The following is a 71,536-nucleotide window of genomic DNA, read 5'->3' on the forward strand; positions in this document are numbered from 1 at the left end:
AAGTCATTAATAAAGAGAGAGGATCCTTCTTGTCTTTTGCTGGCCGTAGCATTTGTTGGATTTTCTTTGTGGGTCTGTAGATGGGGTTGTTGTATGTCTTTCGGGCTGTGTGGCCATGTTCCAGAAGTATTCTCTCCTAGGAGAGAATATTTCTGGAACATGGCCACACAGCCCGAAAGACATGCAACCCTGTGATGCCAGCCATGAAAGCCTTCGACAACACACTGGTCTGTAGATGATTTGTAGGTTGTGCTTCTTCATCAGTTTGCCTATGCGGTCCCTATGTAGACTTGTCCACAGCTGCATGGCATACGGTAGACTCCTAGAGAAGAGAGAGGATCCCTCTTGTCTTTTGCTGGCCGTAGCATTTGTTGGATTTTCTTTGTGGGTCTGTAGATGGGGTTATTGTATGTCTTTCGGGCTGTGTGGCCATGTTCCAGAAGTATTCTCTCCTAGGAGAGAATATTTCTGGAACATGGCCACACAGCCCGAAAGACATACAACAACCCTGTGATCCCGGCCATGGAAGCCTTCGACAACACACTGGTCTGTAGATGGTTTGTAGGTTGTGCTTCTTCATCAGTTTGCCTATGCGGTCCCTATGTAGACTTGTCCACAGCTGCATGGCATACGGTAGACTCCTGCAGAGGAGAGAGGATCCCTCTTGTCTTTCGCTGACCGTAGCATTTGTTGGATTTTCTTTGTGGGTCTGTAGATGGCTTGTAGGTTGTGCTTCTTCATCAGTTTGCCTATGCGGTCCCTATGTAGACTTGTCCACCATCCTTCCCATGCAGGGCATCGCCTCCCTCACGCATTTCCATCAGCCAGTGAGGGAGAGGGACCCTGCGCAGCGGCCCATTAGGCCTCGGGGCGCTCCTCGATTTGCTCGCCACCCTCCCCCACTCCCTCGCTCTTTCCTCAGCCCGCCCGCCCGCCCGCGGCGCATTGGCTTCAGGCGCCGAACATGGAAGCGGAGGCAATCCCTGCCGCGGCCTGGAGGGGGCGCGCCGAAGCGGGGACCTTTCCGTGCTGTGTACAAAGCCCTTCCCCGCCTCTCTCTCTCTCTCTCTGTCGCTTGAGGGTGAAGTGGGGAAGGCGCAGGAAGAGAGAGTGGCGTTCGTTCTCTGGGCAGAGGAAGGGGAAGCGCGCGGGTCTTGTTCCGTCATCTCGATGCCTCGCGGGCTGCTCTCGTGAGGGAGGCTCGGCTGCCCTGACAGAGCGAGCCAGGCGCCCCGCCGTGTTGACAGGAGGAGGAAGCCGTCCTTCCCTCCTCTCGCCCGCATCCCTGGAGGAAGCGAAGGGGAAGAGGGGCTGAGGGCACCCTCCTCTTCCTCCTCTTCCTCTTCCTCCTCCTCCTGGCGATGTGGGTCCGCTTGTGAGAGGGTTGGGGGGCCGCCCTCCCTTCCCCGCCGCCTCTGGGAAGGCGAGAGGAGCCGCCGCCGCCGCTGCCGCAGAGGCCGCAGGCATCGCTTGTGAGGGGAGAGAGAGAGCGAGCGAGGAGGAAGAAGAAGGGGGAAAAGGAACGCTGAAGGAGGAGAAGGAACCTTTCCTGGCAAGATGGCCGACTTGGAGGCTGTGCTCGCCGACGTGAGCTACTTGATGGCCATGGAGAAGAGCAAATCCACTCCCGCCGCCCGGGCCAGCAAGAAAATCGTCCTCCCTGAGCCCAGGTGAGAGAGAGAGAGAGGAAGGAAGGACGGGGAAATCAGGCATGCAGGCAGGTGTGGGGCCCACGCGGGAAAGCGGACTCGCGTGGATCTGCGTGGGAAGCGGAGCGGCAGAAGCCCCTTCCTGCTGTGGAAGGGATTTGCGGGTTTCCATAGCACAGGCACGGGCAAACTTCGGCCCTCCAGGTGCTTTGGATTACACATACAACAACTCCCACAATTCCTAACTGTCTACTGCAAGTCGCTTCTGGTGTGAGAGAATTGGCCCTCTGCAAGGACGTTGCCCAGGGGACGCCCGGATGTTTTGATGTTGTTACCATCCTTGTGGGAGGCCTCTCCCATGGCCCCACATGGGACCTGGAGCTGACAGAGGGAGCTCATCCACGCTCCCATCGGATTCGAACTACCTACCTGTTGGTCAGCAGTCCTGCCGGCCCAGGCATGGGCAAACTTGGGCTCTCCAGGTGTTTTGGACTTCAACTCACACAATTCCTAACAGCCAGTAAGCTGTTAGGAATTGTGGGAGTAGTAGTCCAAAGCACCTGGAGGGCCCAAGTTTGCCCATGCCTACCATAGCAGCATCGCGGGGCGAAAGCGCTCCCCGAAGTGGCACCTTGTTGCGTTACCAACATGGGTTCGTGATTATGATGGCTTGCCAGGGCGCTTTCCCCTGTGGCCCGGTCTATCAATTTTCTTAGTTTCTATACAATATTTACATTGGCTTTGCCTCTTTCTATCCGTTCTATAGAGGAGCCCCTGGTGGGTTAAATCAGGCATTGGCAAACTTGGGCCCTCCAGGTGCTCTGGACGGAATTGTGGGAGTTGAAATCCAAAACACCTGGAGGGCCCAAGTTTGCCCATGCCTGGGTTGAACCCTTGTGCTGGCAGGACTGCTGACCAATAGGTCAGTGGTTTGAATCTGGGGAGAGCGTGGATGAGCTCCCTCTGTCAGCTCCAGCTCCCCATGCAGGAACATGAGAGATGCCTCCTAAAAGGATGGTAAATAAAGGACGTCCCCTGGGCAACATCCTTGCAAACAACCAATTCACCAGAAGCGACTTGCAGTTTTTCAAGTTGCTCCTGACACACACAAAAAACACAAATCAGTATGTCTTCCATTTATTTTAATGTTTTATCCTTCTGTGTGTCCTCCCAAATTACATATGCTATAATCTCAGATTGGATCTGATCATAAATATAGTTATTCCAATGGTCTAGAGTCCTTTTTTATTTTTCCATCCCTAGGCTATTACAGCAGTTTGGGACTGCCTTATATCAGGCATGGGCAAACTTGAGCCCTCCTGGTGTTTTGGACTGCAACTCTCACAATTCCTAACAGCCAGTGGGAGTTGTAGTCCAAAATACCCAGAGGGCCGAAATTTGCCCATGCCTACCTTATATGATCGCCTTGCATTATATGTAAACCTTTAATGGGTCTACTAATCTGGTCACATATAATGCGGGGGTGATCATAGACCTTTAATGGGTCTGCACTGACCATCTAATGCAAGGCGATGGTATGATGCCCTTCCAAACTGTATGATATGGCATGGTAGATCCAGCCGCTGTTTCCTGATTCCTCCTTCAGCCCGGATCTCTGGATTTTATGGCCCCATGGCAGACAGATACTCTTCTTCCCTGTTCTCAAGGGAACAACCCTCCTTCCTCCACCCGTTTTCTTCCCTCCAAATGTCAACATCTCCCCGCTCAAGCTCATCGCAGTCCTTTCTTGGTATCTTGTCTGCAATTGTTAACCCCTGCAAGGAGGAGGGGGGAATAAACCAAGCTCACTCTGTTGAAGTGCTGTTTTCCAGACCAGGCTCTTTCTACATTGACATGGTGTTTTTTCAGAGCCTCTGAATGTTTTCCTTCTGAAGAGGATACACAGCCTGGCTCTGGCAGTCGTGCCCCGGGGTCATCCTCGTGATACCCTAACCACTGCCTTCTCTTTCTTTCTTGGCATTCACTGCACAGGCAGTGGGGCCTTTGTTGCTTGTCAAAAATAAATTGCTCCCGATGTTTGTGTACGAGAGCAGAGAGGGCACCTAGCAGTATGTTTCTGGGGGTCCCTTGCAGGATCGTCCCTGGCTCCCAGGCCTCCTTCCACTGTCCTTGATGCTGTTCTGAATGCAAGGGAGAATGGAGGGTGGCAAACATTGCAGCTCTGTGCAAAAGCACTGCAAGGTCACGGACGTGCAGCTTGTCTTAAGAGGAAATGTATGTGGCAAGGGCTCTGATTAATATTATGGCTCTCATTCACAAAAGGTAGAAGGGGGGATTTTAGAGCATTGATCCCCACAATTCTGTCTGGTGATCCATATTGGTCAGAGGATCACGGTTCAGTTTGACTAACTCATAGCTCTGAGTGCATTCACACTGTAGAATTAATGCTGTTCAACACCATTTTAACTGCCATGGTCCAATGCTATGGGATCCTGGGAGTTGTCCTTTTATGACACTTTTAGTCTCTGCCCAAGAGAACTGAGGCCCTTTCCACACAGCTGAATAAAATCCCACATTTTCTGCTTTGAACTGGAATATATGGCAGTGTGGACTCAGATATCCCAGTTCAAAGCAGATATTGTGGGATTTTCTGCATGGCTGTGGGATACATGGCTGTGTGGAAGGACCCTGATGCTTCACCAAGCTACAACGGTTGTGATTCCATAGCATTGAACCATGGCATTTCATGTGGTTCAGACAGCATTAATTCTGCAGTTTATACATAACCTCTGCTTTCCAGAGGCAGCATGGGTGAGTCTGAGAGATGTCCTATACCCTCAATGCTTAGGCCCAAAGGGCAAGGCCTCCTCTTTCTTTACCCCATCATTCCACCTTCATGTGACACCTTGGTGTACACTGCCCTTCCCCTCTCCAGCAAGTCACCATGGCTTTTCTGAGCTAAGGGGCAAGTCTGTGGAGATAGAGCTTCCCCTACCATTGAAGGAAAGCCAGGTGATGGTCTCTGAGGAAGATCAAAAGGAACTCTTGGAGCAAGGAATGGCAGCCATTCTTTCAGAGGATAAAGCAAACATGTTGCCATGGCAGTCCCAGCAGTCTTTGTGCTCTTTATATGGCTGCTGCTTTTTAGTGTTGAAGTGCCCACGTGGTAACTTCTTAGGTGACATTGTGCAACCTTAAGAGAAAATCTTTTGAAGGGAAACCAAACAGCTTCTTAGTTGCTCCCCATATCAGCCAGCAGTTTCCCCACAGAGGCCTTCCTTGGTCTGAGTCACATAGCTTTGAGGGCATCTTAGGAGTACTATCTTGAAGCTCCAGAGCTAAATTTTATTTGTCCAGCCTCATTCAGCTTTGTGTAACCTCTCACTCAGCCACTTCTGTGCCAAAACCACACATAACTTGCCTGTTTGCTCCTCTCATCTGAACACTAACAAGAGCTAAGTTGGATCAGACCCAAGCCCTATGGAGTCTTGCATTCTCACAATAGTCATTCAGAGGCATGCCACCTTGGCAGAAGATAGCTGTCATGACTACTAGGCATAAGAACTGTATCCTCCATTAATTTGGCTAATTCTTTTTAAAGCCATCTGGTTTGGTGCATTCTGAAGAAGTACTTCCTTTTATCTGTGCTAAATGTCCCATAATTTAACTTCCCTGGTTGACCTTGGGTTCCAGCATGAGAGAATGAAAATAACTTCACCCTCCAGACTTTCCCTTTCTTGTACATATTATACAGCACTGTCGTGTCATCAATCCCCCCCCCCCCAAGCCATTCCTCATTTGCTCTGGCCCATGTCATGTTTTTATGGCTCTCCTGTACCCTTTTCAGCTTTATATTTGCATAAAGCATTAGCCATTTTTTCAGGGGTGGAGAAATAAGAGATAATCTTGACAGTGGATCAAATTACAGAAGGAGACAATTGTGACACTTGCCTATTAGGAAAAAAGGACAACTTTAAAATAGTCAAAAGATTGGCTTGCCAATGTGGGAAGCAAGGCCATGCTCTGTGAAGAAGACTATAGGGATTTAAAAGCCTAAAGGAAAACCTTGTCATAGTCCGAATAGGGAGCTTACTGAGGTGCAGAAATAATCCCACCTGCTGGGCTAATGAGCGTAGTAGCATGGGGATGTAAGACAAATGCAGAGCTTTGCTAGTTTAGGTTCAAGACATCAACTGGAAAATGAAATTGGAAATTAGTTCTTTTACAGAGAGGATGGGAAAATCCATACCTGCTGTTTCACCTCGTCTTGGTATAGGAAACTTTCATTTTGAAGTATGATCCACCACCACTCCCACTACCCCTGCTCTCCATTGTGGAAGCTATTGAGGATGAAAACAGTGGAAATGCCAAAATCGGCTAGAATTGAATAGAACACAATAAGGTGGAGGCTGAAGGAATTCTTAATTCCCCTCATCTGAACAAATTGAATGCACAGGCCTCGGGCATAGCCAAGATGAAATCATAAAATGGAGGAAAGTGAGTTTGGATGAGAAAAGGAACAGAGTACCTTTTCTGTATTACAGTGTAGAAATCTTGCACTTTATTTCTTACATGATTTGGCAGTCATTGAGATGTAAAAAAATCAAACCACCATAAGATACCAAAACCCACACCTTGGTCACTGGAAATTAAATGCCCCTCCCCAACTCACTGGAAATTCAGTTTACATTCTCCATTCTACCCCATAGTATCAGGTTTGACAAGATCTTACTTAACCCTTTTCTTATATATCAGAAAGACTAGGAACAAGATTCTGAAGGTGATTTTGTTTCTTCTAGTATTAATTTCTCTACTTGTCTTAAGGAAGTTATGCTCTTGGCAGCAGACTGCTCTACACAGATTGTGTGTGTACCTGTCAATTTCACAAATTTCAAAGGGTTTTCTTAGATAAAGACTACTCAGAGGTGAGTTTGCCAGTTCCTTTCTCTAAAATACAGCCTGTAACACCTAGTATTCATTGGTGGTCTCCCAACCAAATGCCAAGCAGGACTGACTCTGCTTAGCTTTAAAGATCAAATTATCTTTATGATATTTAAACATTACTGTGCTGTATTTCTCAGAGACAGGGTATTCACAGTGCATCATTATATAGATAGATGTGACTTACAGAAACCACAAGCAGGATAGTTTTAGCACACTCTCATTTTCATGGGCAGTTGATCTAGTGACTTCCTTTAAAAATATGTATCTTGAAAGTGTGGAGGACGTTCAATATAGAGCACATTGCCAGAGTTGAAAGTTCTCCAAAGCTTATTTTCCAACTGAAGTAGAAATAGAGGCCCATCTTCAGTAGGCTGAGGGCATAGATTCTGTAGAAGAAACCTCAGCGGAACTGCTGGAAAGACAGCATATGGTAGGTTGTGTCCATAATTGTATTAGCAGGAATGTATACATTTTTGTTACTTTTGTCTTCTAAGGTGATGGAGAAATGGAAGGTGCAGTCCAGATGTTGTTGAATTGCACCCCATCACCTCTAGCTAGTGGTGAGGAGTGGTATATTTGCAGTCCAACTTTAGGAGGTCCATACGTTCCCAGCACTGCACTGAGTATTTCAATTGCAGTGTTTACTTCACAACAGTCTTTTAATAGTAGTAGTAGTAGTAGTAGTAGTAGTAGTAGTAGTAGTAGTAGTAATAATAATAATTTTATTTCTTACCAGCCTCTCCTTGAGACAGGTTACAGAATAAATAAAACATATAAACATTGTAAAAAATACTACAATACACATATTAAAATGTATTTCTCTAAAATACATGTTAAAATACACAAAACAGAGATTAAAGAAAGGACACCCGCTTAAAATTCATGCTTAAAGACTGGCTGAGTAGACCTGCCAGAAGAGATAGGCCTTTGCATTATTTTTACATTCTGACAGCTCATTTAGCTGTCGGAGTTCTTCCAGCAGATCATTCCACAGTCTCAGGGCAGCTGATGAAAGGGTCCTCTGGGTGGTGATTGCCACTTTTGAAGTGGATTAGACCAGCATTTGTCATCTGTGGAATCTATAGGTATTTGGGACTTCAGCTCCTTCCCAAAGCCAGATAATACAGCTGGTGTTCAGAGATTTGGAGAACAGAAATTCAAAACATTAGGAAAATCAAGGGTTGAGAACAACAAAATTAGACCAAATACTGCAACTCTACCACAACTACTCACTGAGTGAGGATTTGAATCTAGATTTCATCCAAGCCTTTCCCCCTATCATGAAAGCGAAGAACTGGAGGAACTGGCTAATATATGTCACAAGAGGAAGCAAATGAAACTGAGAAATGGTCTTGGTGCTATGTTTATTTATTGCATGATATCTCACTTCCAATGATGTAAAGGTCCACCTACTTAGCTCCTCTCTATCTCTTCATAGCAACAATCTTGGGGTTAGGTTAAGCTGAGCTTGTCCCCTGGGTGGGTTTCATGGCTCAGAGTAGTTCATCTCTCTTCAGCTTAGTGTGGTATGTTACTGACTTTTCCATAGAGGAGAATCAGGGGTCAGGAAAAATAAGGCCACCTTGTCTCCTACTAAGGAACACCTAAGTCCCGTCCCCCCCATCAACCTCCTTTGATAAGCTCTGACTACTTTTCCTCCTCTAGCATCATGTTTGTGTGGTGCAGTGTCTCACGTCTTTCCTGCCAAATCCACAGGCTTGTACCAGAAGAAGAGATGGGTTTCTGCTGCCAGCAAAAGATGTCACCTTAGATTGTTGATCTGTTGGATCTGCTGCAGTGTAAGCAGATGCCATAGAGAATAAGAATTCTTGTAACCTATGTCCTGAGTTTTTGCACCTTCCATAGCTTTGTCTTTTCTCATAGGTTTTTATAGGGGTTGAATGAATGACTTTTATTGTTATGGTCCCAGTCCAAGAGTATGGTGTTGGAATTTTGTCAAACCAGTGTGGGTTATCATATTGATGAGAAGACAGAATTCAGATGCAGAGGGGTCATTGGGGTGAGGGCGAAGCTATTTTAAAAGGGGTAAGGAGATTTTGCTGTGCTCGTTGCTGCAGTACGCAATGTTGTTTTCCTGTCAAGGGAACCGAAATATTTTTTGTGCATTCATTTCCTTTCCTTGTGATTGGGTATGAAGCCAACCAGTGTTCCCTGCAGTCAGGCTCTCTTGTCTTCCAATCCACAAGAGCATAAAGATGGAAATAATAATAATAAACCAGCTTCGATGCCCAGGGATACTCGCAAGCAACTTCCCACTTCCTCCCCAATGGCCTTTCAGCGAATAAAAGCATTGTCAACAGCTGGCTGATTATTTTTAGTAGTAACTGCCTCTCATTAAGAGTCTGTGTAAGGAACTCAAAGGAGTTGACTTTCTCCACAGCCCTCCTTTGCTTTGATCTTGTATCCTATCTTACTAAAGGAGAAACTGAGGCAGGAATAAGCACATCTGGACCAGATCTCTAAAGTCTTGGGTATCAATCCCATATCAGACAACTGTCTTTGGAAGGGCCACCATTAGTCCTGTAAATACAAGTGTATAATCTGTTTTCTAGACTTTCCACCAAAAGGCACATGCTGGTCATCTGTGACTTGGAACAAACCACTTCTTATAAACCTTTCCTTTTCTGCTTGCCTGGAGTAGATGCTTGTTCATCAGAAGTGAACAAGATGCTTTTTTTTTTTTTTTGCAAATCTGGTTTAAATGAAGCTGTAGGGTTTTGTTTTGTTTTTTTTTTGGGGGGGGGGGGGGCAGAGCAATTGTCCCAGAGCTTGGAGACCCAGGTTCAACTCCCTGCTCAGCACAGAAAGGGAATGCCTGCCTACCTTACCAGGATGCTAGAAGAATAACCAGATAAAGAATGTTAACTCTTTTTTTTCTACACAAGGCACTTTATGTAATAATATTAATAGTATCATTCAGCTGGTCCTGCCCCCTGGAGAGGGTTGTCATGGAAATGTTTGAGACACATTATCCCAATCCTATAGCAGCAGCAGGCACAAGAAATACATCCATCCTCCTCTCTACCTCTACTCAATCATAGGATCTTCTTTTCCTATGACTGGGTAGGCCCTGTAGGTCATTAATGTGAAGCTTCAGAGCCCTTATAAATATCACCTTTCCTGTGTACCAAAGAAAAGTCTCCTGTTTCATAATAACCCTAGAAGGGGACTGCTGAGGCCTAAACAACTCCTGTTATTTACTAGTGGACAAAATCCAAGAAACTATTCATTTGGCTTCTTTCCCTTTGGGAACAGAAGCAAATGTCTCATCGAGTCAGGCAAAGCTTTGCCCCCCTAGGGGGAATCCCTGGCCTTAACCCTCACAGCATTGTTAATACTGTTCTCCTGTAGGGGCCAGAATCAAACTCAGGCAGAAAATACTATATTTACTGTTCAGCAAATCTTTTTGGACAGGGAAATAAATAAAGAATATCTTTCTGCCATCCTCTAAGGATGATGCAATGCTCTCTCCAAACCAAGTCTTCTGTTCTCTCTGTTTCCCAATTGATAGTGTGGGGTTGTTTGGTACTATTTGTTTTGTTTATTTTGTTTTGAGATCTTGTACTTAGATCTAGGTTTTGTACCTAAAATTTGGAGTAAGCTGCTTATACATTTTGCAGAACAAAATGATATGTTCCCCCCCCCCCACCAGATTATACTGCTTGAGACAAGGGACCTCTATCTTTAAAAGCTTTTCAGTATGGAAAGCTGGAAAGGAAGGAATCGTGTCACAGGGAAGAGCTGCCATCTCGTATTCTTTTTTTCTATGAAGAGATTTCCCATGAGAAAGCATTCAGAATGCAACCACTGTGGGTCCTCTTCCCCATACCCAGAAAGACACCTGCAGCCTGAAAGATCCCAGGGAAGCTTTACCAATAGATTCTGATTGTATCAAAATGGTAACAAGGTATTTCAGACAAAAAATACCAAGAAGCATAGAAGATTAGCACTGCTGTTACTGCTTTTTGCACCACAGTTACTGTGCCACCTGCATTGCTCCTCCATATTAGCAAGGATCTGTACAATGAATGGGGGGATTGTAGGTGCCAGGAACGCTGACTCTGCAGCACTTGTCAAGTGATCCAATAAGCACACTGTCGGCTTTCTCACACAAGCCTCCGTCTAGAAGTTGAACCAGCATTGAAAAAAATAGGCATATTTTGTTGTGAACAGATCCTCCTTATGTCTGTGGAATATCTTTATAAGTAAACAAAGTTAGAAGCAAATAACTGAAAATAATTCCATGGAGTTTTCAAATAAACACAATTAACAAAATTGGGAATTGTGAATGCATTTTTTCTTGCTCTTTTATGAGGTAGAAACAAGTGCTCACACTTGAGGTTCCTCAGGATGTAATCTGTCATGAGGTAAACAAGGGCATGAACATTTCTTCACAGAGGTGTTTTATGTTCTGCTTGGCCAGTTAATATCTACAAGAGAGATGCAATCATAGCCCATCTCAGAAAAAAAAATCCCAAACAAATGATTCCAAAACAGAGTTTCAATTCTTTGTCATACATTAACCTAGCAAGCCTTCTGTCTTGCAGCCAGACAGTCTATAGTGTTTTCCCTGCTGCCAGATAGAAGTCTTGCCAATTCATCTTTGAAATTAGTCAGTGTACTTTTGGACCTTGAAACTGCAGGTTCGTTCTCTACCCAAGGATATTCCTTCCTGAGTTTTTGCTTGGCATTCTGTATGTGTGGTTTTCCTAGTCATTAAAAACAAAAACTAAGTAGATGAGCAAAAAAATTACCTTCAGTGAGTGCATTCAGAATATGCTTCCTTAGCATCTAGTTGGCTTGTCTACTTCTATAGTCAGGACTCTTCCCATTTTATTCAAGTTTAGATCTATCAAACTGTGTTTTTGTTTTGTTTTGAAGGCTTTTAAGTTTATTTCTGTTCCAAATCTTCTGGATGTTAATGTACTCTAGAAGAGTCAGACTTTTTACAAATCAGACAAATTGTTCCACCTACTAAGAATGGCCATGCACCACCATCCACAGATTCGAGAAAGGTATTGATCTATCAATTTGTGTCTGGAGATGAGATGTTGTCTTCTCAGTCTTTCTGGTTCTGCTTCTAACTAGTTCCAGGGGAGATCAGATATTCTTCCGTAAAAAGCCAGAGGAATGAAAGATAGAATATCCTGTAGTGGAGTTTCTGTATCTTAAAGTTTGAGAAAGTTACTTTTTGGGCTACAGTTCTTAGAATCTTCCAGTGGTCAGACTAGCTGTGATAATCTGGCAGTTGTAATTCAAACAAAAAGTTAAATTCCCAAGTCATATTTTATCCCTAGGCTTTTGCTGGTGTTGCTGTTGAGAATGGTTCTTTCATGCAGCTTTCCTCTTGAAGTGTTGGACTCATTTCTTTTGTCTTCCAACATAACCATTGGACATTCTGGTGGAGAGATGAGGTCTTAGTCTTGTCCAATGTCCAGAGGGCACAAAATTGAAGAAAGCTGCTTAGAAAGGAATAGTGTACTCTGCCTGTTACAGCAAAAATAACAAAGTCTCAAGTAGTATCTAAAAGACCCCCCCCCCATGTAAAGCAAAATGCATCTAGAGATAGATATGCCAAGATAGAAAGGGGTTTTCCAAGTTAATCTCCCTTTTGTGCTTTCTCTCCTGACAGTATCCGCAGTGTTATGCAGAAATACCTAGAGGACCGGGGTGAGGTGACCTTTGAAAAGATATTTTCTCAGAAGATTGGTGAGTATGATATTATTTTTGCCTTGGTCATGACTTCGAAGAGACACAGTTCTCTAAGGTTGTGGGAGCATCACAGAAGGAGGATATTTCAATAGGGCTAGGTGCATGCCAGAGCTGTTGTGGAGGTGGCTTACTTGATATATGAATTTGACCTCTTCTTCGGATTTCTTGACTTTATGACAGAGAGAAATTGTGATAGGTACACTGGGTTAGGGGGATGCTCACCTCACTGAATCTGCCTTTACAATCTATCAATTGAAAGTCTGGTGTGGCTATTTTCATTTGTAGTACAGATTAGCAAGTATATTATAAATGCTGACATTGATTGAAAGTGAGTTCCATAGCCTTGACCACTGCATTTCAATAAAGATAAGATTCTATTCACTCTCCCACCAAGGTTTGAGTATTGTTTCAAAGTCATTTTTAGGAGGTCCCTCCAAGTTAGCAGGCGTTTGACATCTAGAAGAAGAGGAGTGGTTTTGTGAAATATGAAAGACAATGAAAACCACAAAATCAGGAGAAAAATACATTCCCCAATATGTTTGCTTTTATCTGACGCATGCCCAGCCATCTTAGAAAATACTGTGATTTCTTAATCAGGGGCAGGTTGATAAATCACTTGTGCATCCAACCTGTATTTGAGAAGTCCTCAAACACTGAGAAAGTGCACAGATTCATTAGCAACCTGTTCCTGATTAAGCAATAGCAATATTTTCTGAAATCTTGTTCTTATCCCATTGTATTGGTAAATACTGTACATAGGAAGGCAATGATCTTATGCTTTTAACAGTTGTGTGAGAGGGAATTTTGGAAGACAAGGCCTCCTGGCGGCATTATTCTACAAAACTGATAAGCACTGCTCTTGCCTGAAATAAGCCATATAAACCCTCCCTTTCTTTGAGCATGGTTAACTTTATATACCATGCTCAATTTGTAAACTGTGAAACGCTTGGAGGGGATGAACTGAAAGCTAGACAAATTGGGGAAGAGCGGGTGTTGCCGAAGTCAGCAGACTAATTCTACTTCCTCTTGTGCAGTCTATGAGAGTTCCTGTTCTGTCTTCTATTGTTAATCAGGAGACTGTTTGCTTTTCTTAAGTGACATTGGAAGAGAAATGATTTTTAACACACCTGGTTAGGGACACGTGGTTCTCCAAATCTTATTAAATGTGATGCCATTCAGACTTTGCCAAGGGATAGTGGGAGTTATTATCTAGCCCCTTCTGGAGATCCACACAGTTCCCAACCCTGGATTAACTCCTAACAGTTAGGATGAAGGGTGGATCTTGGACCCTAATATTTTCTTATCACATTAAGCAGCAGAGATTCTGCATCTGGTGAAATTCCCTTTCTGCACAGCTCTTAATGTTACATTAGGTCATTAGGAAGTAGGGATGGCAGCAACTGTTTTCCTGGTAGAGCTCCTGTGGTGTTAACAGATGCAGAGGAATAAAAACGCAGCCACTGAAAGAACTTTGGCTCCCTAGTATATCCCTAGAAGGATGGGAACAACTTCACCTGCTCAGTTTCAGTTTGTCAGTTTGCTAAAGACCTGTATGGAAGGAAGGATTAAAAGTCACCCACATCCTGTCACTTTGTCGTTATCACAAACCAGAATAATCAAGAAGTCCTTGTTAGGAATAGCTGGAAAGAGGTTGTGGCAAAAGGGGCCAGCTAGATAAAATATGAGGAAAGTTCAGGTTTGGGAGGCTTCAGTGGTAAACTGATGAAAGACTTCTTCTGCGACACTGGCATGTTGTCCATACTGTGCGAGGTGTCTTCTTGCAAAGCTGTTTCCCCTTTCCGTTACTATACCCCGCCTCTACAGGAAACACTCTTGCTTCCTCCCACACCCACGGCTCTTGTGGTTTCTGCATGACATGGCCCATTTTTAAACCCTCAGCCCGCCATGCTCTCCCTTGCTCCTTATTTCCATTGTTGCTTTCCCAACAGTGTTTTGGCTCTGCATTTTTCCCTTCTCATCTGGGGATGAGGCATGCATAGCATTGGGGAAGGGTTTAGAAGCAAGGTTTAGCCACAAGCTGAGCTAAAGGTTAACGAACGTGTCTCTCAGCCTGAGAGGATGGAGAGTATATTTATTTATTTATTTACTACATTGGAATGGAGTTGGAAGTTCATATATGAAGCCTTGGGAAATTAGTAGCTATTCTCTCGGTGTGGGGTCAGCCTTCTTCATCAGTCTCTTTTCTTTTAGCAACTTGCTAGTGCTAGTCTGAATAAAGGTTTGTGCCTGTATTGTCTATGTTTTAAGATTACAGAAGGGTAACTTCAAGGATTATGTTTGTTTTGAGTAGATGTATACATAGACACACTGAGAAGCTGTTATAACTGACAACTAGGTATCTGCCACATATTGTACATGAACATGCTTTGGTTACAGTCACCTTCAAGCATGTGAGAGTTGTGAAGATAAGCTTTGACAGGGAACAGCAAGCAGAAACAACATACCTCTCTTTTTTTAGTTCCTTTGCTCCTGTGCTTTTAATGAAGATTTGTAAAGTTAAGCAGAGAAATCCATTCATGACGCGAAGAGCAAATGGTGAAGAAAATTTTCTCCTGTTTTAAAGAACAAGAGTGGGCCGAAAGGCTTGCCTTTGCAGAGTTGTTGTGGAGGTGGCTTACTCAAGCCTGTCGGCATATTGTGAATCCCAGGGATTTCTAAATTAGCATTTAAAATTATTATACCTTCTGAAAAATGTGAATATCAAAACGTGTATTAATCACTCTAAGAATAAATTAAATGTTCAGCAATTAGCTTTGTATGGAGAGCCATTGCTTATAATGTTAGCAAATCAAGCTTTCTTCAGTGTGGTAGTGTGTGATGATGAAAAAATCCTTCAGACATGTTGATGTTTTCCTTCTTGTATTAGTAATAAAAATACAGTCTCTTTGCATGTTAAAAAAAACATAATGGCCACCAGCTAGCTAACTTTTTTTAATAGAATGGTTTATGGAAGATCCATCCATCACTGAAACCTCCATATTTGAAGGGAGTGTATCTTTGAATAACAGATCCCACATAGACACACATATGTGGCTGGGCATTGCCACAGTCTTGTATTATGGGATTGCCAAGCTATAACCCTGAAATGTTGCATATTATCTTTTTTATGTTGAAGAAAATGGGAAGCTATAGCTTCTCTTACCTTTCACGTCTTGTGGCCTGTTCACCTGTAGATCAAAAAACAGTAACAATCATTTACCCTTTTAGCTGAATTGTATTTTGTTTCCTTGGTTTTTAAAAAAAATATACAGAACATCCAGGTTTTTACTTGGATTGCTTCCAGATGAGGTCTTTATTGTGCAGTTGCCTTTTCCCTTCAGCACAATTTTATAAGGGGTCCTGATGATGCGATCTTCCATTTTTAATCCTCCTTAGACTTGTTCTGTCTTTTTGTTTCTTGCAAACAACAAACAAAATCCATTAAGGAGGAAAAGATAGAAACGTTGTGCATTGCCTTTTAATGGTAATGCTAGGATCCTTGTACTGGGAAGCATCCCGGGGCCATCTCTTCTGCCTATGAGCGTTTCAAGAATAGAAAATATCACTGAACCACAGTTTGAAACAGAGTGTCAGATGAGAAGAATACTTTCTCTTATGTATGGGAAGTCTGATGTGTGTAATACAACAGCAACACTGTAGATTGTTTTATGAGCATTTTTACAACATGTTTTTTTTTTATTAAGCAGGGTCACTCAAAAACATTGATAATATATGGGTGGGTGGAGGATGTAGAGCCATGCATGACCTTGGAATGGGAAAAGTGCAGGTATTTTTAAAATATATTTTTGTGCCACAAAACCCCTAGAAGCTCCATAGAGTGAATAGGAGGCAATTTCCCCATGGTTTAGGATTCCTCCAAGTTACTCTAGACCCGGGGGAGGCCTTCTTTCCTGACAGAAATGATCCAGGTGCCACAACAGTGCCTGTTTTAAAAATATTTATATATATAATCTTTTTCTGGGCCTAAAATGGCATAAGGAGGCTAAATCATGTCAAGAATGCCCCCACAAGTTATGGGAGAAATCGGGGTGCATTTACGAGAGATACTTTTTGTAAGGGAATGTGGCAGGGTGTGCAGCCCCTCAAGGTCTCCAGGGAATCAATATGACCCTCAACCTGAGTCAACCATCTGGTCCTAGAGCAGGACTGCACAACATTCAACCTACAGGCTGAATGCAGCCCACAAAGAGCATCCCTGTGGCCCATGGAAGAGGCTGTGTTTCCACTTTGCTGGTGGCCCTGCCATAGGAGTGGCATGAGGCTGGCGAAGGGACAGCCTAGCCTGTTTGTTGGTCAGCCTTTCGCCTGCCTGCCTGTTTTAGAGCAGGGGTCCCCAAACTAAGGCCCGGGGGCCGGATGTGGCCCTCCAAGGTCATTTACCTGGCCCCCGCCCTCAGTTTTATAATATAATATTTTTATATCATTTTAAATAGTATAATATATTGTATATACATATAATATTGATAATAATATTATGTTATACAATATAATACTAATAATAATACCATATAATAATATTAATTATATGTTATATATTACATATATTACAGTATAGTGGTATAGTTCAATATAGTAATATATAATGCTAATATTGTGCTATGCTAATAATATAATATATTATATGTACATACAGCTGCTCTGAGTCCCCTTCGGGGTGAGAAGGGCGGGATATAAATGTAGTAAATAAATGTAGTAAATGAATAAATAAATAATTTTAGACTTAAGCTCGCCCAAAGTCTGAAATGACTTGAAGGAACACAACAATAACAATCCTAATTAACTTGACTATCTCATTGGCCAGAAGCAGGCCCACACTTCCCATTGAAATCCTGATAGGTTTGTGTTGGTTACAATTGTTTTTATTTTTTTAATATTGTATTGTTCTTTCATTGTTGTTGTTTTGCACTACAAATAAGACACGTGCAATGTGCATAGGAATTTATTCGGTTTTTTTTTTAAAATGATAATTCGGCCCCTCCACAGTCTCAAGGATTGTGGACCGGCCCTCTGCTTTAAAAGTTTGGGGACCCCTGTTTTAGAGCATAAGTGGAGAAGAACAATCCACTGTGCAATATGCCACCTTTGGAGCCATACTGGACATTTTATCAGCTCCCAGAAACTACTTCTCTGTTTAAAAAAATAACTCTAATATGTGGCAATTTTCCTTCTCCCTCTCCCCCAACTGGGTGAAAATGAAACTAGAAGGAAAATCAATTGTTTCCCTTCAATTGTTTTGTTTGATAGGAAAACCAGATCTAATTGCCTACCCCACTTCTAGAGACTGGAGCAATTACTAAACTTTGGGGAAGAAAGTAGAGGAAGTTCAGTCTTTAACTGCTAACCACTGTAATGTATCTCTTAGGGTTCCTGCTGTTCCGCGACTTCTGCTTGAACCAAGTGGAAGACGCCAAACCATTGGTTGAATTCTATGAAGAGGTGAGACCTTGATGACCAGACAGCATATTCTTGTTTTTCCAGTGTTTTCAAGCCAGGACTGCCATCTTTGGCCTAGTATGCAAAAAGTTCAGGTTCCTCGTTTAAGGTGGGGCAAGGCCCTTGGTGCAAACTATTTTCAGTATGTTAAGGAGTCCCTTTCAGAAATGGAATAGGTCTATTCCAGATGGAGGGAGGTGGAAAATGGGCATGTAGTACATCCAGTGGTGTCGTATCTGCCAGTGAAGCTTATAGAGCTGTTGTAATTGGTTCTCCTGCCACACTTCCACCACCTATAGCTCCTCAAATCTTCTCCAACAGGTTGGAAGTTTAGAAGGAAGAGAGCAGGAAGTAACCCTGTTGCTCTCGCAGGATTTAAAAGCCTAGCATATTTTTCTAGCATATTTGGGGTATGAAAAAACAGTGGTTTCTATTACCCATTGCCTTTCGATTTGGTTGCATAAATGAAGCCTTGTTCACTGCAGTGAAGTTGAATAAAAGACCCAAAAGGAAATTAATGAGAGAAGCCATCGTTTCTCCTATTTAGTTGGGAAAGTAGAGGTATGGGAGAAATCTCTGGTTTGTGGCTCAGGTAGTAGCTTTATAAACATTCTGAAAAATCTTACTGGAAGTAGAATATGTGGGTAAAAAAACTTGACAATGGCCAACATATATTATTTATCACGAGGCTGGAAATTGCATGCCTCTTCAATTATTGGACTGCAGGCTTCTACCTTTCCTCTCCATCACTAATTATGCTGGAGAGGGCTGACAAGAGTTGCAGTTTACCAACACCTGCAGGGCCATAAAGTTCTTGCATACAATTTATATGGTCAAACGCTAGGCAAAAATTCTGTGCTGTAAATATTTAATAATAATAATAATAATAATAATAATAATAATAATAATAATAATAATACTGTGTTATGTTTGTCATAATTAAACTTTTTTCCATTTTCTACAGATCAAAAAGTACGAGAAATTGGACTCTGATGAAGATCGAGCTATTAAGAGCCGCCAAATCTTTGACATGTACATCATGAAGGAGCTGTTGTCCTGCTCTCATGTGAGTGTCCTGCATGCTTTCTGTCTTGTAGTCCTTTGGTAAATGATTTAAAGCCATGTTGAAAGCACCCTGAATGAGATCCTTGAAAATATGAAGCGCCACAAACTGATTGGGAGGTGAAGTCATAGAATCATAGAGCTGGATGTGAATCCATCAACACCTAGTCCACGTCTTTGCAGTGGAGGAATGCACAACTAGAGCACTCTAGAGAGTTAGATATCTAAGCTCTATTTAAATACTGTATTTCCAACAATGGAAAGTCTGCCATCCTCAAAGGAAGTCCACCTTCTTCTAATAAAACCTAACCAGCTCCATTAGCAATTCCAAACCTTTTGCCATCTTGGTTGCCTTCTTCTGGACACATTTCCTGCTTGTCTGTATCCTTCTTAATCTGTGATACACAGTTTTTCAGCACAAGCCTGACCCAAGCATAATAAAATGGTACTCAATGTGGACAGTATATTCCCATTGATGCTTTTTGGTGCCACCATTGTTTCTCAGGCTAAGTACTTTTGAATGAGCATTAGCTAAAAAGCACACAGAAGTCCTTGAGAACGGTCCATCTCAGCTGTCGTTACATACCTTTCCTCCACTGTTGACAGTGGCTCTTTTTTCTGTTCACCGCTAGCCTTGCCCTTGGTGAATTGTTAGGCAGAGCTTGGAGCTGTTACTTTTTAAACCACAGCTCCCAGAATCTCCAGTCTTGCATAGCTAGTGACTGTGGGGAGTCTTGGCATTATAGCCCAAAAGATAATTTCCCCAAACTGTGGTCATAGGCAGCTGCCTGGGATAGTACATCATCAAATACAGAAGCCGTGCTGTAATGCCAGCAACAGATTGAATGTTTTCTCTCATTTCTTTAGCAAAGATAACTTATAGTTTTTGAGATTTTAAACTGCAATTCTCATCCCTCTCTATTTGCTATGCTGGCTAGCACTAACGATGGAACAGTTCAAAAACATATGGCGGGGCACATAAGTTGTTCAGCCCCACTTTCCTACTTCAAAACAACCTGTTCTGCTTTAAGGGATGCAGAGAAACCAGAAGTCCTATACTTCTTTTTCCCCTCCACTCTCTGGCACTATAGCTTAAAGTAGGACGAAGAGCTGGACAAAAGCTGGGCATACACGTTTATATCTTTTTTCTGTGTTTTCTCACAGCCCTTCTCCAAGACTGCTACGGAGTATGTGCAGAGCCGCCTCAGCAAAAAGCAAGTGCCACCTGATTTGTTCCAGGTAGGTCCTTCTGAATAGACTAAAATGGTCTTATCCAGTCTATCATGTCATTTGCTCCATACTGGAAATCACCAGCAGCTTTTACAACTAGCTTTTAGGTAAAGCAGAGATCTGTGATGACTAAAGATGTTTCTTCCCAGTATGTAAGTGACACATAGTATGGCTGAAAAACCTAATTCCTCACACTATCAAACCTAGAGAAACCAGACCCTTTTGAGTTCTGTCTTTGCTGCAGCATTTGTTAATATTCTCATGCCCTTGCCTGGCAAAGGTTTAACATGGGGGCAGAAACAGAACAAGTGGGTGGGTAGTTTAATGGATGGTCCTTATTCTTGTCCAACTATTTTTCCACCAGCTATACATTGAAGAGATCTGCCAGTGTCTGAATGGAACTGTCTTCCAGAAGTTCATTGAGAGGTGAGTGCTGAGAACTGTGGTCTTGTTTAGAAGTGACTTGAGGCAAAATGTTGTGCTGGGTTCAGGATTCAGCAAGGTAGTTAGGCCTCTTTTGGAAATACGTTGTTTGTTCCTACCTCTGTTCTACCTCTGCCCCAAGACATATGCAGAAGCATTCTTTTTGTACTTGTTGAACTTTCAGGTTTCCTCAGTGCTACTGATTCTTACTGATCACTAGCAAAGTGAATTTGTTATCAGCTTAGACCAGGGGTCCCCAAACTAAGGCCCGGGGGCCGGATGCGGCCCTCCAAGGTCATTTACCTGGCCCCTGCCCTCAGTTTTATAATATAATATTTTTATAATATATTGTATATATATATAATATTGATAATAATCTTATGTTATACAATATAATACTAATAGTAATACCATATAATAATATTAATTAAATGTTATATATTACATATTATATAATAGTATAGTGGTATAGTTCAATAGTTCTATATAGTAATATATAATGCTAATATTGTGTTATGCTAATAATATAATATATTGTATGTACATACAGCTGCTCCGAGTCCCCTTCGGGGTGAGAAGGGTGGGATATAAATGTAGTAAATAAATGCAGTAAATAAATAATTAATTTTAGACTTAGGCTCGGCCAAAGTCTGACATGACTTGAAGGCACACAACAACAACAACAATCCTAATTAACTTGACTATCTCATTGACCAGTAGCAGGCCCACACTTTCCATTGAAATCCTAATAGGTTTATGTTGGTTAAAATTGTTTTCATTTTTAAATATTGTATTGTTCTTTCGTTGTTGTTGTTGTTGTTGTTGCACTACAAATAAGACATGTGCAGTATGCATAGGAATTTGTTTGTATTTTTTTCAAATGATAATTTGGCCCCTCAACAGTCTGAAAGATTGTGGACCGGCCCTCTGCTTAAAAAGTTTGGGGACCCCTGGCTTAGACAGTGTGGTGTATGTGTTGGTGGTTTGCTTTCTAGCAGAATGCATGGCTGAGATATTTGCTATTTGATGGGATAGAAATGTCTACATAACAATATTGTGAGTTATTTATGGGAAATGACATGGGAAAAGGCTGGCAAATATTATCCCCCTGTTTACTGTGCAATTATGGGGAAAGACACAATTATTTGAAGGTGATTAAGTGGGACAGTGCTGTTTAAAATTTGCAAATTTACTTGAGAGTAAGGCCCACTAATTACAGTGGCCCACAGACTCCCTCTTTTTCTCTACTTTTGAATATATGTCCTCATGATCTACCTATAAGAACAAACCTGTTGAACCTATCTTGTTCGTAACTTGGCAACTGCCTGTATATACATACAGCAGTATCTTAGAGATAGAACCCAAGTCTAAACATGAAATTCATTTGTGTTTTGTATATACATAAGTGAACATTATACAAATACCTGAAGGTAATTTAATACGATATTTTAAATAATTTTGTGCATGAAACAAATTTAGTATACTATCAGAAAGGAAAGATATAATTATCTCAGCTACCCATGTGAATAATATTGTATACATTCTTTTCTAAACCTGCAGAGTTTTAATTCTTTTCCATACCCAGTTCAAGAGCATTAAAGTGAAAAAAATATCTATAAATGAAGGTTACTGGACTTGAGCAGTCTTAACAGAATGGTGTAATGAAGGAGCTTTTGAGAAATGTGCTATATTTATTGGAGATTGAAGGGGTGGGGTGTGTCAGTTCGCACACATAGATGAGAGAAAGTACATCTGTGTTCTCTCTGTCATTCTTCCTCTCTTCTGTTTTAGTGACAAATTCACACGCTTCTGCCAGTGGAAGAATGTAGAGCTGAATATCCATGTGAGTGCCTGAGGTTGGGAGGGCATTCCTGAGGGTTGGGGTGATAAGGAATGAACTGTCAAAAGATATTAAGCATATACTTGCTTCTGAACAAGGCAGAGTATAGGTTTGTAGCGCAAGGGTAGTAGCAGGGTCTTATGCCCCATATACACTGCCATATAATGCAGTTTCAGGATGCAGATCATCTGCATTAAACTGGATTATATGAGTTTACACTGCCCTATATTTCAGTTCAAGGCAGTTAATCTGCATTCTGAAACTGCTTTATATGACAGTGTAGATCTAGTCTTAGAGAACTAACTCCAGCCTCAGAAAGCTCATAGTCTTAGCAGTTATACAAAACTTGTGGCTTTCATTTCACAAATAAAATAGAAAATATAAATGAGGAGAGCTTGAACAATGAAATCAGACAGGAAATACCTTAGTGACCTTCCAGGTTTTTTTGAACTCTCACTGACCATGTTGACTGACACCTAAGAATATATAGAGGACTACAGGTAACCCTGAATCATGATTTAAATGGGGTGTGTGAATGGAGATGAGAGAAGGGGGCAGGGCAGAAGGCCATTCACATCTAGGAATACTAAGCTAGATTCCTGTAAGCTTAAGACCATCAGGAGACCTCTGTTGCTACTACAATGTTAGGGAGCAAAATGGTGTTTATTACATGGTAACATTTTTTCCCTTTTCTCCCTCTTTTTTTTTTTTAAAAAAATCTTTGTCTTGTGGGATCCAGCTGACCATGAATGACTTCAGCGTCCACCGGATCATTGGGCGTGGCGGCTTTGGGGAGGTCTACGGCTGCCGGAAAGCAGACACAGGCAAAATGTAAAACTTTTATGAGAATCCTGTGGGAACAGGCCTTGCAGGGATGGACAATCAGTACCTGGAATGCTTTTCTCACATCAGACAAAGCAGCATTTTTCAACCGAGGGGACTTCTATGGACATGTAGTAGTTTATGCTTTCTTGCAGTGTTTCTGTGTATTTAGATATACTCTTATGCAACATACCACTGTGTGAAGAAGCATCTCTACTTCACTGCAGTGAAAGTAGACATTGTTGTGTTCCTCTAAGTCATTTCCAGCGCATGGTGACCCTAAGACAAACCTAATATGACTTTTTAAAGGCAAGATTTGCTTAGAGAGGTTGGCTTTTGCCTTCCTCTGACCATGTGACTTGCACATTGCTATCCAGTGGGTTTACATTGCCAAGTGAGGATTCAAACGTTGGTCTCTGGAGTCCAACCCACTACACCATGTTGACTCTCGAAACCAGCTGGTCCTCAAAACCATGTAAGCAGCCAAGCAGCCACACTCCCTCCTTCACTGTTGCCACTCTTAGCCCAGCTGCAAACAGTCTTCTCAGAGTCATTTTGCCAGCTTGTCTCTGTTTTCTGGGGACACAGACAATGCTAGCGCAGAGCCCTCCAAGCCATGTATGAAGTGTTTGTGAAAACAATGCCTGCCTGTGTAGTGACAAGAGATTATTCATTCACTAAAATTTCAAGGCAGCTGGCAGAACAGTGAAACCAAACAATAATATGTAGTAAAAAAAACACAAAATAAAAATGAAGTGGAAGCCCTTTAAACAAGAGGCAAAATGGGGAAACAGATGTCATTTAAAAAGCAGCTCAAATGCCATTAAAAGCTTTAAAAGCCAGGACAATTGTCATCCAGTATCTAAAAGTTAGCAACAAAAGCACCTGATGATGATGATGATGATGATGATGATGATAATAATAATACTTTATTTTTATAACATGCCTCCATCTCCCTGAAGGGACTCTGGGTGGCTTACATGGGGACTAAGCCCAGAATATAAGTATGCAAAAATACAAAATAAAAACAAAGAATAAAAACATATAATAACAATGTCATAAAAGCAATTAACCACAGAATAAAAGCATAAAAAATACATCAGTAAGCATTGAAGAACCTGATGTAACCACCTGATGCAGGTGTTCAAAAAGCACATTCTATAAATAGGATGCCATCACCAAGGAGATCCTGTAGCCAGTAGTCACCAGAAGGCCTCTCCTTAGAGATCTTAATTTCCAGGCAGATATGTATCGAGAGAAGCAGTCCTCCACTCACCCTGGTCCCAAGATTTCATTTTCCTTTCAGTAATCACATAGCATTCTCTATCCCAGTCGCCATAAACTAAAAAGGACTGACAAGAGAGTGCATTAGCCAAAGAGAATACTTGTATGTGAAGAACTATAATTTGAGCCTCCATAATCTCTTAAGTAAAGCTACACTACAGTTACCTCCTGGCATGCCAGACAAGGAGAGGCCATGGCTAGATCAAGGACCTTCTTGAGATAAAGTTCCTTTATACATCACTTGATAAAATTCCAAATTTCTCTAAAAATATACCTTTCCCCACAATTCCTCCAATGAAGGGTAAATGGTGGAATTACAGTGTGGTTCAGACCTCATTAGTAACTCCAGATTTATTCATCTGAGCTACTATTCTACAAAGCCAAATGCAGTGGTGGAGGTGTGCAGTGTTACTCTGAAACTACAGAATGGAAAGACATGTATTGGGTCCCTGGGGTGGGGATTCAGATTGTTGTGAATGAACGGGTGTCGGCAAGAATAATTTCTCACATAGGGGCATCACCAGTGAGATCTAACAGGGATCTAACCACAGATTGTTGCGTCACTGTTTTCTCAAAAGGTATGCCATGAAGTGTCTGGATAAGAAGCGAATTAAGATGAAGCAGGGGGAGACACTGGCTCTGAATGAGCGCATCATGCTGTCCCTTGTCAGCACTGGGGTGAGTTTGGCTGTCCTAAGCAGATGGAGTTGGGGAAAATAGGCAGGCCCCAAATCAGGCCAGTAGGGCAGCTTGTTACAGGAGAGGGAAGGATAGGTGGCAAAATACATTGAGAGACATATGCATTTTACTGGTGGCTAAATGCAGGATAATGACAGTAGAGACACAGCAGGTGTTTTGAGGGACATGTCAGCCCATTCAGAGGGAGGACAATGTGTGCAGGAGGTGGCACTGAGCATGTGGCTGGAAGTGTGATGCTTGCAGTAAACTAGCAGCAGGGCTGGGATATGTGTAGGCAGCACAGTGAATATTCTGTGCAGGAAAAGGAAGGAGAGGCTATGCAGTGAGAGTGAAGGCAGGAGCAGGGCATGTGAAGTACATGGAATATACAGTGGAGGGGGGAGCAGGAAGGTGGCTTGATGTGTAATCTGCACAAAAGGAGGTGGAAGCCCACGGTGGGTGTTCATGACGTGTGTGTGTGTGTGTCTCAGGGAGGGAGAGAGAGAAGCAGGAAGATTGTGCGATGACTGTGTAGGAGTTGGTGCAAAGCAGACTGCAGAAATGACAGAATGGGAGTGAAGGGTTAAAGGATGGGACAGCAAATGAAAGAGGCAGCATTCATGTGTGGGGCAGGAGCTTGTGTGCTATGTTGAACTATCCAATCTCTCATGATTGGTGTATGTGTGTGTGTAGGAGAATGTAGTATATAGCCAGCATGTGCCTTGGTGTATTGGAGACTGAAGAAGGGAAGTCTAGAATAGACAGCAAGGATATAGACAAGCAAAGTGGGATATGGCTGTGAGCAGAGATGGCACACAACATGTAACAAGAAAATCATTCACATGTTTGCACATGCATACTTTGTGATTCATTTCCCCCCTTTTTCTGTTGTGACGTTATTCCTCATGTCTCTACTAGGATTGCCCTTTCATCGTGTGCATGTCATATGCCTTCCAAACACCTGACAAGCTCAGCTTCATCCTGGACCTTATGAATGGTGAGAGCCAGAATCCTACCTGTAGGTGCCCCCTTCTTCTTTTCCTCCTCCTCCTCCTCCTCCTCTTCCTCCTTCATGTTCTTCTCTAAGCAACCTCCCAGCTCCCATTGTTACCTCTCTGCTTCTTATCTCTGTTCATGTCCAAGTTGTATGCTTCACGTGGTCATCTCTTTTCTGCTTCCTGCAGGGGGTGACCTACATTATCACCTCTCTCAGCATGGGGTTTTCTCTGAGGTTGAGATGCGTTTCTATGCAGCAGAGATCATCCTAGGGCTGGAGCACATGCACAACCGCTTTGTGGTGTATCGGGACCTGAAGGTGAGCATGCACATCTCCTCCAGCCTGACCCAACCCAGTCAAAGCCACTGCTTCATGGCTCAATAACACCAACCCCACATTTTCCCAGTCTTTTCCTTAAAGATGAGCCAGTTAGTGTCTTCAGCATCAAGAGTCCTCAGCACCACTGTCTTACCCATAGAGAAAACACAGTTTTACAGTCAACTCAGACATCATGGTGAGAACGTCTACTGTCTGCTTCTTCAGAAAAAGAAGGCTTGAAAATACAAGTGCATATAGTTCTGCGAAGGGATGCAGAACATGTTCCTCATATCCACGATGAAGTATACTGCTGCACAAAATACCTTGGGATTTGATACTGTGGATTATTAAGCCTTTTGACGCCCACTCTTTGAATCATAGTTGTTGTTTGTAATAAAAGTTGCATTGCTTGATTTGTGTGAGCAGGCTGGGAAGCAGGTTGGGAAGGAGGTTCTAGTAAACCCCGTCGCTACCATCATTTCAGACCTTCCTTCATTCTTAGTATTTCACCTTGAAGATAAGATTTCTGAGGCAAGAAGTATTCTCTACTTAGGGAGGCTACTCACAATATTAAATTACTGAGGAAGTGCTTTGTAGTCAAGTTTTCCTGGTTTACATGTTTGCCATTCAATCTTTGGAGTCCTGGCAATGAGAGGGAAATGAAGGACCAATGTGGCACAGTCCATTACATTGTGAAGAAAAGCAACTCCTGAATGGGAGCTGTATACCTCATAATGTTTGTCTTAATTTTTTACTCAGATCTTTGTTTTCGTTTGTTTGTTAAAAGCTGGAGGAGCCTGGTACTGATTTAATGAAGGAAGTGGTCAGATTTTTTGCTCGCTACCCCAGTTCACTTTCCCTGTAACTTTTATTCCTTGTCCCCCTGTTCCTGCAGCCTGCCAATATCTTGCTGGATGAATTTGGCCATGTCCGCATCTCAGATCTGGGGCTTGCCTGTGACTTTTCTAAGAAAAAGCCTCATGCCAGTGTGTGAGTATTGTTGTTATTCGTTTATGTCCTGCATTCAAGGCAGCTAACAACATATTTAGAAATTACACAGATCAAAAACTATGTAAAAACCTTAACAGATAAAAATGTATTTAAAACAAATAATCAATACATCTAAAGCAGTAAACATTAAAATCATTAAAATACTATATATAAACCTTAAAAACAGTACCACACAGCATTAAAAGTTTGCCCTAATCACCTTTTAAAAGCCTGATGGCATAAAATGTTTTCACTTGCAGACAGAAGGAGAATGATAAGGCTTCCCTGGAATGGAATTCCAAAATTTGGTAGCCGCCACTGAGAAGGCTCTCCACTTTGTTCTCACCAAACAAGCATGTTAAGGAGGTGGAACAAAGATGGGCTTCTCCAGAACACCTTACAGCTCTAATGGGCTCCTATTTGGAAAGGATCTGGTCCCTCCACCACTGATCTGCTCTTCTCTGGCCTGTGTTGCCCATGGTTCCTCACCTACCTGGTGTAGTGGGACTACGAATGTGTAAACACTCTCACTTTTCTACTTCCATCCCAGAATCATCAGAACTTCCCCTAGTCTACACAGACTATGCCATGTCAGTCTACCACATGTCATACTACACAGAGAAGCCATTGAAATCCACAAGCATGTGGACAATTTCAACAGAAAGGAGGAAAACATGAAAATGAACAAAATGTGGCTACCAGTATTTAAAAAAACTCTAAAATCATGACAGTAAATAAATAACAACACTTAGAAGACAGAATTTCAGACAATAAACCATCAGAGCCAATTAACACCTCCCAACAAAGGATTCTTCCAGGCAGGAAGCAGCCAGGCCTTGAAACTGCAAGGCTATTCAATGCTAATCAGGCTGGCCAACTACAAAATTCAGGCAGACAAGAGTTCTTTCTCCCCCGCTGAACATTCCACAGATATATAAACCCCACTTGCCTAGTTCCCAACAGATCTCAAACCTCTGAGGATGTGGGCAAAACGTCAGGAAAGAATGGTTCTGGAACATGGTCATCCAGCCCCAAAAACTCACAGCAACGCAATTATTACCTACATCCCCCTGCAGCTACATGTGTTCCCATATGATGAAAGCCTTCCCATATAAATGGGTTGAGACTTGTGTTTCGTTATGTTGGGGGCTTCCAACCCTGGTTCTATTCTCTCCCTAACACATGGTTTATTCCATCTTCTGCAGAGGCACACATGGATACATGGCACCAGAAGTGCTCCAGAAGGGTGTAGCCTATGATAGCAGTGCTGACTGGTTCTCTCTTGGCTGCATGCTGTTCAAACTCCTGAGGGGGTAAGTAGGTAACATGAAGGAAAGTCCAAGGTGGAGAAGTGCTCCTGAGACGGAGGGGTGGAGATAAGACTGGCAGAGGGAGCTGTTGTTGAAGTGGATGCAGGCTTCGAGGGCTTGTCACTTCAATGTGGCAAGAGATCAGCAACTGAAAGAGAATTTTTGAGGGGAGTGCATGAGAGATGAGTATCTCCTTTGACACTTCCCTTTCTCTTAATGCAGGCATAGCCCCTTTCGGCAGCACAAGACTAAGGACAAACATGAGATTGACCGCATGACACTCACCATGGTAAGTTTTTTTTATCTCTCAAGCTCAGTTGAGGATTAATTTTGATCCTAAATTCCTTCAGCATTTAACTGTGCTTCTTATTCATTTGGGTCCCCAAAGTCTCTTCTTTCCTCCACAACTAGTTCTGCTAACATGGAAAGACAGAGCCAGGACTCCAGAAGTCAGTATCTAGGTTGGCCTATTGTTATACTGTATTCCTGCATGCCAGGACTTGGGTCACCTTTCTGATTACAGACAGTTCCCACGTTGTGGACAAGATAGTTCTGTATCAGATACATTTTTTAAACTACAGTCAAAACATTTTTTAAAGTTTTGGATTGCATATGCAGGGTTAACACCCCGGTAACCGTTGTTTTGCTGTCTATTCCCTTGTTTTGAAGATTTCACCTCGCTTTCCTGTCCATGTGGCAATTGAATTTTGAAAATTTTGGCTTGTCACAGAAACAAGGATTGGTGATAAAGCTTCAGTGGAGAAACCTTTTCCCTATGATAACTCTTACAGGAGTGAATTTCCCTTCCTAGGGGTAGATTTTGTCTCACTTTCTCTTGTCTCGCCACAGTTCTTAACTATGAATCGTATGTAAGTTGTATGTTTGTAACTCAGGGGCTGCCTGTTTTTGTTTTGGCAACTACCTCCTTCACTACTTAGAATTTTGCTAAAATAAACATTTTGTTGAAATGTTCTCATGTGCTAGATCTACATAATTTGCCTTCCAAATCAAATATTCTAAAACTTACGTTTGGTCCAAATATATATATATATGAATTCCAGTGTCCATTTTAATTAGCTGGCTGACTCAATGGAATGAGATTGTGTGGGGAGAGCAGGAGAGAAAGAGGGACATGGAGAAAATATTACCCAAAACTAGCCTGAGGGTTTTCTTGCAATACTATTGCCTTAAGAACCGCAGTTGATTGGGTACTTCCTATTTTTAGCAACATCCTAAACATAACTAAACAGAAGAGGCGGAACAAAGTAATTCCTTTGCCCAGAGAACTTGTGGAGACAATGAACAGATGCTATTCATTTCAACATAGTGATAATTGTTTGGCAGAGCAGGCTGCACAAGCCTTGCCAAAGTGGCCCAGCCATCAAGCAGTTCTGTCTAAAGGTGTCCCATAGAGAATTCAATAAAAAGCTCTTGTTCGATGTGTTCCTATGCTGTTGTGTCTGTTTCTACCCTTGGAAATTGATATCGACTGCAGAATTTCAGAATACAAATGGCTTCAGGTTTTGTTCAGATGCGGTGCTCGGGCTGAGCTCAGATCACTGTTAATAGAAGATATATCTTCAAGATAACATTTTTTTTAAAGTTACTTCCTTGGAATTTCCCAACCTGCTGGCTGGGGATTAAGGGAACCATAGTACTAAAAGTAACTTCCAAGCTCTTGACACCCAAGAAGGGTTATGACAGAGAACCTTATTTATTGATTCCATGTGATTATCTTGTGTATGTGCAGCCCATCCCAAAGTTAGGAGCTGTTTCTGCTTGTGGAATGAGAAGTGAGAAGGGCTGAAGGACACAGAGCTAGGTGAAATTGTCTGGTCAGTCACAGGTTCTTATGTCCTGCTTTTTCTTCTGTTAGCAGTTTCCTTGGAGACTGGTACACAACTCCCTTCTTATAGCAGCCTGCAGTTCTTGGAGCCCTGAGAGGGAAAACAAAGCAAAACTCCTTTTCTAAGCTCTGTTGTCACCATGCCCAAGCCCTCTGTAGGTGTGTGAAGAGTTACTTTCCCCCACCATTGCCTTGAGATTCAGCATGGTGTAGTTGTTTGAGCGTTGGATTAGTCTTCAAATCCTCACTGAGTCATGAAACTCCAAAACTAAGACAAGTCAAACTTGTATTCTGGATTTTAGGAGAGCTGACTTCCGAAAAATGAAGAAAATACTGGGCAGCATTCCGTGGACACCAATACTAAAAGACAAGGGAGTTAAGGATGGATGGGAGTTTTTCAAGAGTGAAATTGAAAGGTGCAATTACAAACAGTGCCAATAAAAAGAAAAAATAAGAGAAGTGCAAGGAAGCCAGAATTGATGTCCGAAGAATTTCTAACTGGGCTTAGTCTCAAAAGAGACATGCACAAGAAGTGGGAAAGGGGAGAAATCACCAAGGAAGAATTCAAATGAACACCAACTCCTTTAGGGAAAAGGTTTTCAAGGCTAAAGAGCAAAATGAGCTTAGGCTTGCAAGGGACATTATTAAAAACAATAAAAAGGGCTTCTTTGCTAATGTCTTTAGAAAAAGGAAGAATAAGGAGGCAATTGGGCATCTGCGAGGAGAAGATAGGGTAACACTGACAGGGGATAGGGAAAAGGCAGAACTACTCAATGTCTTCTTTGCCTCATTGTTAAGGAAGTGGTCTGCAAACACGTATGAATGCTGTCATCGCTAATAGTCAACATGGATTTATCAAAAACAAGTCATGCCAGACTAATCTGATCTCTTTTTTTGATAGAGTTACAACCTGGGTAGATGCAGGGAATGCCGTGGATATAGCGTATCTGGATTTCAGTAAGGCCTTCGACAAGGTCCCCCATGACCTTCTGGCAAACAAACTAGTCCAGTGTGGGCTACGGTTAGGTGGATCTGTAATTGGTTAAGCGAATGAACCAAAAGGGTGCTCACCATTGCTTCCTCTTCATCCTGAAAAGAAGTGACGAGTGGAGTGCCGCAGGGTTCCGTCCTGGGCCCAGTTCTGTTCAATATCTTTATTAATGGCTTAGATGAAGGACTAGAAAGCATGATCATCAAGTTTGCAGATGACACCAAATTGGGAGGGGTAACCAACACTCCAGAAGACAGGAGCCGAATTCAAAACGATCTTAACAGATTAGAGAGATGGGCCAAAACTATTTATTTATTACATGCATTTATACCCTGCCCTTCTCCCCAAGGGGACTCAGAACTAGCAAAATGAAGTTCAACAGAGACAAATGCAAGATACTCCACTTAGGCAGAACAAATAAAATGCAAAGATACAGAATGGGGAATGCCTGGCTCGATAGCAGTACATGTGAAAAAGATCTTGGGAGTCCTTGTGGACAACAAGTTAAACATGAGCCAACAATATGATATGGCAGCCAAAAAAGCCAATGGGATTTTGGCCTTCATAAATAGGAGTACAGTAAATCCAGGGAAGTCATGCTACTCCTCTATTCTGCCTTAGTCAAACCATATCTGGAATACTGTGTCCAATTCTGGGCACCGCAATTTAAGGGAGATGTTGACAAGCTGGAATGTGTCCAGGGTAAGGCGACTAAAATGATCAAGGGTCTGGAGAGCAAGCCCTATGAGGAGCGGCTTAAAGAGCTGGGTATGTTTAGTCCGCAGAAGAGAAGGCTGAGAGGAGACATGATGGCCATGTATAAATATGTGAGGGGAAGTCATAGGGAGGAGGGAACAAACTTGTTTTCTGCTGCCCTGGAGACTAGGATGCGGAACAGTGGCTTCAAACTACAGGAAAGGAGATTCCACCTGAACATTAGGAAGAACTTCCTCACTGTGAGAGCTGTTCGGCAGTGGAACTCTCTGCCCCGGAGTGTGTGGAGGCTCCTTCTTTGGAGGCTTTTAAGCAGAGGCTGGATGGCCATCTGTTGGGGATGCGATTTTCGTGCTTCTTGGCAGGGGTTTGGACTGGGTGGCCCACAAGGTCTCTTCCAACTCTGATTCTATGATTCTATGATCCTGTATAACATTGGACAAGTTTCACCATCACAACCTCAGAAAAAGACAAAGACGAACCAACTCTGAACAAATCTTACATAGAAAATCCCATTGTAGGTTCACTTTAGGATTGTCATAAATCAGAAATAAATTGAAGGCATGCAACAACAAGAACAAAAACCACTACCTTTGCCTCCTGCCCATTGCTTCAGTGGGCAACTGAGATGCATTCAAGTTCCTTGACCTTTGTACCTGGATCTGAAATAAAAACAAGCTGTGGAATTCATTGGCATGTGGATTTAAATAAGTAAAGGGCCTGAGAGGCAGAGAACTTATGTTTTAGAAATTCAGGCTCAAATTCCAGCTGTGCCATAGCATAACCACCGCTGTCTAGTCTGTAAAATGAAACTATGAACCTCCTACAGCATCGAGTTGTTGTGAGGACTTTGGACTGTGGATCACTTTACACATTTAAAGTGTTTACAGTAGTTTATATGACTAAACAAGTGGGATAAAAGGCAAACTCCTGTTCTTTATTGTAACCAACCAGCCATGCTATGTCCTCTATGATGTTTTATTCCTGCCCACTTGGCTGCCCTACCGGCCAGACGATATTCTGTGTCTGTAAAGCAAATTCTAGTTCAGTTCCCAATAGAATATTTTGGGTTCCTTCCACTTTCACTCACTGCAATCAATCCTCCCTCCTTTTTTTCTTTTGGTATTTCTGAAAATGGTGGGGTCTTGTCAAAACTGTTTATGCCACCATTTTGTGCAAAGGAAGTACCATTTTGTCTACATAAGCACGGGCACACCTGAATAGTGAGAGTAGAGGAAATGATAGAGAATGTAATATTTTATCTATTTTATTTATTTTTCTGAATGTATATCCCACCTTTCTCCCAAGAGGGGATTCAGAATGGCTCGTAATGATGAAATAGCACTTTCTTTTAATGGCATTGGTATCTTGTTTGTCTTGAAAGTTTAGAATAAAAACTATCATTATAAAAAGGCCAGCAGAATATAACACAAGTCTTCCTGGTTCACACCAAAGATCTAATCCAATATTTTAAAGTGGCCAACCAGACTTTTACAGGAAATACATGCTCCCTTTTTATTGACACTTCAGTCAAGAGCTTATGTCCATTAGTATGGATCAGTCATAGAGATCAATTATAGAGAGTCAATGAGATGTAGTGGCTGGATCTGCACTCAGTCTTGGAAATCCACTGGGGGACTTAGGCAAGTCATAAGCTCCCAGCCTTAGAGGAAATCAAGGGTAAACCGACTCGGAACAAATTCTGCCAAGAAAATGATATTTTAGATTTATCTTAGGGTCACCATAACCCAGAAATGACTTGAAGCCACACAATAGTAATGTTTTATCCGTAATCTCTTAATAGCAACTGATAAGTTTACCTATCCCTCCCTCCCCACCAATATATATTTTAAATTGTAAGGCTGTGCCCATTGTTATGTCCTGTGACAGTGAATTATCTGAATTAACTTGGTTAAATCATGCATCCTTTTGTCTGTTAGTTTAATTGGCTGGTTCTGTGTTATGGTATGAGATGAAATAATGTTCAGAGTGTATCACAGTGCAATAGACAGCTATGAAGTGATTGAAATATGATTGGAATGGCTCCCGGATTACGATTTTTAGTCTTTGTGCTTTTAACAATTTCCTGTGCCATTTTATTTTATGTATTGATTGTTATGGTTTTATGGTTTTTATTGATTTTAATGTATATTGCATTTGTATGTTTGTGTCTATTCTGGCATTGAATTGGTGCCAATTTGGAAGCCGCTCTGAGTCCCCTTCGGGGTTGAGATAGAACGGGGTAAAAATGCAGTAAATAAAAATAAATAAATAGCAGGAGCAAGCAGAAACATATTTCTGTCTATTTTTCTGTGATTCTGTACTGACAAACTTTTCACTGCCAATGAAAAATATACAGGTTTAGATATTTGGTGAAGCCATAGTAGAAGTGAGTTGTGTGTCCTTAAACTGGTTTCTGCCATAAAATAAAATAGCACAGGAAATTGCCTTGAAGGGCAAAGGTGGTTGTTGCTGTTGTTGTGTGCTGCAGTGCTTGTCCATGGCTGAAGAAGAATTGAGACACTGGTTTTCTAGTGTCCTAGTACCCTCCATGTTAATTTAAAGTCAGACAGGAGTGCCATTTGAATTTTTCACCTTTGAGATTCCCTGGGTGTAGTAGTCAAGAAAAGGTCTGCCTGTGCAAAATTGCTGTTTATAGCTAACATTGCTGAAACTATTATTAACACAGTCTAATTGATACAAGATGGGGAGAGCATGCAGAATAGATGCTTTTGGGGTGATTTCAAGACCAGTGGCAACTACTGCTGCTCCTTCTGCTGCTGTTATAGAAAATTAGATTTCATTCTCCTTTCAGGTTGAACATTAGAGATTATGTTTTTCACTGGATTAATTGAGGATGTAAAATCTCTCCCACAGCCCTTTTGCACACAAAGGAACTAGGTAATGCTGACAGCAAGGAGAAAAGTGAAAAGAGCAAGATGATGCACATTATCACGATCCACTGGGATTGTGATGCATATGCTGCCTGTTTGACAGGCTGTTAGAAGCATCATGATAAACTGGGAAGGAAGGGATATGGGGCAAGGCATATGGGAGAAACTGGGTATTTGCTATGAACCACTGTGGTGATTGTGTTGCATGAAGTGAATCATGGAAAAAATAACTATGCTTGTAGGCAAATACCAAACAGATGGACAGTAAAACCTCTTTTGAAGATAAGGGATATGTGTGCAAATGCAATGGCTGATCTAAAATGCTTCCTCTTCCATTTGAAGTTTTGTCAGCTCATGGATAGGGAATAATAATAATAATAATAATTTTATTTTTATACCCCGCCCCATCTCCCCGAAGGGACTTAGGGCGGCTTACATGGGGCCAGGCCCAGTCAACAACAATAAAACAAACCAATAAAACAGATCAAATAACAAACAAACAAAAAAACAAGTCATAAAAATCACATACGAGGACAAAAGATAAAATCTTGGATAAAATCTGGAGAAACCTGGGCCAAAAGTGCTAGTTTGTCAAAATCATCAGGAAGGGGTGGATTATCCAAATTGTCGTCGCCTTCAAGGTGCTGGAAGAGGCGTAAATACGGGACTACTATTGGAAATGCAACAGGTCAGACTTACTAGATCAGTTATCGAAGGCCTGCTGGAAGAGCCATGTTTTCAGGCTCTTCCGAAAGGAGAGGAGGGTAGGGGCTTGCCTGATCTCCCTGGGTGAGTTCCAGAGCCGGGGGGGGGGGGGCACAACGGAGAAGGCCCTCTCATCCCCACCAACCACGACTGCGAGGGTGGTGGGAGCGAGAGGAGAGCCTCCCCCCGACGAGCGAAGAGATTGTGCAGGTTCATAGGGGGAAATACGGTCACAAAGGTAGGTGGGTCCCAAACCGTTTAGGGCTTTGTAGGTAATGACCTGCACCTTGAATTGGGCTCGGAAAATAAACGGCAGCCAATGGAGCTCCTTGAACAGGGGAGTAGAACGCGCCCTGTAATTTGCTCCAGTTAGAAACCTGGCTGCCGCACGTTGTACTAGTTGCAGTTTCCGGGCCGTCTTCAAAGGCAGCCCCACGTAGAGCGCATTGCAATAATCCAGTCTAGAGGTAACTAAGGCATGGACCACCCTGGTCAGAACTGTTTCCCCTGAAAATAACTTTTAATCCACATGAAAAGTCAACTGGTGACCTCTACCAGTGGTAAATAATGGTGGTCAGAACCAAAGGTGTTTGAGTTTGCAAGATATCACAGCTTTCCTTCTTTCTTATTTCTTCATGTTGTCTTCCCTACCCTCCTTCTTCACCTTCTGGAGCAGAATAGGAAATGACTTCCAAAAGGGCACTTCGCAAAAGCAAGGAACAGCCTGCAGCATGCAGAATGCTGGCTGATTCTTGAGCCAAGGTTTGCCCATCCAACTTTAGCTCATTGTCTCTCATTTACTCCTCTGACCAGAATAGTAACTGCAATGCTGCTGGATGCAAATAACCAGCAGTCTTTTTTTTTTTTTTTTGGAATTTCCTATGGCTTCTAGAATATGGTATCTTCTTGTCCAATCTGAATGAATAAATTAACCAATCATTCTGCACAGCTTTCACACTGACATGCAACAGTTGGAATGATGCCCAGGGACTTCTTGTAGAGTTCCTGCAACACTTCTTTTTCTTCGTACAACATTTTGTCTTAGTTTCACATCCTGCCTCCCTCAGCCCACCCAATCATCGTTATCTAATCCCATCCTCTTCTTTCTCATAGGCTGTAGAGCTGCCAGATTCCTTCTCCCCTGAGCTGCGCACTCTGCTGGAGGGACTCCTTCAGAGAGATGTCAACCGTCGCCTGGGCTGTATGGGCCGTGGGTGAGTCTCCCACAAAGGAGCTGTGAAGGGTATGGAAGGGCAGTGGAAGCTGTTCGAGTAGGCTAGGGTTTTAGGGTAACTTACCTTCTTATAGAAGAGAGAACAGACAATTCTCAGCATAAAGGGTCTACCTTTGACATACGCCTCTCCTGACAACAGTTCAGCCCTGCCATTCACTAAACCAGAATCTGGCAAGAATGATGAGCATTATTATTGTTGTTGTTGGTTATTTTTTACTCACCTCTCCTCAGGGCAGGGCACAACATAGTTAAAAACACATCTTTACAAAACATTATATAAAACACACATATTAAAACATATTTATGTGAAATACATATATTAAAATACACAAAACAAAGCTTAACATACAATAAACATGAGACATGAGTTTAGAATTCATAGTTAAAACTGACTGGGTAGTTTTAACATGCTGTTAAACTGTTTTAAATCTGTTTTTTAACAATGTTTTATATATCTTGAGCTTCCTTTAAGAGAGCCCTGGCTTGGGGGGAGCTGAAGGGGCAGAAGAGCAAATTCTGATATTTGCCTACAAGGAGAGAATGCTTCTGGAACATGGCCATACAGCCCGGAAAACTCACTGTGACCCTATAAATATTTCTAATACAGCCGGCTCTCATTTGTAGGTTTAACTTTTTGCAGATTTGATTAATATAGTTTCTCTGGATCCTCCAGTGTGATCCTATAATGAAACTGACCATGGTTTTTTTTTGCTGGAAGACCTAGAGACTCCTAGTGAGACCATCTTGTGGTGGAAGTTCACCACAGAGTTGCACCAGAGGAACTAGAAATTCATAGAGAAATGTTATCTCAAGTAAAAAAAAACAACAACAGTATTTTAATTGATGGGTTTTTCCCCCAATTTTGCGGTAGTTGTGCAGTCCTAACCTTAATGAACATGAAGGGCTGGTTGTAATAAAGAAACAATGCTCAGGTGCTCTAGTTGTCATAAAAATAAGGTTAAAATATATATCCCCTAGATTTCCCCCATATGAATTATACCAATATATGTATTAAGAGGTGCAATGTGACTAAGAAATATGGTGCCATTTTGAAATATTTACACAATAAATTTCCGTCTTTTCAAAAAAGCCCTCTCTTACCAGTATTTTGCTCCTGGCTTTGACCTCTCAGCCTCTCTCAAGCCCCATTCCTCAGGGTCAGATTCAAGCAACAATCTGATAACCCAGTTCAGATGACCTTGAAGCAGGGATTTGTCCGCTCAGGTTTGGCTGTATCCCTTGCTCAGCATGAAATCTAAATTAGAATCCAAAATCCAAAGAATCACAGAGTTCAAATGTTTCAAAATGAACTACTTTCTAGCCTTTAATAGTCATTCTAGAAACCAGAGAACAGGCTGTATGGGGACAGTTGCTGTTATTACTCTTTAAAACACTCTGCTATCAAGGATAATTCTTCTAGGGAAAATAAAAGAAGGATTCCCTGCCTGGCCACTTTTGTCAGTTCCACCTTTTCATAACATAATAGAGGAGAAAGGGAGCAAATTATATAATCCCAGGTCCAAAACAGCATGTTTCACACACTTAAGATGAACTTATATCACTATGACCTAGCTACATCTCATGCAAGAACAAGCCGCATTAATTTATAACATCCGTCTGGGGAAGTAACACTAATCCCATCCACATTTGTGCTACAGGTGTCAAGTTAGCATCTAAGTATACTCTGTGCTAACAAAATTCTGTGGCCACACCATTCAGATTCTGAGAAAGCAAAACCTGAAATCTATTCACTTGTATACATTATCCAAACCCAAAACAGATCTACAGAATTTCTTTTACCATCCACATTTTATTGTAGTCTTTATTTATTTGCATTATTGTGTTTGCACTATTTCCTCTTATTTTCCTACCTTAAGGGAAAGACAATGAGCTACAGGGGGTACTGAAATCACCCCTTTTCTACCCACCATAGCAGGGGTTTCTGAAATTTCAAAAGGCATTTAAAACATATCTCTGGAGCCACAATTTTGCCTTAAAAAAACTAAATGAAATGTTTAGTAGACTGGAATCTGCATCTAGAAGCACATTTCCCCCCTTCTGGTCACTTCCAGGATCATCGGTTTGTTCACTGCAACAAAACACAACAGTTACATGTATATCTCTGACGCAAACCAGTTACACCACATCAAGAAGGCAAAGGCGACTAAAAGCTAACAGGTGCAAAGCGGTTATACCAAGTTGATTTATGATACCTTTTAAAGCAAATTGTTGGAACAAGGGGAGAGTTCTCAAGGGAAATTGCCCAATAATTCAAGAGACATCAAAGCATCATGATCATTGGGTGCTGTTAGTGAAGTTGTTATCCCCAAAGTTCCCTGTCTCCTCCATTCAGCCAGAAAAGTGTCAGTATTGCTTTTTGAATGTTTCTTACAGAGCACTTGAGGTAAAGGAGAGTCCCTTTTTCCAGGGTCTGGACTGGCAGATGGTTTTCCTCCAGAAGGTAAACAGAACAACCTGGGGTTGAAGCCCAGTGATGAGAGTGGAGTAAAGGTTCCACACAAGGAAGGGAAGGGTCCTCTTTTGACCCTTTGCTAATTTTTCCCATTGTGTCTTCTTAGTACCCACCCCCCTTGATCCCACCACGTGGGGAGGTGAATGCAGCAGATGCCTTTGATATAGGTTCTTTTGACGAAGAGGACACCAAAGGAATCAAGGTACCTACTCTGCGGGAGTCACAGACTTATATCCTAGAGTCATAGCTTATTCTACTGGGCAGTGGCAGCTTTCTCCTTTCACTAGCCTGAAGATACCACTGTTTTAAAAATGGGTTGTTCTGTATTCCTTCCAAAACAGGAACTCAGAAATAGAGTGAATTGTAAAACACATTGTAGAAACCCAGGCAATAGTACTACGTTTTCATGAGGAATAAGGATTCAGCCCAGATCACATTAGTTGAATTAGACCATGGTTCATATACAATATAATCCCAACTCCGTCACTGGTACCACTCAGAGACCACTAGAAACCTCAGAAGGACATGTTGTAGATTCCTATACCTTCTTGTTTGTGTGCAACAGTTGCAGCTACACCATCTCTGAACATGGAGGTTCCATTTATCACAACTAAAAGTTAACTGTTTACTGTTTTGTAGGACTATCTAAACCAGTGGTTCTCAACCTGTGGGTCCCCAGGTGTTTTGGCCTACAACTCTCAGAAATCTCAGCCAGTTTACCAGCTGTTAGGATTTCTGGGAGTTGAAGGCCAAAATATCTGGGGACACACAGGTTGAGAACCATCGATCTAAACCCATGGAGGGCCTTTTAGTATGATTTTTATACATTGAACATGTATTGAACAAGTTGAAAATATCTTAACAGTGATGTCCAGGCAAAGAGAAACTGTTACTGTTTGAGCGATATTTGTAATATGGTTCTAGCATCTTCTCTTTTCTTCTATCACCCTCCACATACGTTAATGGCAAGATTTAATTATTAATTGTCCATAGATGATAGAAAAACAGTGGTAGAGTTTCAGAAAGCCGTAATATATTACTGGAGCCTGCTGGCTTTCAGTGAAACATGGTTTACGTCAAATGCCCATCTGACTCAGCCTAACACCTTTGGAGCAAAGAGAACCTTCCTTTATAATTGCTGGTGTTGGTATTAGTTGAATTTTGCTTGGGTGGTTTGCATATATTCCCAGGTGGAAATGAGAAGCTAGCGGTAGCTGAAAAATAGATAGAAAAGTATCTAAGGAAAGTAAGAGAGATAGGATTTCAAATGCATAAAAGAAATTGAGTAGGGAGAGTAATGTAGTTGACAGAAGTAGAAAAGTTGGGCCACATAAACGTATCTGTTACCTTACTTCTGATAGAATCATAGAATCATAGAATAGTAGAGTTGGAAGAGACCTCATGGGCCATCCAGTCCAACCCCCTGCCAAGAAGCAGGAAATCGCATTCAAAGCACCCCGAACAGATGGCCATCCAGCCTTTGTTTAAAAGCCTCCAAAGAAGGAGCCTCCACCACAGTCCAGGGGAGAGAGTTCCACTGCCGAACAGCTCTCACAGTGAGGAAGTTCTTCTTGACGTTCAGGTGGAATCTCCTTTCCTGTAGTTTGAAGCCATTGTTCCGCGTCCTAGTCTGCAGGGCAGCAGAAAACAAGCTTGCTCCCTCCTCCCTATGACTTCCCCTCACATATTTATACATGGCTATCATGTCTCCTCTTAGCCTTCTCTTCTGCAGGCTAAACATGCCCAGTTCTTTAAGCCGCTCCTCATAGGGCTTGTTTTCCAGACCTTTGATCATTTTAGTTGCCCTCCTCTGGACGCTTTCCAGCTTGTCAACATCTCCCTTCAACTGCGGTGCCCAGAATTGGATGCAGTATTCCAGGTGTGGTCTGACCAAGGCAGAATAGAGGGGTAGCATGTCTTCCCTGGATCTAGACGCTATAGCCCTATTGATGCAGGCCAAAATCCCATTGGCTTTCTTAGCAGCCGCATCACATTGCTGGCTCATGTAGAAGTGAAAAGGAAAAAGAACTGGATTAGAATATTTTAGAATGTGTCCCAAAGCCGAATGAATGAAAAGATTCGGCCTCCTGTTTCCCACAGAGAACAATCAGGTGCTTAGGTGATGCCCACCAGTCAGGCATGAGGGCACAATAGCACCCTTCCGCTACTGACACAGTTGATGTTCAGAAGTGATAATGCCTCTGATCCAGAAAACATAGTGACATAACTTGATTCTCATCTCAGCTATTGGACAGTGACCAGGAGCTCTATCGCAACTTTCCGCTCACCATCTCAGAGCGTTGGCAGCAGGAGGTGACAGAGACTGTGTTTGACACAGTCAATGCTGAAACTGACAAGCTGGAGGCCCGTAAAAGAGCCAAGAACAAGCAGCTGGGCCACGAGGAAGGTGAGCTATACTGCTGGGACAAGAGATTCCAGCTGGTTCCCTTATTCAGGGCAGTTCTGCTCAGTGCTGGCAGTGCTGTTGTCAGCCAGCTCTGACCATTAAAATCTAGGCTATCTACAGAGCTGTCGTGAGCTTTTCCCATCCATTTTGGGGGAAGAAGTCATCAGCTGGATATGATTGACCCTTTCTCAACTCTTGCATTTGTGTTGTCTTTAATTCCCTTTTCTTCACTTTTCCTTAACAGACTATGCTCTGGGCAAGGATTGCATCATGCATGGCTACATGTCAAAGCTGGGGAATCCTTTCCTTACTCAATGGCAGAGGCGATACTTCTACCTCTTCCCAAATCGTTTGGAGTGGCGCGGAGAGGGAGAATCCCCGGTAAGGGAAGAGCTTTGCTCCAACAAGCTGGGAAAGGGCAAAATGAAGGTTTGATTGGAGTGGGGATGAACTATCTATGTGCACAAGAATGTAGCACTGGCTTGCAAGAGTGGGCAGACGAAGAGGTGGATTATAGTGCCAGGAGGAGGGCTTGTCTGAATATGGGCAAGGGATGCACAACGCACGTACATTTAAACTGGGGTTCATAATAGCTTCTTCCTTAACCCAAATATCTTTGGATTCCACAACAGCAATCCCTACTTACCATGGAAGAGATTCAGTCAGTAGAGGAGACACAGATAAAGGACCGGAAGTGTATCCTGCTTAAGATTCGGGGAGGCAAACAGTTTGTCTTGCAGTGTGACGTGAGTATCTTCCTTCCCACTCCCTGCTGTATCATCTAGAAGAGAGTTTGAAGAGCATATAGATGTCAAAAAACCAGCCTTGGTTTCTGGAAACAGTTTATTTTGGCCCATCAAGCACAGTATTGAATGCATAGGATCACCATTCTGAAATTTTCTTCTTTATGATTTATGTGGAGAGCTGTAGTCATAATTAGCAATGCTGTAACACTTCTTGATAATTCAAAGTTGTTCACATATGTTGCCTCAGTCACCCTTGCAAAAATTTTATAAAATAAATCACAGTTGTTACCCCTTTATGCCAAAGGAATCAGGGAATAATTTGGCTTATAAAAAGTTGTTCTGATGAATTCATAGACAAGGCGAGATAATGATCCAGGGGTCTCCTGATACTGCAATTCTTTGTGTTTGTTTCTGTACTAACACTATATTTGGAGACCTGCATCTCAGTAGTACTAGATCTGGATTCAAGAAGAACCATATCCCTATATTGCAGGGGGGTCTATACCAGTGATGGCTACTTTACATCACCAAGATGTATCAACAAAGTAGTTACTTTCCTAGTCTTGATTCAGTAGTAGGGTGAGATGAGGTCAAGAGAAAGGTTGGTGGTGCTTCCTTAAAGCTGGCAGATGTAAATTTCTTGAATGCACAAAAGGAGGCACACCAGCTCTTGACAGCTTTGGAAGACTAAGGAGAAAGATGTGATGTTGCTTTTTATACAAGATTTAGCAAAGCAGAAACAGGAAGGTCAGAACACTTGTGTTTCCTGCTTCCCGATCTCACTTCTAAGATACCCTGCAGTCCCTTTCTGAAAATCTGTGGACTGTAGACAAAGGGATGTTTTTTTGGGGGGGTTGGGAGGAAGGAAGTTACTTGTTCTGTTTACAAGGCTAGTTCAGTTTTGGTATGTTCTAAAGAGATTGCATGGGCTTTATAACAATAGAATAACCAATGCATAGTAAGCAGATCTGTAGCATTTAGCTACATTTGAGCAGAAATGAGCAAATTGCAGCCCTCCAGTTGTGGCTGGAACGCAGTGCTCATCATTCTTCACATTGGCTAAATTGGCTAGAGCTTTTGGGAATTATACTGAAAATTCTAGAGGGATGCAGTTTGCCCACCTTTAGCGCTGGTTGCATTAGCAATATTGAGACTACCAATTTATGTGGGTGGACCTCAACTACTGGTAACCCTATTAAAGTACTCTCTGAGCTTTTAAGTAGGCCCTTGCTGCTCTTGTTCAAGGTCTACACAAAGCAAGTGAACAGTATGGTCAAACACTTCTCTGCATCCCATTAACTTCAGTGGATATTGGAAATTAGATTGCTAAATTCCAGTTATTACAGTGGGAGTTTTTATATTGCTAACTATCAACTAATGCTCCAGAGGTTTAAAAACAAACCAGATGAGGTGTTTAGGGATCTTCAGAATGCATTTGTAATTCAACTTTTTTTGATAGAGAGACTGCATGTAAAATCAGGAAAAGGTTTAAGCTCTGTACAAGGCAAGATTGGGCAGTTAATAGGGATATTTATTTGCTTTCATTAAAGTAAACTGAATAGATGGCATCTATGGCACATAAACACAGGCAGACTGACATCATCATTCCATTGTCCTTCTGATTCACTAAAATGTGAACCAACCTTGTTAATTGAAGAAGGTTATAGAAGAGATAGAAATACTGTGGGGTTGTTGTGTGTTTTCCGGGCTGTATGGCCATGTTCCAGAAGTATTATCTCCTGACGTTTCGCCCACATCTATGGAAGGCATCCTCAGAGGTTGTGAGATATACCTCACAACCTCTGAGGATGCCTGCCATAGATGTGGGCGAAACGTCAGGAGATAATTCTTCTGGAGCATGGCCATAAAGCCCGGAAAACACACAACAACCCTGTGATTCTGGCCATAAAAGCTTTCCACAACACAGAAATACTGTGGTTTAAAAGTTCTATTATCTCAGATGGCATTTCAGTTTTACAGATAATACTTTTGTTTAAATGAAAGAGGAATAGGTCTAGAATCTTTGCCCGTACTCCCATGTCATTATAAGCTTTGCCCATATTCCCATGTCATTATGGTTTGTTGAAATCTACTTTGTTGTAATGTGCAGATCTGCCTCCATTAACAAGTCAATGATTTGTTAATTAGCTCAAACTACAACCTGAGCCCATGGTTTGTTGTAGTTGCATGCATTCAGATTTGCTTTCAACCAGGATTTGTTGTGACATCTAAATTGACAACCATGGCTTTTCTTTGGCTTGTTTATGTGCCTAATGGTATGTGCCTACCATTAAGGGGGAACGTGACAGAAAGAGGAGAGATGCAAAAACATGGAAAGCTACACTGAGTTTGTTTGTACACCTTCTCTTTGTCTGCTAACTCCATGTTATTCGTCCTTTTTTCTCAATACAGAGTGATCCCGAGCTAGTTCAGTGGAAGAAGGAACTACGTGATGCCTACCAAGAAGCTCAGCAGCTGCTGCAGAGGGTTCCCAAAATGAAACACAAGCCACGCTCTCCAGTGGTGGAACTAAGCAAGGTCCCGCTGATCCAGCGCAGCAGCAGCAGTACCAACGGCCTCTGACCCTCCTCGCCTTCCTCTCCCATCCTTAATTTATTCGGCTGGGTTTGTCCACCATGCCCACCCTCTTCTCCTGTCTCTTTTTGCTGATTGTTGTGACGTCCACCCCAGCCCCCTGGGGTATAGTGAGGGGGTGGGGCATCCAGAAGGTGTGGGACAGGTTTCCCCCCTCCTCCCAGCACGTGGGAATCGATACCAATTTAAGGGGAAGAAGCCTAGTTGGTAAGGTGGGTCTGAGTCAACCTGTTCCCCACTGAGCAAGGCTCGGATTTTCGATCCCTGCCTCTAAATAGGACCAACGTAAGGAGATGTTCTGAGGTGTGTCATGCATCTTGAGCACTTCCTACTTCCTCCCGGTAGTGCCAAACATAAGAGGGGCATCACAGAACATGGTGGTATGTGAGAAAGCATATCTTCTGTGATAAGTCCCTCAACACTAGTGAGGATGAAGATAAATCTGTTTGACAATCTGAATTACAACCCCTTTACAATCCAGCACCAGGCTCTGAAGTCAGTGCCGCAGTAGATCTTGAAGGAAGTGTGCTCTGGTTCTGGCAGCGAGAATTCCAGAGTGTGTATGTTCTTTCACTGCCACCACCCTTTGCTCGGTGAGCCTTGGTGAGGCAGCCATTGTGCCATAAGCATATCTGTCAGGATTGGCCTCAGTTATCCCATGGGGGATACATCATAAGGAATTGCCTTGAAACTGTTACATTCTAAGAAAAAAACTTCTAACATAAGTGAAAGTTTACTCCCATTTCTTTTCTCCTTTCCTGTTCCTAAATCCAGGACCTTAATCCTTACGTACAACCTCTTTTTGTCCCTCTAGCTACTGTCACAGTTCTGATGTTTCTGACCCAGGGTGGCGGCTGCTCATGCAGCTGGCCTTAGGAATTGCAGTTATTTTCCTCTGCTGTCCTGCTATGACGCCTGAACAGACGTTCTTTGTCTACTGTGCCAAATTTCAATATGATTTTAATGTCCCTCCCAGTTGGCCCAGTAGAGTATATATAAAGCTGTCCTCCCTGCAACCCCCAGGCCAGATCTGGACAGGTTCTCTGCATTTGACTTGTCCAGACTGTATTGTTGCCTCGTACTCTGCTCTTAGGGGGCAGGGTGAGAACTGCCTCTACTTTGCTGCCTCCACTGCCAAAGCCCACCGTGTGTTTCTGTGGAAAGAGGGAGGGGCAGACTTCATGCCAAAAGAGATTCTGAGCTGCTTGAGTCCTCTCGGGGTTGGGGCTGGAGTGGGGGATGCAGTAGCTGGAAACACAGCCTGGATGGGGCCCTGTGCCAACTCCCAAGTATCTGAAGGATTCTGTAAATATTTCCGTGCCAAGGGGGCCAGGCTGGGTTTAAAAAGCTGGGTCCATTCCTCCCCTCCCTCCAGTATGCCTTGTATGAACAGCACCTCCTACCACCACCTCCCCAGCAGTGTTATGATTTCTCCCACAGGATGGTGAGGAATCCCAAGGTGAATTAATCCAATGCCCCTCCTCCTTCCTCCATTTGCAGGGGTTGGGGTGGATGGCTTTCAGTTGGGGATCAGGTCTCGTCCCCACGGTCTCATGCCCCAAGCGCATGCGATTGCCTCTGCTGCATGCCTCCCCCCCCCCCCCATGTGATGAGTTTTGCCTGTTCAGCCACCTGGCTCCTCCATTCCTTCCATAGTGATATGCTGTGGAAGGGGAGAGGTGGAATGAAGCCCCTTCCTTGCAGTGTTTGTACATATTGATCTCTGGTTTGTCTCTCTGGGTTATTATTATGGATTTTTTGCCGATTTTTGAATGTGATTTTAATGAGTGGGATAAAGACTGTTTTTTATAATAAAAAAATCCAAAACCCGCAACTGGAATATATAGACATTTCACTAATAGTATTTACTAACAGTATGCATAAAACATCACCGGGGTTGATACAATCTTATGTATGAAACTGCCTTGTATTGAGTTATACTGTTAGCTAATGCCTTTCTCAGCCAAGTGTTTTATGTTTGTTTGTTTGTTTGTTTGTTTTTGGATGAATCCAAGACCATATACATGTGACGTATATCTTCTGCCATGGAGCTATGAGTGTTAATTTTGACCCTTGGTAGAAACAGGCATGCAAGCCACATAGTTTTGCTAGAAGAAGAAAAAAGAGAATGCTTGAATGTATACATATAATGTAATTTGCATTACAGTAGATCACTAAACTCTGCCATGCATCATGGGTGAAGATCAACAGGCAGTTTCATGGTCTTGCAGCACATCTTAGACTGTCTGTCCAGACAAAAAAATAGCTTTGTTGTTGAGAAAGGTACCATCGTCTACTGTCTTAAACTATAGAAGCAGCTTTTCTGCCTACAGGAAGGATAGACCTTTGAAGGTAGTATAATGTAGAAAACACTTTCTACATTTGGAATTTGGAATATTTGGAATATTCTGCATTGGAATATTGGCCAGATTAATAAATTGGATCCCTATAACAAAGGAATTTCTTGAAAGCCAATTAGGAGTTCTTAAAACCTTTAATGCTGCTCTTCTCTTGCTTCTTGGGTTGTTACTAATAGTGAAAAATTCCTAACTGTAAAGGAGAAGAGAAACTAGTGTAGTTAAAAAAGAAGCCTTATTTTCCATCTTTAAAACTTATTCCAGCAATAGGCATTTTCTCTTTTCACAGAATCAGTGTACACAGTAAAAAGTCTGATTTATTATGTTGAGAGACCAAATGACCTAAACTAAAAAATGCATGGTAGTGATGCAAGGGTGGTTCTGGAAAAGGTCCTATGGGAGAAATCATTGCTGAAAGTATGCCGCAGACACATGTGAGTTATTGCATTGTTTTGATGCCCACAGCATTATGTCTATCTAAAACATTTGTGCTGGAGCAAAGAGAGGGGTACAAACATATTGATGCATGCACAACCATAAAAATACATATAGCTTGTGGATAGAAGAAAACATGTGTCACTTGTTGAGAATTATATTGCAAACAATATAGAGTAACTGTCTGTGACAGTAAGGTGAGAGAAAGCAGACAATCTGTTAATGAATGCCCATGCATCTGCAGTTTGTGGTCAAAATACTGCAGCCCTTTTCACTTAGTAGGGGATTTGAGACATAGCTTTAGGATCCATTGCATGAGCGACAAGTTGTACCAAAAATGTATCCTCAGACATTTCGTGACTCAGTAGGGACAATGCAGTGCACATTGCTTCACTGGTAGTTACTGCATGTGGTCCCAGAGATGTTGTAACCCAGTGCTGCCACACAAAGAAATTACCTAACAGATCAGCCTCTTTAACCCCCTTCTACTGAAATGTAGCTATTATTTCAAGCAAGAGTTTAAGTTAAATGTTGGCTTTTAAAATGTTATTTCCAAAATAGACGTTGACATTGCAATCCTATATATGCTTTTTCAGAGGTAAGCCCCACTCAATACAGTTAGACTTTTCAGGTGTAAGAGAGGAACTGATATAAATGTTGAATTACCAAGTTTAATAAGCTTTGAATGGTAGATTTTACAGAACCTCCTAACAAAATTATAGCTTTCCAGAATGACCATACCACCTAACAGAAACATGCTTTTGGATCAGCATTATCCTACAGCAAACACACATACCAACTGTATCCCTTTCCATTAAAATAAAAGTATTACAGATCCTAAAAATATCACTTGTACACAGTAAAGACTCGGTTGACTTTGCTCATATGTCAACATCTGTGGCGTGAAAATTAAGTCATTTTTCTGCCCCCAGAGAACAAACAAGGTAACAACTTCGGTAGAAGTGAATGGACACAAATCTGATACTAAATGGGGCAACATTCCAGTTAGAGGTTTCTACTAAACTCGGTCACCATACTTCGACAAAAATATTTCAAATAAAAACTTCAGCATTAAGTGGCTATACTGGAATTTTTCGGCAAATTCATTTCTATTTTCTTTATGCTTAACTGGAATTGTGATTTATTTCCACAGATCCACACATATTGTAGGTATTTAATTAAAATAGTATAGTAATATCTATAGAGCTTCCTTTTCTCATAGCAAACTAGACAGAAAAAGGAAAAATCAAGTCAAGGTTCCAAAGAGATAGCTGTTTTATCTTCTGCAGAAACAACACTATTCTGTGGAACTTTTAATAAAATTAGCGCTTGTAGACCAGAATGTACTGTATCAGATGTACGAAGTGGCACTTCAGTTAGCAGGATTTTATACTTGTACTTGGGCAAGAGTGGGATAAATGTAAACAGTGTACTTGGAAGTGATATGCAAACAGAGGTGGCAACGATGATCTCAACAGCTGCAAAGCACAAAAACTTTTCTTGGTTGATAACAGATAAATCATTCCACTAATGAACTAACTGTTTTGTGTGTGTGTGTGTGTGTGTGTGTGTGTGTACTTGAAAAGTTAGCCTATGTTATATGGTTTTTATTTTTTTAACCACTTTTTGTTTAGACTACAGGGACCAAATCCTCTGATAAACTGTTTACATTTATTTCATGATGGAAACTGCCTCTAAAGTTCCTTTCTTCAAGAATGGCCACCTTAACGTCACTGACAGTGTTCTGGCAGATTGGGCAGGCATTTGAACATTGCCATTACTGATGGCAGATTTATGCTGATTTATTCTTGTACATAGAAACTACCCTTTTTGGTCCTAAACAGATTGCAGCAGAGAATAGATGACAATGAGCCAGCAGATCAGATTGGAAGATGACCAAAACAGCAAATATGGTAGACTCTCAGTAAACTGGCACCTGTGGGGATGGGTAGATGCCAGAAAATGTAGTTTCTGGTTGCTTGAGAGTTATTATTAAAAATAGGCTTAAGTAATGCTATACCCCATATTATATCATACCATAAACTATTGAATTGATATGAATATTGAAATACAATAATTAAAAGGAGACAAAGACAAACTTAATGTAACAGTTTTACTGTTTTACTGTATAATAAAAACATCCTTTTATTTAAAATATTATTTCTTCAGTGTTTTTGCTGGTTGCTAGAGTTCCGGTTAACTGAGAGTCTACTGGATTTATATTACAAACATTAACATAAGTGCATAATAGGGTAGATAGCATTGTTGCTAGTGACTCAAGATGCAATCATGTTATTATCTTGCATACTTTCAGACTCTGCATGAAAATACCAGAGGTATACTAGCCATTGCATTTTATAGAGTTTGAACTCATTGTTTATATGTTTCTCCCCCATCACCCACGTGTATGTATATATAATCTGACAACCGAGGATAATACTTCTTGCATTTGATGTAATGGGCTCTAGTCCATGAATGCTTAATCTACCATAAATCAGTTGAGTCTTGAAGATGCTACAAGAAATACACAACAGCCACAGTGATCTTGGCAAAAACAAAACTAGCCATAGCAGGACTTAACTCTAGAAAGGGGAGGTTTTGCTTTTCAGTACTGATAGTAATGTGTCTGTGAAGATTAATAGAATTGTTGCTGGCCACCTCTCCCCCTCTTTTTTTTTTTTAGAACTGCCAGTGTGCTTTGATTATGTATATTTGTATAGTAGGGGCTGGACTGTTTGATTCTTGTAGTCTCTCCCAACTTTATGATGTGCAGCTTTTCACATTCTGACACAGAAAAAGCATCACTGCTGAAATCTGGTGTATCCTGTGCTTGTTAAAAAAATGCAGATGTCCTTCCCTGCCAAAAACGGGAAAGGGAAAGGCATTCATTCTAGTCTGGGACATAAAGTTGCTTGCAAATTGTTAGTTGAGAAGCATATTGCTCAACCAAGAGGCTTGCTGACCTGGTTGGTGAGTTCTGAAGGAAGGTCTGCCTCTATTACCGCCAAGGTGCCTCCTCTTCGCCTCCTGTTCTGCATTTTTCTCAACCTGGTCATGGGAAGTCTCTTGTTTACTAGAGCCTCTCCCAATGAAAGAAGGCCACTTCTGTTCAAGGTGAAGGAGGTGCCAGTTTCCCTTTCCCTAAAGCCAAGAAACAAGTCAAGCAAGGCACAGTCTATAGACAAAACCGTTCTCGCAATTGCATTCCAAAAGTAATAATAGCTCAAGTTAACAGGAAACCCTTAAATAAAAGATTGGAAACTAGCCATTCCACCTATCCAGAAATCATCATTGAGGTCAAGGGGACCTGCTCTGGAATGGCGTATTTGACACTTCATAAGGGCCCAAAGGCCTTCCGATCTTGTAAGCTAAGCAGAGATGGATCTGGTTGGTACTTGGGTGGGAGACTATACTGTAGGCTAACTTTCAGGGGAAACCCCCTCTGAGTATCCCTTACCTAAGAAAACCTTATGCTATAAGCAGACAGGCAACTTGAAAGCACATGCACCCACACACCTGACACTTCTCTGGGTGCAAAACACTTTGACCTAGGTTCTGAGTAAGCCTGGAGAGCTCTCAGAGGATCTCCTCATCCTGGATAATTTTAGTTTGCAAGGTGCAAACACAAAATAGCAGCTCTAAGTAAGGTGTTGGATGACCCATATTTAGAGCTGGAGGAGCAGAGGGATTTTTTAGATGAGAAGCGCTGGACTGAAGTCTGGCAACATCAGAGCCACCCTGACTATAGCTAGAAGAGTTGGAGAGAAAAGATGCTCTGCACGTGCTCGAGCATTCCTTTACTGAATTTTTATGTTCAGTTGAGATATTATATGTTCACTACAAAAGGCACACTCACCCCCCTACTCACCTTCGTGGTTAATTGGAAAGAATAGACTCTGCACATGTTAAGATTCCTTTACTAATTTATGTCCGAACTGAAATGGGGAGGAAGAAAGAAAACATGTACATGCCGGTATTCCTTTAACTGTTTATATGTTAATATTAAGCTAAGAGGATGGACAGAAATACATTCCATACATGCTCAGGAGCATTCCTTTATATGTTCCAACGGAAAGAAAAAAGAACATTAGACAGAAAAGACTGCACACACCCAGAAGTATTCCTTTACTAATTTATATGTTCCAATTGAAGATGGTCAGAAAGAAAAGACATTGTTGTCAAAGGCTTTCATGGCCGGAATCACTGGGTTGCTGAGTTTTTCAGGCAGTGTGGCCATGTTCCAGAAGCATTCTCTCATGACATTTCTCCAACATCTATGGCAGGTATCTTCAGAGGTGAAGTATATTGGAAACTAGGCGAGGTTTATATATCTGAGGAAGGTCCAAGGTGGGAGAAAGAAGTCTTTTCTGTTGGAGACAAGTGTGAATGTTGCAATTAATTATCTTGATTAGCACTGAAAGGCTTTGCAGCTTCAAAGCCTGGCTGATTCCTGCCTGGGGAAATCTTTTGTTGAGAGGTGCTAGCTGGCCCCGATTGATTCATGTTTGGAATGCCTGTCTTCTGAGTGTTGTTCTTTATTTACTGTCCTGATTTTAGTGTTTTTTTAAAAAATACAGGGAGCCAGATTTTGTTCATTTTCATGTTTTGCTTTCTGTTGAAATTGTCCACATGCTTGTGGATTTCAATGGCTGCTCTGTGTCATCTGACATGGCGGTTGCTAGAGTGGTCCAGTATTTGTGTTCCCAAATAATATGCTGTGACCAGGTTGGTTCATCCAGTCCTCTGCTATGGCAGACTTCTCTGGTTGAGGTGGTCTGCAGTGCCTTTCATGTTCCTTGATTCGTATCTGGGTAATACTGCGTTTGGTAACTTGTCCACAGCTGCATGGTCTGTGGTAGACTCCTGCAGAGGTGAGAGGATGCCTCTTGTCCTTCGCTGAAGATAGCATTTGTTGGATTTTCTATGTGGGTCTGTAGATAGTTTGTAGGTTGTGTGTCTTCACCAGCTTCCCAATGCGGTCAGTGGTTTTGGAACATGGCCATACTGCCCGGAAAACTCACAGCAACCCAGTGATTCTTGGCCATGAAATCCTGCGACAGCACATTCCTTAACAATTTATATGTTCCTATTGAAAGAGGCTGCAAAAGAAAATGTATGGTTATGGCCAGGAACCTTGACTAATTCAGGTGTTCCAACTGAAGGCGGCTGGAAAGAGGGGAAAAAACTGGATTATATGGCAATGTGGACTCATATAATCCAGTTAAAAGCAGATAATGGGGATTATCTACTTTGATAATCTGGATTTATGGCAGTGTAGAAGGTGCGTAAGCCCTCTCCTGGAATACTTAGGGGAAAGAAGCCGTTCCCTGGTGAGGGAAGACTCTAGGCTCAAGCATGGGCAAACTTGGGCCCTCCAGGGGTTTTGGACTCCAACTCCCACCATTCCTAACAGCCTCAGGCCCCTTCCTTTTCCCCCTCAGCCGCTTATGCCCAAGTTTGCCCATGCCTTCCCTAGCCCTTTGCTTCCCTTAGTCCCAGCCCCTTCTTGGAGGGACCGAAGGCCGAGAGGAAGCCACGGAATTGGGCAACGCAGGCTCCCGGCCGAGAACGGGGCAGAGCGGCTGCGGAGGCGACGACGAGGCCGAGGCCGGGGCGTTTCCTGCGCGGTCCTCCAGGGCGGGGCTCCAGGCCGCGGCAAGGCCAGGACCGGGTTTCCGCGCCTCTGTGGCCGCCGCCAGTCTCCTCCCTTCGGCCCGCCCCTCCCTGGCGCCGGGAGACGACGACGACGACGACGCCGCAGCCGAGCCCAGCCAGGCCGCGCCTGCGTCCCTCTTCCCTCCACGGGGCCCTGCAGAAGGAGGAGGAGGAAGAGGACGGGAGCGGCCGGCGCCTCTTCTTCCCGCTCTTGATCCGAGAAGGAAGGAAGGAAGGCAGGAAAGAAGGAAGGCCCTGGCGGATCGGGAGCGTCGCAGGGACATGGTGACGGGATGGACCGCATCGCCGACGCCTTCCCGCTGCACCTGCTCGTCTGGCACAACCGGCACCAGGCGCTGGACGGCGAGCTGCGAAAGGGACAGGTAATGGGTCCCGTCCCCCCCTGGCCCGCCCCTCACCCGGGCCCCCGGGGCGCCTCTTTTGGGGGCCCACAGGCGCCAGGACAAGGCCCAAGCCCAGGCCGGGTCCTGAGTGGCTTCTCCGTGTCCCTCACAGGGGCCTCGCCTTCCAGCGACAACCCTCTTCCCCTCAACACACACACAGACTGGGGGCCCTTCCACACACAGCCTTATATCCCGGAATATCGACGCAGAAAATCCCACATTATCTGAGTGTGGACTCATATAACCCAGTTCAAAGCAGATATTGTGGGATTTTCTGTCATTATATTCTGGGATATAGGCTGTGTGGAAGGGCCCTAAGTCCACACTCAGATAATGTGGGATTTTTTGCCTTGATATTCTGGGATAAAGGGCTGTGTGGAAGGGCCCAGGGAATCTGTCAAAAGGCCACCTCTTTAGGACGACCCTCCTCTTCCTCCTTTCCTCTCAGGATAAGCCTGTATTTCTATCTTCTCCAGCTCTTTTGACTTCCATTCCTCCAAATCTGAGGGGCCAAGAGCCGTAAAGGGGTTTCAAAGGGCTACCCTCCCAGCTAGGCCAGCAGTCATAAAGGGGTTTCAAGGGCCACATCTTTGCAATGCCCACTTCCTCCTTTCTCCCAGCCTCATGATAATTATCCTCTCGGCCACCCTCCCAGCTAGGCCGAGAACCATAAAGGGGTTTCAAGCGCCACCCTCCCTACTAGGCCAAGAGTCATAAAGGGGTTTCAAGGGCCACCCTCCCAGCTAGGCCAAGAGCCATAAAGGGGTTTCAAGGGCCACCCTCCCGCCTAGGCCAAGAGCCATAAAGGGGTTTCAAGGGCCACCCTCCCAGCTAGGCCAAGAGCCATAAAGGGGTTTCAAGGGCCACCCTCCCAGCTAGGCCAAGAGCCATAAAGGGGTTTCAAGGGCCACCCTCTCAGCTAGGCCAAGAGCCATAAAGGGGTTTCAAGGGCCACCCTCCCAGCTAGGCCAGCAGTCATAAAGGGGTTTCAAGGGCCACATCTTTGCAATGCCCACCTCCCCCTTTCCCCCAGCCTCATGATAATTATCCTCTCGGCCACCCTCCCAGCTAGGCCGAGAACCATAAAGGGGTTTCAAGGGCCACCCTCCCTACTAGGCCAAGAGTCATAAAGGGGTTTCAAGGGCCACCCTCCCAGCTAGGCCAAGAGCCATAAAGGGGTTTCAAGGGCCACCCTCCCAGCTAGGCCAAGAGCCATAAAGGGGTTTCAAGGGCCACCCTCCCAGCTAGGCCAAGAGCCATAAAGGGGTTTCAAGGGCCACCCTCCCAGCTAGGCCAGCAGTCATAAAGGGGTTTCAAGGGCCACATCTTTGCAATGCCCACCTCCCCCTTTCCCCCAGCCTCATGATAATTATCCTCTCGGCCACCCTCCCAGCTAGGCCGAGAACCATAAAGGGGTTTCAAGGGCCACCCTCCCTACTAGGCCAAGAGTCATAAAGGGGTTTCAAGGGCCACCCTCCCAGCTAGGCCAAGAGCCATAAAGGGGTTTCAAGGGCCACCCTCCCAGCTAGGCCAAGAGCCATAAAGGGGTTTCAAGGGCCACCCTCCCAGCTAGGCCAAGAGCCATAAAGGGGTTTCAAGGGCCACCCTCCCAGCTAGGCCAAGAGCCATAAAGGGGTTTCAAGGGCCACCCTCCCAGCTAGGCCAGCAGTCATAAAGGGGTTTCAAGGGCCACATCTTTGCAATGCCCACCTCCCCCTTTCCCCCAGCCTCATGATAATTATCCTCTCGGCCACCCTCCCAGCTAGGCCGAGAACCATAAAGGGGTTTCAAGGGCCACCCTCCCTACTAGGCCAAGAGTCATAAAGGGGTTTCAAGGGCCACCCTCCCAGCTAGGCCAAGAGCCATAAAGGGGTTTCAAGGGCCACCCTCCCAGCTAGGCCAACAGTCATAAAGGGGTTTCAAGGGCCACATCTTTGCAATGCCCACCTCCTCCTTTCCACCAGCCTCATGATAATTATCCTGTGTTTCCATATTATTTCTTTCCAGTTCTCCTTTCCCTTCCAGACCTGAGGGGCCAAGAGTCGTAAAGGTTTCAATGGTCACTCTAAGAGCCCTTCCACGCAGCCATATAACTCAGAATTTGAAGGCAGAAAATCCCACAATATCTACTTTGAACTGGGTTATCGAAGTCCACACTGCCGTATATTCCCGTGTGTGGAAGGGGTTTAAGCTGCATCTTTGCAATGCCCCCCTTTCTTTCTTTCCGCCAGCCTCATGACAGTTATCCTATCTTTTCCCTTCCAAACCTGAGGGGCCAAGAGTTGTAAAGGGGTTTCAAGGGCCACCCTCCAAGCTACATCTTTGCAATGCCCACCTCTTCCTTACCCCTGACCTCATGATAATTATCCTCTATTTGAGTCCACACTGTTATCTGAGTCCACACTGCCATATATTCCAGTTCAAAGCAGAAAATATGGGATTTTATTCAACTGTGTAGAGAGGTCCTAAGCTACATCTTTGCAATGCCCCCCTCTTTCTTTCTTTCCCCCAGCCTCATGACAGTTATCCTATCTTTCCATGTTATTTCTCCTCTACTTCTTTGACCCTCATTTTCCTTCAGTTCTCTCCCAGTCTTCATGATAGCCCTTTCCTTTTTTCTTTCTTTACCCCAGCCTCATAATAATCTTGCATTTCCATATTATTTCTTGCCAGTCCTCCTTCCAACCCTGAGGGGCCAAAAGCCATTAAGGGATTCAAGAGCCACTCTCTAAGCTACATCTTCACAGTGCCACTTTCTTTCTTTCCCCCAGTATCATAATAATCCTGTATTTAAATATTATTTCCTGCCAGTCCTCCTTCCAACCCTGAGGGGCCAAAGGCCATGAATGGTTTCAAGGCCCAGCCTTGAAGCTGCATCATCACAGTGCCCCCCTTTCTTTCTTTGCCCCAGACTCAAAATAATCCTGTATTTCCATATTAATTCTCTTCCAGTTCTTGGACTCCCATTTTTCTTTCTCTTCTCATCCATCTCTTCTCTTTCTTTCCTTCCTTCCTTCCTTCTTCTCCCCAGCCTCAGGATAATCTTCTATTTCCATATGCTCCATCACTTGGACTATGGAGCCTCCGGTGGCCAAGGGGATAAAAGCCTTGTGACTTGAAGGTTGGGTTGCTGACCTGAAAGCTGCCAGGTTCGAATCCCACCCGGGGATAGTGTGGATGAGCCCCTTCTATTAGCTCCAGCTCCATGTGGGGACATGAGAGAAGCCTCCCACAAGGATAGTAAAACATCAAAAACATCCGGGTGTCCCCTGGGCAACGTCCTTGTAGACGGTCAATTCTCTCACTCCAGAAGCAACTCCGGTTGCTCCTGACACACACACACATACACACACAAAAATCACTTGGACTGCCATCCCTCCTTCCCCTTCCAAACCTCAGGGGCCAAAAGTCACAAAGAGGGTTACAGTGTGTAATCACTCTTTTATTTTATTTTTGTTTTTAGTTTACAATATCAGAGCATCATATGCTTATGCATTTTCAAATGGACCCTTTTTATAAAATCCCCCCCCCCCAAAAAAACAACAACAACCAATGACTACTTCTGATATTTATCATTACAAATTACCTTACCCGGGCATAACCGGGTACCTAAGTTGGTATATTATATGTGGGAAATGGAATTTTATCACATTACACGTAAAATCTTTTCAAAGGACTTTTTCGAAAAGTTATTAAAGCAGAAAATGCCTTTGTGACTTTTGGCCCACCTTATATAATAATAATAATTAAAAAAACAACCCCACTACCATCTCCCAGACTTACAGAAGCACATACAAGTGCCATAACACATAAAATAGCGATAAAATTACATCACATATTAAACAATGGCATCAGTTAAGATAAAAACAACACATTACAAGAAGTCCAATTTAAGTAACACTCAGGGGCAAGGGTGCAGCTACATTTTAGAACTGATGCCTTTTGACACCGCTCAATGCTGTGCAATCATGGGAGTTGTGATGTTGCAGGCCTTTAGCCTTCTCTGCCGAAGAGTGTTGGGTCCTCACCAAACTACAATTCCCACAATCCCATAGCATTGAGCATGGCGGTTAAATTATTCCAAATGGCATTCATTCTGCGCTCTAGATACACCTCTCCTGAACTACCTGTTCTCAGCTCACCCTTCCTCACCCAGTTTGACAGTAGAAGTATTAAGGTAAACAGTTGCCCTTTTTGAGAGGCAAACCACACCCCAAAGATGTAGGTACACCAAGACACTATCTCGATACTGGCCCAAAGCATCTTTTACCATTTAGCCCTTGCTTTCCCTAGTCTCCATACATCCTCTGCATACATTCCCCAATGGGTTCCACATCCACTCTAAGCAAATATGAGTACCTAAGGAGAAGACTATCATGATACTAGCACATTGTGCCTACCATGGTACTGACCCATAGCACCCCTTGCCACCAAGGCCTTGCTTTTTCTATGCTTTCATTCATCCATCCCCTGCACATACTGCACACACAATTTCCCTATACCCAGATGTGGGTTCTACATCTCCAAACTACATGAGGCTACACACTAGCAAACCCACCATAGTATAGATCCATAACATTTGTTGCCACCAAAGCCTTGCTTTTCCTGTCCCCATCCATCTTCTGCATATATCATACCCTACACTACCTCCCACCCCCCACCAATGGGCTCCACATTTCCAAACCAGATGTGAGTACACAAGTATAAGTGTTCCATGATATTGACGCATTGCATCTTTCGCCACTGAGGCCTTGCTGTTCCTAATTCAGGCAAGCCCCCACCCTGGTAGCATTCAGAAAGAGCTTGAAAACCTGGCTCTTTACTCAAGCCTTTAGATAAAGATTGCTCATCCAGAAGCAACCTGTATCTGTGACCATTCTTGTACCGGTTTGCACCTTTTACCTTTGTCAACTCGATATAGACACAGGGTCTATTCCCATCCCAATTTGCACTTCCAGAATTTGCAGCACTTTATCAGTCACCTCGTGTCTACAATATTTATATGGTGCACCTTACCCAGTCTACTTTTACAATCTCTCAGTTTTAATCCATGTTTTTATTAGTTCTTGTTTTTTATTGGCTAATGTTTTATTTTATTTTTTTATTTTTTTTATTGTGCAAGTTGTTGTCTATTGCTGTGTTTTATACTGCTACTGTTTTTATTCGGGCTTGGCCCCATGTAAGCCGCCCTGAGTCCCCTTCGGGGAGATAGAGGCGGGGTATAAAAATAAAGTTATTATTATTATTATTATTACGTCTCCATCTACCGCAGTTGGGGTCCTATCTAGGATGCATATACATTGTAGAATTAATGAAATTGTAGGAGTTGTAGTTTTGCAGTGTCTTTCACCTTCTTTGCCAAAGAGGGCTGGTGCCTCACCAAACTACAATGTGCAGGATTCCATGGTATTGACTCATGGCGACTTAAGTGGGGTCAAACTGCATTAATTGTATAGTGGATATGCAGAGAAGCAGAGGAGACAGTTTTGTAGGTGATGATTTTTGTTATATATTCTTGAAAAGAAAAGAATTTGAGTACAGGCAGTCCCTGAGTTATAGACATCTGACTTGCATCCGACTCCTAGTTAGGAACAGGAGTGAGACAACAGGAAGTGAGAGGAAAGGGAAATTCACTCCCACAAGCATTATCATGGAGAAAATGTGTCTCCACTGAAGCTTTCTCACAAATCTTTGTTTCCATGACAAGCCAAAATTTTCAAAATCCAATTATTACAAGGACAGAAAGTGAAGTGAAATTTTCTGGAAAAGGATACAGACAGGAAAGCAAACATTACAGGGGTGTTAACCCTTCCTTATGCTATCCAAAAAAATTTTAAATATTGGTTAGTTACACTTAAAAATGTACCTCTTCTGACTTACATGCAAATTCAGTTTAAGAGTAAACCTGCAGAACCAATATTGTCTGTAACCCAAGAACTGCCTGTAGTTGTCTGGCTAGCCAGGTGACTCGGAAGGCTTACAAGTATGGTACATAGGAAATAATATGAGTATCAAATGCTAGAGATGTTGTTTGTTTTTAGCATCTGATATTCAGAGATAGAGCACTGTGTTTTGCTTATCTACCGTTTTGCAAAGTTGCCTGATTAATTTGCCATCACTACAGTGTCATAGTTCATTGCATTTTGTCTGAAAATCACGTTATCTTAGAAGACAACCAACACTGTAATTTTTTTTTTGTCTTCCAAAACATGGGCTTAAGGAGGCAAGGAATTAGATCTATTCTATCTACAGTAGGTCATGGCATTGCACCAGATGTTGGATCAGGATATAGATAATTTTTGAAAGGTAAAAATGACTTTTAAGCGTTTGGAACCCCTTCAGTGAAGAAGTTTCCAGCACCTTCTAAGGTGGTTCCTTCAATTGGTAGAAAGTTCTTGCCATCAAAACTATATCCTAGTATTTCCACACTTTTTAAAGATACTAGCCATAATTACTTCCCTTCTACTTTTCAGACATTTAGGGATGCTCAATCAACTTGACAAAATGAGTATTAAAAGTGCTCTTCAAATGCAAAACAAGGTATATAACATCAAGATAGAATTGTAAAGTTGGAATAGACCACATGAGCCATCTAGTCCTGCCTCCTGCTATGCAGGAACAGCACAAAGTACCCCCAATAGATGGCCATCCAGCTGCTGTTTAAAGCTTCCAAAGAAGGAGTTTCCACCACATTTTGAGGCAGAGTTAGACTGTTGAAGATCTCTTATGGTCAGGAAGTTCTTCCTAAAGTTTAGGTGGAATCTTCTTTCCTGTAATTTGAACCCATTGCTCTGAGTCCTAGTTTCCAGGGTAGCAGTAAATGAACCTGCCTTATGACATGTATTTATACGTGGCTATCATGTCTCCTCTCAACCTTCTCTTCTGAAGACTAAACAGACCCAGCTCTTTAAACCACTCCTCATACGGCATGGTCTCCAGATCTTTGATCATTTTAATCACCCTCCTCTGGACACTTTCCAGCTTGTCAATATCGCTTTTAAACTATGCTGCCCAGAACTGGACACAGTGTTCCAGAGGCGCCATTGCATTCCTTGATTTAGATACTGTACTCTTTTTGATGCAGCCCAAAATCCCATTGGCTGTTTTACTGCTGCATCACATTGTTGGTTCACGTTCAACTTGTTGTCCACTAAGTCTCCAAGATCTCTTTTACATGGACTGTTGTCGAGCCATGCATCACTCATCCTGTATCTGTGCATTTCATTTCTTCTGCCTAATTGTAGTATCCTGCATTTCTCCTTGTTGAAATTCATTTTGCTAGTTTTGGCCCAGCTTTATCTTTTTAAAGAAAAAGGAATACTGTAAATGTGTTCAACAGGATTAATTTGAGGGTTCTTACTGTCCCAAAACTACAAGAAGCAAACACTAGGGAGCATCTAGTGGTACTAAGAAGAGTCACATTTCAGTGCTCAAAAGAGGATTGGCTGAGATATTTCAGAACAAATGTAACAATGATGTTATGGCTACAATACTCCTCTCAGTCTGGCCTATGGAACCTACCTTAAAATCCAGCCAGTTGGACAGAGGGATAGAGTTCTGAAGTGCTAGTGAGTGAGGTGAGATGGTATCCAGCCAGCAAAAGTGCTGGAGCAGAAGCAAGGACCTCTATGAGGTCCTATTGCAACTCACTGTGGTTTGCTGCTGGAGTGGATTGGACACATCAGTGCCAGTCTCGCTAGCACTGGAGTAATTATTCCCTTGGCATGGCTGGATGGATTTTAAGGTGAGGCCTTTATAATCATGGCACTGATTTCATAATCATCAATGGGAAGAGGTAATAATGGCAAAGCTGTAAGTCTTAACTAATGGTTTTATGACAAGCAGCTTTAAGTTCCCTTTGGGGAGATAAAGCAGGGTAATAATAATAATAATAATAATAATAATAATAATAATAGCAACTAACGATATAATAGAATTATAGGATGCCAGTTTGGTAGAAAAGTCTGACATGCTTCATCCTATGTGTACCCATAAGACCTTCTTCTGGAGCTGTATTCAATCATACCACATAAATACATATTATAGCATAATGCCACATTGCATAAAATCATTATGGCCTATTGCCTGTAGATACCTACATAGAATCAGACTTCAGAAATTTCTGAATCAGAAATTCATGAGCCATTTACTAGATAAATGAAATCATATGAGCGAAGACTGAATGGTTTATGATTTTGTATAACCACTTAAACCAGACTTTAGGGGTACACATAGGCTAAAACATTACAGGCTTTTCTACCAGTAATAAACATATTTTGAACATCTTGCTGTGTCTCTTGTTTCTTCTGTGAGTGCTGGGAACCCAGGGCATAAATCCTAAATATGTGGCTAATTTTGTAATTGAGGAAGTCGTGATCACAAATGTTCTTGTTATTCCTTGTTAGTTGGCACATGTGAAGAAAATAATCTCAGTTAATAGAAGGTACAGGAGATTTTTAGGCTATTTCAGGCAGAGCTAGGCAGACTCTGGAACTACAACAGCACCACTTAGATTTGAGCTAAACCAGGTTGAAAGAAGTGGTAATACTAGCTTGGAAAAGAGACAATTAAATAGATATATCATAGTGATGTTCAAATATCTAAAATAATATATAGAATGGAGCTGACTTGCTTTCTGTTACTTCAGAGAATGCACCTAAAGTGAATTGATGGGAATCATAGGAAAGTAAATTTCTTGATTGTAGTCAAACAGATTGTATCAAAAAGTGATGTACTACTCTTGGCTGTATTGAAGCAATGGACAGTTATACATTCTTGGGGCAGTACGCTTTCCTCTTGCATTGCACATTCTCCATTGAGCAAGAGACTGGAACTCAATGGCCCTTACATCTCCCACTTCCTATAACTCAGGCCTGTACAACATATGGCCTACGGGCCAGATGCAGCTTGTGAAGAGCTTCCCATGGGAATGGCATTGGGCCTTCCGCTGCCTTACTGATTAGGGAGGTAGAAAAAAGAGGGAGGGAGAGAAAGATAAAAGGAAAAAAGGAGGGAGGAAGAAAGAAAAGGAAGGAGGAATGTAGGTAGGAAGAAAGGAAGAGAAGAAGTGAGGAAGACAGGCAGAAAGAAGGAGAAATAAAGAGGAAATAGGGGAGGAAGGAGGAGAGAAAAAAGGAAGGGGGAAGAGGAAAGAAAGAAAAGGAAGTAGGAAACGGAAGGAAGAAAAGTCAAAAGGAGAGAGAGAGAAAGAAAGAAAAGGAAGTAGGAAAAAAAGAGAGAAAGAATTCAGAAAGCATGGTATTGTAGTTTGAACCTCGAACTATGGCTCTGAACCCACTGGGTGACTTTAGATAAGTCACTCTTCCAGCCTCAGAGGAAGACAAAGGCAAATTCCCTTTGAATACATCTTGATAAGAAAACTCTGTGATAGGGTTGCCTCAAGGCTGAAATGACTTGAAGGCTTACAGCAACAACAAATCTAATTAATAATTAATTATACCTTACCTGGAAAATGAGGTGCAAAAAACCTATTTGCAGCTTAGCCTATTTAATTTTGACCCCTTAGTACTCCAAGTTGTGTAGGCCTGCTTTAACATCTTCCCAACACTCACACTCATTGTTGGTGAATTGCTGGCAATTAGTATCAATTGGCTTCTAGAAACTGGGTGTTGTGTGGTTTCCGGACTGTATAGCTGTGTTCTAGCAACATATTCTCCTGGCATTTCGCCTGTATTTGTGGCTGGCATCTTCAGAGGCTTCTAGAAAACCAGGATTTGTAGCTGCAGTTTTTGTAATAGTTCTACTACTATCAAGATAAAGAAGATAACTATGATATCTCCAGAAAGCATCACAGCCCCTTTCTTCCAAATCATTTTAAATTTCCACCCTGCAAAAAACACTTTTGTTAGTCTCACTATCCATGATCAGGGATAGAAATCACATGGCTCTCCAGGAGATGTTGGGCTGTAAATATCAATAGTCCTAGCGGCCATGACCAGAAGAGTGCTAGCAGCCACAATTAAACAGCCTTTGGAGGGTTCTCGTTGCCTTGCTCTACATTTAAAAACAAACTAGATAATTTTTGTCTAATGGCAATGTTTGTTCCATTTGCTTCCATGTAGATGATTAGACCAAGTATAATTCTTAAGGAAAGCATTGCTTCTGAGGGGAAGTTCTTGCATTTGGAATCTACCAGTATAAGTTTTGGAAACAGATTTAGGGAACCATAATTGATATGTACTAAAACTAGTCATTAATCAACAACGCTGCCTCATTCCCTAGCCCAGTGGCTCTCAACCTGGGGTCCTCAGATGTTTTTGGCCTTCAACTCCCAGAAATCCTAACAGTTGGAAAACTGCCTGGGATTTCTGGGAGTTGTAGGCCAAAAACATCTGGGGACCCCAGGTTGAGAACCACTGCCCTAGTCAATGTGTGTGGATGTTGTCGCCCCTTGAGCTGGATCAGCCTATGAGATGTGTAAATTCTGTCCTAGTATCTTGGAAGTTCTTGCAGAACAAGGAGAAGCAGTATCTAGAGGACAATACAGATAGCATGTGAGATGTCTGCAAGAGTATTCATGCCACAGTTCACCAAGGCTGAGCATAGTTTCCAGGGCTGAACCATAGCCCAAATTTAAATCCCATTCCTGCATTTCCTGCCAAGGATTAGCCAAGCAGATCATTAAACCAGTGGTTCTCTTCCAGCATGACATCGAGATGCTTGACCCACGTGGCCGAACACCACTGGAGCTGGCCGTGTCCCTCGGGAACCTGGAATCCGCACGAGTGCTCTTGCGACACAATGCTGCTGTGGGCCAGGAGAATGCCAATGGTTGGACAGGTATGGATGTTTAATGTCCCAGAGCACATATTGTTGGACTTTTTGTGTAAAGGGCACTAGGTTGCACTGCTAGGAAAGAAAGACTATTCCTTGAGATCCTGGTGATCTGTTTCTATCATAATAGAAATTACCCCTATTTATAATAAAACATCTTTAGCCAAGTGAGTAAAACAGGAGATGTGCCTTATTACAATCCTGAATAATCTCTTTTAGAATCAGGAAGTGACCAGTTGGCAAAAGTATAATTTAAATTGGCACTTGCATGCCCCAGAGGCATGTAGAGTGGAACCATTTTTACTTCATTTTGTTTCCAGCACTGAGAGTAGTCTATAACACCTGGGTGAACTACCTTATGGGTCTGGAGAAGGTAACATATAGCCTGAACAAGCAGGATTGTTATATCTTTGGAAGTCAGGCTTTTTCCTTTTTGGCCAAACAGCTGATTATTTTGGTTCCTAGTGATTGGCAGGGAAAATCAAAGAAACATGCCTGGACCTAGAGGCTTGATGGGGATAGGGAATCCTCTGCTGATTGTAATCTGTACCTTTGTTCTTGCCCTCTATAGTCCTGCAGGAGGCAGTGAGCACAGGGGACCCGGAGATGGTGCAGCTGGTGCTCCAGTATCGCGATTACCAGCGGGCCACACAGCGCCTAGCTGGCATCCCAGAATTGCTCAACAAACTCCGCAAAGTATGTACTGTGATTTTAGTCCCTGAGTGTTTTCCATCCCCTTCCATGGACTATAGATTTTATCAGTGATGTCCATCCAACCAAAAGCTTGCCAAAGGTTGAATGAGTGGGAGTGTGAAACGTTGCCAGTGGTAGAGGAATTTCCTTCTTTTTCTTAAAGCTCTTGTTGTATTTGCATTAAAACCCACACACCCCACTAAATTCTTCTCACACAGAGCTCCTTCTGTGCTAAGTGGGGGCACAGAACAATTTAACTATTCCTGTGTTTCTCCAGTGTACTAGCAGAGGAAGACTGCTATCCCCCCTTAATTCCCTTTCAAATGAGTTGAGAGAATGATGTGTTTTAACAGCACTCTTTTTAAGGTGAAACAAGATGTGGTTATTGTGAATTCTAAAAACATCAAGCCAGTCTTTTTACTTATTATTTCTCTGGGAGGGTTGAAAACACTCGGGTTTTCTTGCTTTTTGTCGCCTTCAAGTAATTTCTGGATTAAGATGAACCCACTACAGGTTTTTCTTGGCAAACTTTGTTCAGAAGGGAGTTGTCATTGCCCTCTGCTAACGCTGAGAGAATGTGACTTGCCCAAGGTCACCCAGTAGGTTTCCATGGCCAAGCAGTGTGTTTCAGACCCTGGTCTCACAGTGTCATAGTTCAGTTCTCAAACCACTACACCACACTGGCTGTTAAGTTTTCTAGCAGCAGCACTCAACTCTGCTTGACAAAGTATGACTCTGATAGTAATACAGTCGACTGGCAAAACATATTTCCCAAGAGAGCAGAGACTGGTTTTTCTTGCTGCTTCCCACATATGATCTGTCCCCTTACTTTTCATTTTCTACCTGCCTAGGCTCCTGATTTCTATGTGGAGATGAAGTGGGAGTTTACCAGTTGGGGTAAGTAAATTGGTGCCTGGAATATCACATTCTCCTGGAGAGAATGCTACTGGAACATGGCCATATAGCCTGAAAAACTCACAGCAGCCCATTTGTATATATTGTCTGCCATGTTTGCTGGCACCTTCTTTCTCTGCAGTTTAGCTGCTTTGAGTCCCCTTCGGGGTTGAGAAAAGCAGGGTAAAAATGTTGTAAATAAATAAATAAATTAGTAGTTCTGTCAAACAGCAGAGTCTATATTTGATAACAAGGCATTATCAAATAACAAGACTGGAGTTAGTATTCTGGGACACAGATGTGGACATTGTGAACCTCCTAGTGTTTTTGAATGCCATCTGCCATTTATTGTGGCTCTCTAGTGTTCAAGGATGGCAGGAACAGTAACTTCATGGCATCTAGAGCAAAATGATTAACTCACTCTGAGATGTTTTTGAACTGTAACCCACTGTAGTACTAGTTAGTAGATCCACAACTGAAGAATGATGAGAGTTGCAACCCAGAAACTTTAGGAGAGTCTAAATACTTCTGAGCTAGAGGCCACACATTCCCCATCTGTGCTCCAGAAGAACAAGAAAATTCCAGATAGATGGAGAAAAGTCCCTTGTCATAAAACTCACTTGGGAGCATGGAGTAGCAAATAAGATAATGTTCCTGGCCAGTGTTCCTCACCTCTCTGCTTCCTTCCTCCATCCCCAGTGCCCCTGGTCTCCAAAATCTGTCCAAGTGATGTGTACCGTGTGTGGAAGCGTGGGGAAAACCTCCGGGTGGACACAACCTTATTGGGCTTTGAGCACATGATCTGGCAGCGGGGGCGGCGGAGCTACATCTTCAAAGGTGAAGGTAAGCATCTCCCTTGCATGGTGGCTGGGGAAATCAGTATGTTGTTGGTAAGACTTACACTTTGGATGTGGCCGAGGTCCTTCCATATTATTCTTCTTCCTTTTCTCTTGGCCAGAAGAGAATGCCGTTGTGATGGAGGTCGACCATGACAAGCAGGTTGTGTACACTGAGACCTTATCACTAGCCTTGCACGAGCCTGAGCTGATGCTGACTGCCATGCAGCCATCTGAGGAGCATGTGGCCAGCCGGCTCACTTCTCCCATTGTCTCCACCCACCTGGATACCAAGAACATTGCCTTTGAGCGGTGAGCTTTGGTAGAGGGGAGGGGGGATCCTTTAAATGTGTATATACCGATTCTGTCACTGTCACCAGCAACTAGTTGCAATGAGTCTGTACTCCCTCCTATTATCCAATTGACTTTAAAGATATATGACTTAAAGATGTTTCTATCCAGCTCACTAACAGTTTTGCAAGACTCTGACCTCAACATTTCCCTCAGGTCAGTGCAATTGAAAAGGCTGCTTTTTGGCAGCATTGCAAGTGAGAATCCTAGCTCTTCTCAGTATCCAACCAGAGCTGGAATTCCAGATTATTTGCTGCAATAAAGCTTCCCCCTTTATTTACAGAGTTGATCTGTGAAGTGATGATTTGGGGGGTGGGGGTTTGGAGAAGCCCTTAGGAGTACTCCAGGTGAGAATCTGGCACTTAGAACCAAAATAGTTTCCCAATCCAAAATTGAATTTTTTTTTTCTCTCTCTCCTACAGAAACAAATCTGGCATTTGGGGCTGGCGCTCAGAGAAAATGGAAACCATCAGTGGTTATGAAGCCAAGGTACAACTTTTCTTCAGGTGTTCCTTCCTTGTCCCTTGATGCCAAATTACCCAGCAGGAGTATTAAAACTCCCTATGGCAAGATGTAGCACTGCTTCAGAAAGTGTGGCTTGTGTTGGGTGGGATGAGGTAACACCAGTGACCTTTATGCTTTTGCAGGTTTACAGTGCCAGCAACGTGGAGCTTGTTACCAAAACCCGCACTGAGCACCTGTCAGATCAGGACAAAACACGCAACAAAGGTAAACCATAGTCTGCTTGTGACACAAGGCTGATTTAGGCAACAGCCCCCTGATTCTTCCATTGATTCTTTCTCCTCAAAAACTTAACTAACTTGTATGTTATGTTCATTGTTGGGCTAGGCCCAACTACTGTAGAAAACATAAGAGACTTGTTTTGTGGGGCACTTCTGGTATGTGTTTTCTTGCTCTAGGTTATAATTATAACTGTTTTGCTGTTTGGCCACCGATCTGCTAGCAAATGATCAGGATTAACTCCTTGTATCGAGTGTTATCTTTATCAGATCTTTTTCTTGTTTGTCTCTCCTCAGTATTTTTCCTTCATTTTACAGGCCCTTTTCATCTCCTTTGTTTATTTCTTACCCTACCACTCTCCCTGCCACTTCTATCATCATTTTTTTACTTCCCTTTTATTATTATTGTTATGTTTATTTATATCCCGCTTTTTCTCACCATAAGCAGACTCAAAGCAGCTATAAAGAGACTCAAAGATGCTTTTGCTTCTCTCAGAGGAAATGGGATTATTATGACGGATGGCGGTGATAACTGATATCAAAATTCCCATTCATATAAACGTCCTATGCTACTATTGATAAGGCAGAAATGTTTCAGTTACACAAGATGAATCTCCTATTAGGCAGCCTGAGATTTCCTCTCTGGGATGTCATTTCTTCACCATCCAGGTTCCAAGACTCCATTCCAATCTTTCCTGGGAATTGCCCAGCAGCACGCTGCACAGAATGGGGTGAGTGCCATGGTCCAATCCTTTCTTTGCATGAGGCAAAGTCATGCTGATCGCATCAGACATACAGACAATGTGTAGAGGGTTGCAAAAACAAGGAAGATAGGCTGGAGCCAGTTGGAGAGACATGAAGTACAGATTGTTAGTATGTAAATTACTACAGCGCCCAGCATGATGTTGTGGTTGGAGCATTGTATAATTATAGCTCTGGAGATCAGGGTTGACATGTCCACTTGACCATGAAAGCCCACTGGGTGACCTTACACAAGTCACTCTCTCTTAGCTTCAGAAGAAGGCGAAAGCAAGCCCACTCTGAACAAATTTTGTCAAGAAAGCCCAAGAATAGTGTCCTCTTAGGGTTGCCATAAGATGGAAATAACTTGAAGGTACACAATAATATGGTGGAATCTCATTTGGAGGTTTTTAAAAAAGAGACTACATTGTGTATTCCTGCATGGCAAGGAGTTGGATTGAATGGTTCTTGTGTTGTCTTCCAACTCTGTAATTCTATGAACAACAGTTATTGTTGGAATCCTTTCCATAAGGTAATCTTTGCCTCCCAACATTTGCAGGCCCCAGTGCTGCAGTCAGCCAGCCCTACCAACCCAACATCTATTACCCCCGAAGAATATTTTGACCCCAACTTCAATTTGGAATCCCGTAATATTGGCCGCCCTATTGAGATGTCAAACAAGGTGCAGAGGTGAGTAAGACCCAGGCTTGGGGGGAGTGCTGTCCAGGTGTGTGTGAGGGTCAGAAATAGGAGAAAGAAGATAGATGCAAGACTTGGCAAGTAATCTTTACAAAGGGTGCTGAGTCAATGAATAGCAAGCTTGGTCTTTTCAAAGCTTGGGAACATTATTTTTGGATTATGGTGTGCAAAAGAAATCAGTGGGCATGGCCACTGGCATGGGGAAGTCAACTTTTCCAAGCCCTGGGTCTCTATATGTTATGGGAAGCAGGAAGAAGGTGAATAGGTTTCCAGGGAGCCTGATTTATGTCTTATTTTCTAGGTTCAAGGCGACCCTTTGGCTCTGCGAGGACCACCCCCTCTCCCTGGTGGAGCAGGTGACCCCCATCATTGACCTGATGGCTATCAGCAATGCCCACTTTGCCAAGTTACGAGACTTTATCACCTTGAAGTTGCCTCCTGGCTTCCCTGTCAAAATCGGTGAGAAATGCAAAGCAGAATGAGGGAGGGGGGATGGCATTGAATTGGGAGTTGAACTGAATAGACGGTGGCTGGCAGAGAGCAAGTGAGGCAAGGGGTGATGATAAGGGGACTGTCAGCCTTTGTTGTAGAGAAGGGATTGATGTCTGCTAGTCGTGATAACTGTGTTACTTTCAGAGTCGGAGGTGATGTGCCTCTGAATACCCGTTGCTAGGGAACATGAGAGTGAGTGTGCTGCTGTGTTCACACCATGTGGGCCTCCCAGAGGAATCTGGTTGGCCACTGTGGAAATATGATGCTGAGGGTGCTGAGAACTTGGGTCTGAGCCAGCAATGAGTGCTGTATGGTTGTATCTCAGCACTGGGAAACTGTGTCAGTAACTGGGGCCGGGTTTCACACCTACAACCTTCTGGGTTAGCTGCATGAACGTGCCACAGCAGATCGAGAGGTGATGTTATGTCACTTCTAGGTTCTTTCTCAGCTGAAAATCAGACAATATTTTTAATGTAACTGAGGCCAGGTATGACATTGTTAAAACAAGAGATAAAACACTATTAAAATACATACAATGATGAAATGCAGATTAAATTCACAACTTAAAATTGACTGGGTAGACCTGCAGGAAGATTTGCAACTTCAGTTGTGTCTTAAATTCCGACAGCTGATCTAGCTGTCAAATCTCTTCCGGCAAGTCATTCCAAAGTCTTGGGGCAGCTGATGAAAAGTTTCTTTGGGTGATGGTTGCTAGTCCAATTCTGCCTGTTTGGCATAAATGTCCTGCAAAGGACCAAAGTATCCTAAGGGGTAGACTGTATAGAAGAAAGCAATCCTGTAGGTAACTTGGACCCAAACCATGTAGGGCTTTAAAGATCAAAACCACACTTTGTACTTTGCCCGGAAATTAATTGGCAACCAGTGGAGTGATGGTTGTAATATGCCCACTCTTGGATGTTCCTGTAACTAGTCTGGCTGCCATGTTTTGAATTACCTGGAATTTCCGAACTTGGTACAAAGCTAGCTCAATGTAAAGTCCAACCTGAGATTACCAGAGTGTGCACTACTCAAATTCTAGGAAGGGACGCAACTGGCGTATCGGCTGAAGCTGATAGTAAGCATTCCTGACCGTCACATCTACCTGGACTAACATTTGGAGAGACGGCTCTAGTAGCACTCCCAAG

At 42.8% G+C, this 71,536-nt stretch overlaps 2 protein-coding genes across 2 annotated transcripts in view; both read left to right on the top strand.

Annotated features, from left to right (window-relative positions):
* The first annotated feature begins 1,045 nt into the window (after positions 1-1,045).
* grk2 (G protein-coupled receptor kinase 2) lies at positions 1,046-49,172 on the top strand. Its single transcript, XM_062967182.1, has 21 exons — positions 1,046-1,670; positions 12,208-12,284; positions 17,671-17,744; positions 18,706-18,807; positions 19,968-20,042; positions 20,398-20,459; positions 22,248-22,299; positions 23,036-23,127; positions 24,981-25,080; positions 25,999-26,077; positions 26,265-26,395; positions 27,291-27,385; positions 28,591-28,698; positions 28,918-28,984; positions 36,959-37,059; positions 39,474-39,540; positions 39,659-39,754; positions 41,797-41,959; positions 42,204-42,340; positions 42,592-42,705; positions 45,118-49,172. Exons 1-21 carry the CDS (start codon positions 1,558-1,560, stop codon positions 45,286-45,288), a joined length of 2,076 nt encoding a protein of 691 aa, XP_062823252.1. The 5' UTR covers positions 1,046-1,557; the 3' UTR covers positions 45,289-49,172.
* A 4,822-nt stretch (positions 49,173-53,994) lies between these two features.
* ankrd13d (ankyrin repeat domain 13D) overlaps positions 53,995-71,536 on the top strand; it is a 26,539-nt gene continuing 8,997 nt past the window's right edge. Inside the window, exons 1-11 of the mRNA XM_008111296.3 lie at positions 53,995-54,130; positions 64,816-64,951; positions 65,517-65,641; positions 66,490-66,535; positions 67,232-67,375; positions 67,491-67,680; positions 68,142-68,208; positions 68,367-68,448; positions 69,129-69,190; positions 69,760-69,890; positions 70,201-70,358. Of these exons, the coding sequence (XP_008109503.1) occupies positions 54,041-54,130; positions 64,816-64,951; positions 65,517-65,641; positions 66,490-66,535; positions 67,232-67,375; positions 67,491-67,680; positions 68,142-68,208; positions 68,367-68,448; positions 69,129-69,190; positions 69,760-69,890; positions 70,201-70,358 (1,231 nt within the window). The 5' untranslated portion in view covers positions 53,995-54,040. The remainder of the gene's footprint in view (positions 54,131-64,815; positions 64,952-65,516; positions 65,642-66,489; positions 66,536-67,231; positions 67,376-67,490; positions 67,681-68,141; positions 68,209-68,366; positions 68,449-69,128; positions 69,191-69,759; positions 69,891-70,200; positions 70,359-71,536) is intronic.

Source organism: Anolis carolinensis, chromosome 1 (genome assembly GCF_035594765.1).
Source record: "Anolis carolinensis isolate JA03-04 chromosome 1, rAnoCar3.1.pri, whole genome shotgun sequence".
Lineage (NCBI taxonomy): Eukaryota > Metazoa > Chordata > Lepidosauria > Squamata > Dactyloidae > Anolis > Anolis carolinensis.

Excerpts from the sequence above, each read along its gene's own strand:
- grk2 (XM_062967182.1), top strand. The coding sequence starts at position 1,558 with ATGGCCGACTTGGAGGCTGTGCTCGCCGACGTGAGCTACTTGATGGCC. Across the intron at positions 17,745-18,705 it reads TGGTTGAATTCTATGAAGAG|ATCAAAAAGTACGAGAAATT; the intron begins GTGAGACCTTGA and ends CATTTTCTACAG. Across the intron at positions 41,960-42,203 it reads GCAGCTGGGCCACGAGGAAG|ACTATGCTCTGGGCAAGGAT; the intron begins GTGAGCTATACT and ends TTTCCTTAACAG.